The sequence below is a fragment of the Phragmites australis genome, chromosome 13, assembly GCF_958298935.1.
Source record: "Phragmites australis chromosome 13, lpPhrAust1.1, whole genome shotgun sequence".
Classification (NCBI taxonomy): domain Eukaryota; kingdom Viridiplantae; phylum Streptophyta; class Magnoliopsida; order Poales; family Poaceae; genus Phragmites; species Phragmites australis.
The window spans coordinates 14,648,345-14,718,919 of NC_084933.1; the positions used below are offsets into that span (position 1 = coordinate 14,648,345).

General features: G+C 44.3%; 6 protein-coding genes and 1 non-coding gene across 11 annotated transcripts; 5 read left to right on the top strand and 2 right to left on the bottom strand.

Moving 5' to 3' along the window:
* The first annotated feature begins 3,700 nt into the window (after positions 1–3,700).
* LOC133888369 (serine/threonine-protein kinase PBS1-like) lies at positions 3,701–8,485 on the top strand. Of its 2 annotated transcripts, XM_062328580.1 has the most exons (6): positions 3,701–4,136; positions 4,513–4,718; positions 5,138–5,327; positions 6,812–7,203; positions 7,318–7,386; positions 7,751–7,893. In XM_062328580.1, exons 1-5 carry the CDS (start codon positions 3,959–3,961, stop codon positions 7,375–7,377), a joined length of 1,026 nt encoding a protein of 341 aa, XP_062184564.1. In that variant the 5' UTR covers positions 3,701–3,958; the 3' UTR covers positions 7,378–7,386; positions 7,751–7,893. The 2 variants fall into 2 exon arrangements, with proteins under 2 accessions (XP_062184564.1, XP_062184563.1); XM_062328579.1 differs by lacking the exon at positions 7,318–7,386 and having other exon boundaries at positions 3,705–4,136; positions 7,751–8,485.
* A 10,461-nt stretch (positions 8,486–18,946) lies between these two features.
* LOC133889347 (uncharacterized) lies at positions 18,947–21,066 on the top strand. The gene is made up of 2 exons (XM_062329872.1): positions 18,947–19,903; positions 20,461–21,066. Exons 1-2 carry the CDS (start codon positions 19,462–19,464, stop codon positions 20,514–20,516), a joined length of 498 nt encoding a protein of 165 aa, XP_062185856.1. The 5' UTR covers positions 18,947–19,461; the 3' UTR covers positions 20,517–21,066.
* Positions 21,067–24,481: 3,415 nt separating this feature from the next.
* On the top strand, positions 24,482–32,698 carry LOC133888012 (dihydrolipoyllysine-residue succinyltransferase component of 2-oxoglutarate dehydrogenase complex 1, mitochondrial-like). 2 transcript variants are annotated; one of them, XM_062328093.1, is made up of 13 exons: positions 24,482–24,693; positions 29,592–29,649; positions 29,724–29,763; positions 29,883–29,950; positions 30,039–30,113; positions 30,206–30,261; positions 30,356–30,400; positions 30,511–30,780; positions 30,872–30,966; positions 31,525–31,615; positions 31,695–31,805; positions 31,900–32,094; positions 32,174–32,698. In XM_062328093.1, exons 1-13 carry the CDS (start codon positions 24,646–24,648, stop codon positions 32,363–32,365), a joined length of 1,344 nt encoding a protein of 447 aa, XP_062184077.1. In that variant the 5' UTR covers positions 24,482–24,645; the 3' UTR covers positions 32,366–32,698. The 2 variants fall into 2 exon arrangements, with proteins under 2 accessions (XP_062184077.1, XP_062184078.1); XM_062328094.1 differs by having other exon boundaries at positions 29,886–29,950.
* Positions 25,451–26,005, top strand: LOC133888013 (uncharacterized). The gene has a single exon (XM_062328095.1). It carries the CDS (start codon positions 25,451–25,453, stop codon positions 26,003–26,005), a length of 555 nt encoding a protein of 184 aa, XP_062184079.1.
* Positions 32,699–36,380: 3,682 nt separating the features above from the next.
* LOC133887922 (zinc finger CCCH domain-containing protein 27-like) lies at positions 36,381–49,792 on the bottom strand. 3 transcript variants are annotated; one of them, XM_062327937.1, is made up of 6 exons: positions 49,573–49,790; positions 47,395–48,248; positions 45,696–46,850; positions 45,185–45,505; positions 40,737–41,265; positions 36,381–36,900 (listed from the first exon to the last, which is right to left on the bottom strand). In XM_062327937.1, exons 2-5 carry the CDS (start codon positions 48,166–48,168, stop codon positions 40,738–40,740), a joined length of 2,778 nt encoding a protein of 925 aa, XP_062183921.1. In that variant the 5' UTR covers positions 48,169–48,248; positions 49,573–49,790; the 3' UTR covers positions 36,381–36,900; position 40,737. The 3 variants fall into 3 exon arrangements, with proteins under 3 accessions (XP_062183921.1, XP_062183920.1, XP_062183922.1); XM_062327936.1 differs by having other exon boundaries at positions 47,395–48,266; XM_062327938.1 differs by lacking the exons at positions 36,381–36,900; positions 40,737–41,265 and adding an exon at positions 41,277–45,111 and having other exon boundaries at positions 47,395–48,266; positions 49,573–49,792.
* Positions 49,793–56,646: 6,854 nt separating this feature from the next.
* Positions 56,647–57,780, bottom strand: LOC133889435 (uncharacterized). The gene is made up of 2 exons (XM_062329959.1): positions 57,599–57,780; positions 56,647–57,526 (listed from the first exon to the last, which is right to left on the bottom strand). The coding sequence occupies exons 1-2, from the start codon at positions 57,778–57,780 to the stop codon at positions 56,647–56,649; spliced, it is 1,062 nt and encodes a 353-aa protein (XP_062185943.1).
* A 6,465-nt stretch (positions 57,781–64,245) lies between these two features.
* Positions 64,246–64,384, top strand: LOC133889880 (small nucleolar RNA Z247). Its single transcript, XR_009903960.1, has one exon. It is a non-coding gene; the product is annotated as a small nucleolar RNA Z247 (small nucleolar RNA).
* The last annotated feature ends 6,191 nt before the right edge of the window (positions 64,385–70,575 follow it).

Below are 70,575 nucleotides of genomic sequence, written 5' to 3' on the forward strand. Positions count from 1 at the left end.
CCCATTCTGGTCTCTACAAAATGTACATTCTTTTTTCTCGTTCCTATTTGCATCAAGAGAAAACAATTTTAAGCTACTTAATTTTATTTGGGACAAAACAAATCATCACTAGTTCAGACTCCATGTAAAATAGGTGTGCGTAGAGAATAACCTCTCAGGTCGTCGAACTAATTATTTATTGAGAAATGTTATTTGTTTGTCGACAAATTTTTTGGTAAGAAATCTATCGAATTTCTTACTTTCCGATTCGCTTGGAGATTCGTGCATGTCTTTCTTCTCTGATGAGCTTCTAGTCATCTCCAGTAAGGAATTCTTCTTCGGCTAGCTCCCTTTGTGTTATGGTTCGAGTTTCGGTGGGGATTTTGATGGCTACCGGCTTAGAGGGAGTTTCGGGGGAGGCCGTCGGGCCAGCGGTGGTGGCGGTCATGGGGGCAGGGTGGCGGAGGACCAATGGTTGGGCGGGAATGACGTCGAGGTAGGAGGGGTTAGTGGTGGCAGCAATTGAGGGTGACGGATCCGACGGCGGGGGCGTCACCAGAGCCGGATGGGGAGGCGGTGGCGGTGGGGGAGCACGGGGAGAAGCGATGACGATGGAGGACAGAGAGGAGCGGCGGAGGAGGGAGGGGCGGCAGAGATGGGCGGTCCGTGCCAGAGCTAGGCACAGCATCGACGAGGTGGTGAGGAGCTGGTGCGTGGGGCGGGTGCAGTGCGTGGAGCAGCAGGGGCAAGAGTCAGGCACACGAGGTGAGGTGGAATGAGCAGATGAGACGAGACAGAGTGGATAAGGCCCGAGAGAGAGGAGTTAAAGAGGCTGAGGACGATTCGAACGTTCGATCTAAATCTAACGATCCACAATTTAACAAATTTTATCTTTTAAAATCTATCAACAGATAAATAGACAGTCTCATATGTATTTGTGTGACCGCAACGTGTCGGATTCTAAACCAGAAAAGTCGGTGCATACACACTTGGACTTAGTATTGACGTGTCACCATTCTCTAACGAATCAAGATATAAAATAGTGTTCCGGAAAACAAACAAAACTGCATAATAGATACTAAGCGAGATTACAATAATCCCTACTAGTTGTCTAGTTCTATATTAAACTGCACCGGTGAATTGACCACTTTTACAAAAAAAAACATAAGAATACCAAAAACTTGTACCTAGCACGATCCGGTTCGTGCAATGTAACTCATGACACATTGTGGTGCGACATAGGCGTGATGATGTGACCCATGGACATTCAGAGTCAATGCAGTAAAGGTAACTCGTAGGATTTTCTTTTTTAAAATACAAGTGGATGCACACACATATTCAGGCGTGCACATCTCACTACATTTACGCTCACATATTTCTATAATGTTTTTTACTATATATATATATATATATATATAAGATTAGAGACCTAACGTCATGTAAGATAGGGATAAAAACTCATGAACCACTAAACGTACTTATATATACATATATTATTTCTCTCAAAATTTAATTCTAAGAAAATAGAAATACCTGTGCTAAGCGTAAGACTCGTAACCCAAGTGAGCATGTTCCACCACATGAACTTAACTAACTGTGCTTAGTTCGCAGCTTGTAGGATTTTGATCATCAGCAAACCACTTAGAGACGATAGTTTTTTAGACATTCGCCCAATACTGTGATATTAATCTCATCCAAATCAACTGCACGTAAGATTTACCATCTCATCATCAGTTAGTTTGGCATTTGCTTTCACGCAAAAGAAAAAGTTTGGCATCTACAAGTAGGATTTGCCCGGGACGGCTAGATCATGTGGATGGTGTGCAAAGTTCAACAAGTGTACATGCATTAGCTAGGCTGGTGTTATGTCTAACAGTCTAAGCTTTGGGGTGAACTGCTTGTGTTTTGTGCAAAAGGGTTCAATGCTTTACTAGGTACAATATGCAATTCTTTCAAAACCTTGCTTCTTGGCAAACATTGGGAGTTTACTTTTGAATCCCCTTCGCCTCGTTTTTCTAGTTGAAAGTGAAGTGTGAACCTTCCAAGCCGATCCTACCCTACCTCGTCCAAGAAATGTAAAACGAATATTCAAACGAATCGCATGTTCGGATGAATATGGTAATTTATTCGCAAGTGTACATCTTAATTAAGTACTAACGTCATCTTCAATCGAATCGCATGTTCCGATGAATATCGATAATTTGTTTGTAAGGGTACATCTTAGCTAAGTAATAATATCATCTTTAATAAGTACTTTAAAAATACGTTCACTATAATATCATTATAGTACTATTAATTTTTTCTATCTCTAGCAGGCAACGACTACCATATTTCTTATTGTTTATTATTTTTTCTCCCTTCAAACTCATCATCCTACTTATAAATAGTGATACAGGTGGGTTTGCAGTCAGCTAAGTAGCAGGTTGATTTGCAGAGTTTTTAATAACCATAAGGCCCCATTTGCAACACGTGATTTTCCCTGGGAAAATTGAACTATTTCCTGTTAAGCTCTTGCGTTCTAAACAACCTCTAACTACAGAATGCCCCCTTTTTCTTTTCTGAGGGTCACTGTAGAACATATCGACTGCAAAATAGCTCTGTTAAGTATTGACACAAGAAAGGTTGCTCCTTGCCCTTCGATTTATTTCCTGTTCCTAATTAGACGTTCACACATTCATAACTCTGTTTGGAACACTTTTAAACCACCATATGTTCAATACAAATAAAGAGGTAATTGACTGATTTTTGTTTATTCTGATATGTGAGTTTTTTTTTTTTGGATGGAAAGCGATTTTCTTTGAAAGGGCTCAACTGGTTATATAGGATTTTCTTCCGACGACTACCTTGGAAGGCGACCTTGTCTTGAGTCTTGACTCAAATGATCAAATGGCCTCGTGTCATTCTTTACAAACTAAGCAGATGCTTAATCAATAAACTAATCAGTCAACTGGATAATTAAACTAGTCAGAAATCAGTATCAGTACGTGTGAAAAAAGCCGACATGTGAGTTGGACATCCCTCCATTTGCAAGTTCCAGTCAGCAGTTTGTTCCTGCAATGATCAAGTGGTTTTCATCAGGGCATATCTTCTTATTTTTGCGAGAACATACTATCTATTAAATCACAGTTTTAAAAATTAAATTGAACGATCACATAACCATCTGTCGACTTTAAGTTCTATGTTTATGACATCCTAATCTACAAAACACTCTATTCAGCAGATTTGTTGGATTCTACACGGAAACTTTATGCACTTTTTGTTACACGAAATTTTTTTTAAGTGTCATTATAAATTTTTACTAAGTTAATCATAATTTTTTTTAAATCTACGATCTAAAAGCTTTTCACAATACAGTTTTTTATAATCCAGCTTTTTATAATCCACAATCTACAACCTGCTTTTTAAAATCCACAATTAAAACAAACATATCTTTACCTTACATTGTCGACCTCCTATTTCGTTTCAAGCAAGCTATGTACCATGAGGTTTCAATGTTACATATGCACTTTCCAATCTCATAGATACTCATATTTATAAAAAAGTTATATATAAATATATGTATGACGCCTCACGTCGTGTTGATGCAGAAGTTACGCATAGACAGGACGGATATTTATCTGGCTCGGATTTTTTCAGGAAGGGACAACCGAGATCACACGATAATCGCCCCCAAAATGACAGCGAAGTCCCTCCTAACCTCCCGTTTCCGTCTTACCAACCCCGGAGCTACAGCAGAGGAGCCTGCCTGCCATCTATAAGCAGCAGCCCAAGGCGAAACCAGCCGACGCCACAGCCACCACCACCGACCCCCTCTCCTCCCCCTCTCATCCCTCGACCGCCTCCCTCCGCCGCCCCGATCCGCGCGGCCTCGCCGTCCTCCTCTGACCCGCCGCCTGGCAGCTCCTCGGTGTGGGAATGCGGGTTCTTGGCGCGGCGCCGCGGTGAGTGACAGGTTGGTGGTAGCCGCCCCGCGCCCGCGATGGGCTGCTTCCCGTGCTTCGGCTCGAGGCGTGAGGAGGGAATGAAGTACTACGGCGCCAAGGCCGGCGGCAGCGGCGCCGGGGGGTGGGCAGCCGCGTCCTCGTCCGCTGCCGGCGGCGGCGGCATGGAGGAGGCGGCCGTGGCGGCGGCGCCGCGAGTCGAGAGGATCCCCGCAGGTGCGTGCGCTGTGCGCCTCTCTCTCTCGGACGGTCTCTTGATTTGTTGTTGGGATCGGATCCGCGCGTGGCCTGCGGTAGTCTTTCGTGGAGGTTTGTTTAGTTGGTGACAATGGACTTGCTCATCCTTGTGGATGTGGATGTCATTGAGGAAAACGACAGGAGCGAAGTGCGATTTATAGGTTTCTTTAGATCTTTTAGGAACCGTGGGGGGGAGGTATCTGAACTTGCATTGGCAAATTCGGCTACTCCAGATGATCATTCATCAATTGGATTAGAGGCAGGGTTCTTGTTTTCATGATGATTAGGATGCTAGCTTTCTTTTTCATGATCGTGTCCTCATCCGAAGGATGATGTGAACAACGCATATGTGCAGGGGCCGACAAGGCGCGGGCGAAAGGCAATGCCGGTGCGAAGAAGGAGCTTTCGGTTCTCAAGGACGCCAACGGCAATGTCATCTCCGCACAGACCTTCACCTTCCGCCAGCTTGCAGCCGCCACGAGGAACTTCAGGGATGAATGCTTCATTGGGGAGGGAGGGTTTGGGCGTGTTTACAAGGGCCGTCTGGACGGCACGGGACAGGTAACTCGTTTTGTCGGTAAAGCGAGGCTTGATATTTTCTTGTTTTTTCCTGTTGGAGTAGTACAGAAGTTGCTCAGTGCCTCAGATAACAAAGGCGCCATTGATTAGTCTAGGACATCCAAGAAAAAGCAGTGTTTGCACATGAGTGGTGGATGCCCACAGGCAGATTTTTTTTTTTTTTTTTGTGTGTGTGTGTGTTATTCACTTATAGCTGATCCAATTTTTGTTGGCCTGATAACTGTGAACAGTATAGACTGTTTTGTATCGTAGGTTCCTTTTTTAATTGCACAAGATGAATGACATGAAACAAATAAGTGGTGCATGCCATTTGAGTTGAATAGAAGAACTACTTAAAATCCTGAACTGTAAGATGAGGCACGACATTTGTATTTTGCTGAAATGATGATGCATATGTCCAGGTTGTTGCTATCAAACAGCTCAATAGGGATGGTAATCAAGGAAACAAAGAATTTCTAGTGGAAGTTCTCATGCTCAGTTTGCTGCATCATCAAAACCTTGTTAATTTGGTTGGTTATTGTGCTGATGGAGATCAACGCCTTCTCGTGTATGAGTATATGCCCCTTGGATCATTGGAAGACCATTTGCATGGTAAGACTGTTCTTTTCTTTTTCTATATTGGTCATTTGCATATTAATGCCTGTTAAGTTTCTTGTTGATGTTTCTCTGTGGGTACTGTCCCATTCAGTGCTTTATAGTACTTTTTTTTTCACATGCTTGTTTGAGTACATGTTGTCAATCTGTCATGCTGTCTGTCCCCATCTGTCTTCCAATGTATTTCGTTAGTCAATGTGCATGAATGATTGTTTTGATTGTGAGACACTTTTCTCTCTCATGTCCTTTTGTCCATGCAGCAGTACATGATGTATGCAGTAGCCAGTAGGGTTTTCCAATAGTCATCCACGGTTCCTGCCTTTACATTTTCCGGCGTTACCTAATTAAAGTCATATGGACTTTTCATATTGTTGGTTCATGTCATTGTACAATTAAACTTAGTAGTAATTCAGCTACATCAACCATTTGCGATATGAGTGTTGATTGTGTTCCATTCTGGGGAAATCTCCCAAGAGAGTTATAAGGTGGCTATATCTTTTGTACATGGACTTTTGGCTTGTTTGGTTTGAGGGATCAACTCATCCTAGATGGGATGGTCCATCATGGGATCATGCCATGAATTTTGGTGGGATGACATCGTCCCTCAGAATTAGACTAACCATGTGCTTGTGAGGCATGAGGTGGTGATGGACCAACCCATCCCATTTGTCAAACCAAACAAATTAATTAGGTTAGGAGTTAGGATCAGATGATCCATCACCACCTCATTCCTCAAACCAAACACACCATTTATGTACTGATTACTGATTTGTGGTTGAAATTTTGAATATTGTTCATTTGTATGTAATTATAGTATTGATGATGTATCCTTACCCTTCTTGTGACTGAAAAAGAATTGGTGTTCGAAAAATGATCTTTGTTCAGATCCGTTTTGTTGCTATTCAGTAGCTTATTTAATTTCCCCCTTTTATAATTCCTTGGAACGAAATACAATTACTTGTGTGATAATTAATCTGATTATTTGAATAAAGGATCATGTATATTACTGAGTTGACAAATAGCATACATCTTCTGTTATCTAAGAATAAACCATTGCTAGCTGGTCAGACGTGGCAGTGATTGGAGCCTAGCAAAGAAATAGATTGCTAACGCAATAGTAACCCAATTTAAGATTTCGCATGAACTTGGTATGCTCTACCAATTTTGTAGTGCGAATTTGGATATATCATGTGGCATAGACTATAACTATGCAGCTGTGCACTAGGAACATTTTTTGGACCATTTCTCCTTCACTTCATCTCTTTGTGGGTCAATATTGGGAATAAGAACCAATAATTTTTCAGTGTTTAAGTGCTACCAGTGCAAATCAGCAGTCTCTAAAATCTGCTGGGAAATGCATTCATACTGTAAATGCATTTTAATGTTATTCCTATTAAGTAAGTGTGCATGTGTAGCAATACTATCAACGAACAACAGTGAGATACTTTCCATTTGCTGAATTAAGTTAACACTTAATGCAGATCTCCCTCCTGACAAGGAGCCCTTGGATTGGAACACTAGGATGAAAATTGCTGCAGGTGCTGCTAAAGGGCTGGAGTACCTCCATGACAAGGCACAGCCACCGGTTATATACAGGGACTTCAAGTCATCAAATATTCTATTAGGCGACGGTTTCCACCCAAAGCTGTCAGACTTTGGTCTTGCTAAATTGGGTCCTGTTGGTGACAAGTCTCATGTCTCAACACGTGTTATGGGAACATATGGTTATTGTGCTCCTGAATATGCTATGACAGGACAACTTACAGTTAAGTCAGATGTTTATAGCTTTGGAGTTGTCTTGCTTGAGTTGATTACTGGCCGGAAGGCCATTGACAGCACCAGACCACCCGGAGAACAAAATCTTGTGTCATGGGTAAGTTTGTTCAGATTTTCCATGAATCATTTGTTGATTTTCTTTTAATATCCAGTATCTGACTGTGAAACTATTGATCAACCAGTATTTTGCTTGTTGATATTGAAATATCAGTGTCTTCTAAGGATTCGTTTGGCAAGTGGATATCTAATTTTGATGGGAAACTGGAACTAAATCTAGGAGGTATATAAGAAAAGTCAGTTATTTTGTCTATTTAGGCAGAAAATTATGATAGTACCATGATTGTAATAATGCTGTTCAATGCTATATTGAAGTTTTGGAGTTGATTGTGATAAAATTATGTCAAACTATAGAAATGCATTCTGAAGTCTTCTGCTAGTGTTTTTTTAAAACGATTTTGCACGCTATATGTCCATGCTAGATTGCTTATATAAATACATACTGTGTATATACAAGGATATAGTATGTCTAGTCAAACGAAAAGCATTTGGTATCCTTTATACAATGGTCAATGGTTATTATCTTTCATATGCTTTCTTGGATTTATTAATTGCATGTAATAACATTACTCTTTATTCATTGGCAGGCACGGCCTCTTTTCAATGACAGGCGGAAGCTCCCAAAGATGGCTGACCCAGGGCTGGAGGGACGATATCCTATGCGTGGGCTTTACCAGGCGCTAGCGGTGGCATCAATGTGCATTCAGTCAGAGGCTGCATCGCGTCCACTCATCGCTGACGTTGTGACTGCGCTTTCCTACCTAGCATCCCAAATCTACGATCCTAACGCGGCGAACACTTCCAAGAAGGCAGCCTGGGGCGACCAGTTGAGCAGAGCTGCCGACAGCGGAAGGGCACTCTCCAAGAACGACGAGGCAGGCGGCTCTGGCCACAAGTCACCGAACAAGGACCGGGCAGACTCCCCCAGGGAGTTCCCTGGGACGACGAACAAGGATCTGGACAGGGAGCGGATGGTGGCTGAGGCGAAGATGTGGGGCGAGAACTGGAGGGAGAAGCGGCGTGCTGCTGCCGGCTCGCAGGGGAGCCTGGATTCTCCAACCGGAGCCGGGTAGCGTCAGTCGTCAAGGGTCTGGCCTGTACGAGTTCTGTCTCGACTGTGTTTACCTTTGAGTGGCAGGGATGAAAAAGAGATGGCTTTCGGGTGATGTTAGATGTACATTCTTAGTGGCAAAACAAAACAAAACCGGGAAAAAAAAAGAGGGAGAGAAGAGAAGCATTGGGTGCTTTGTTCTGGATGTGGTCGAGTCGTGCCTGTAAATTCTCGAAAATTTTGCAACGGTGAAGGATAAGTTTGAGCCTCATTCTGTCGCATCCGTCCTTTGTTTGCCCCTCGTTCTGTTAGAGTACATTGTTTTTTCTGTTTTTTTTTTCAAAAGGTTTTGGTGGGACAGCTTCACGTCACTTCGATCCTGACGTGTCTTTGGTGACAGCGCTTTGTGCTTGTGAAAAAAAGCTTGTCGAACACCGGTTCTGGAATCAATCAGAAAGTTTGGGATTGGACCCGGATACATCATCATTCACATTCATCTATTTGTACCTCTGTGGAAGTTGCTTTCGGCTGCAGCAAAATCTCTCGAGAAACAATACAATTTCCGCAAGAATCTTGTGAAATTACTACGCTAAGCAACTTACAAAAAGTACTACTCCTCCGTACATGTACGATATTATTAAGTGAAAAAAGTACCGGTATTACTAGTAAACTACAGTGTACTAAGTTGACAGCAGCTGTTACTGATTTGATCCACCGTGCGTGCTCTGCGGTCAGTCGGAAGGCTCAGAACCCCTGGGCGCGGCAGCACGTCCCGAGCGGCACGCCGAACACGGCGACGCACGCCGTCCCCGGCACGAGTAAGGACGTGGGCCGCACTTGGTCCTTGCTCACCTCGTGGCCACCGACGAGTGGGGCCCCCGACCGCAGCACACGGGGTGGGCCGGCTGACCTCTTGCTGGGCATTGCATGGGCCGCGGCCCGCATACGCAATCCAAGTGGTGCGCGTCGGAGGTTCAGTTTGCCCAAACGTCCGAGGTGCAACCACCAAACACAATATTTTTCGGTTTATCTTTGCAGGGAGTCTGGATAATTTGCTAGCCGGTGCGGTGCAGTTATACGAAAGGCGAAAGCTTACGACCAACGTGCCACCTCTCTTTTTTATGCGAGGAGAAAACAGATCGAGTAATACGAGTCGCCGGCAGTTCATCAGACGTTCCCTACCGCCGTGAGCAGTCGCCATCGATCATTGTGGGGGAAATGAAACCCCTGCTCTGTACATCCCATTATACATGTTAGAGCCCAGGAGAATGGTGGTGGAAAGTCCACACAGACGTGCCTTTGGTGCGTCACGAACTTCATCCTCCCGTCCCCCATGCCGGACTTCGCCGCGGAGCTCGACCTCGCCTCCTCCGCGAGCATCAGCGGTACGTCGATAACGTACATACACGATCGCATGCGGACGTGTGGAATGAGACGTGTGTTTGATTTCATCTCTCGGTGCGTTCTCGCAAGCGGCGTCCACGGCGCCGCCGGCGGGAAGGGGATGAGCGTACGCGCTGGCGTCGCCGGACACGCGCGCGGACGCGGGACAACACCCTCCGCTCCTTCGACGACGCCGCGCGGTGCCCCGGCGTCGCCTTCGTCGAGTTCGACGTCCTGGTACATCAATTACTTCGTCTTTTTATTATAATTTTTTAAAGGAAATTACTTCGTCTTTTTACCACGGGCGACAACGAAACTGTTGAGCCGTTGACCAAACCGAAACAGCTCAGCCGTTTTTAACCAATGCCTCCGTATGCGGGCTCGGTGTTTATAGGGAAAGCGGGGTTTTATAGAAGTAAATTCTATAGTATCTGATTTTACAAAAGATATTCTTTTGTGATGACATACGTTTCTTCTCTCCTCTTTAATTTAACCGTTAGATCACAGGATGGATGTCATAGATAGGATCTTATGATGATCTTTTTTACATGGTTTTATAGAATTTGCTTTCGGAACCTCGTGGAACATGCCACAAGCATAGAATTAGCATTTTCGAAGATCACGCCTGTCTAACTCTGTTGTTGCTGCTATGTACTTGTGTTCAGGCTGTCTTTGAGCATGCCGAGGGCAGTCCGATCCTCTTCTCCAGCTTCCAACCCGATGCCGCACAACTTATTCGGAAACTGCAAGAAAAAATGACCTGTAAGTGTTACTACTACCACTACATTTGCTCTTCTGATCAGGTACCATGGGTACACAAGTTTTCGGACCCTGAACAGTATTAGATTTATTTGTTCCTGAGTTCTCTTTGATCTAGCTTTGCATATTGAACACACACATAATAGCGGAAGCGTGTACTGACCCGAGCCCGTTGATGCCATGAGTGATCGGTGAGGTGATTTCGATGTAGATGAGTCGACATAGTCCATCGGTGCAGTGTCGGCGTGACGTAGATGATGCAGACGTGACCAGCGTGAGGAAGAGCCTGACAAAGACGACCCCGATGCAGCAGCAGCCTTCACCTTGTTCATTGTGTCTTCTTAGGATCAAATAGAATAGAAGATGAAAGGAGAGGTTAGGCCTGACGTGAGAATTGTGATTGCATGGGCGTCGAACTCTCCCCATTTGGTTTATATGATGTAGGACAAGGTGGGATCTTAACCATGGGTTGGTTGCACTCCCAATCAGAGCTCGAGCGTGGAGTTGGACTCCTCCTTATCTCAGTCTCATTCTATTACAGTACGTTAGAGTGTCGAGATCAATTACAACATCCTCCCCTTGATCATAAGGCTAACATCATTTTAAGACCACTCTCAATAAAACAACACACCAAGGCAAAGTGTTACAGCAGCTAATGAAATACCGTTGAAGCCTAAATACCTATAGTTTACTACTCCATCTTAAAATAGATATTCGTTATGCTTAATGAGAGTTGGTTTGCTTTATGATCCTCTTAATTTAGAATCGTAGGCTTTTCAATAACCATATGCCGGTAACATGATCACGAAAAATATAGGGTGGTAAGCCTTTAGTAAGCGGATCCGCAAGCATCGACTTAGTGCTTATATGCTTGACACTGATTGTTTGATCCTGAATTTAATCTTTCACAACATGATACTTATAGTCGATATGTTTTGCAGCACCACTCGACTTGTTAATTGTATAGAAAATTATGAGTTGATTATCACAGTACAACATAAATAGCTTTGAAATGGTATCGACCACTCTTAATCTCGAGATAAAATTCTTTAACCAGTCAGTCTACCCAATAGCCTCATAACATACTATAAACTTAGCTTGCATCGTTGACAATATCGTAAGTGTCTGTTTGAAGCTTTTTCACAAGATAGCTCCTCTAGTGAGAGTGAAAATGTAACTTGACGTGGATTTCTTGGTATCCACATACCCCACGAAGTTTGCATCTGAATAACCAACAACTTCAAAATTATCGGATTTTCTAAATATGAGCATATAGTGCTTAGTGCCTTGCAAATAACGAATGATTTTCTTAACAGCTTTCTAGTGGTTCGGTTCTGGATTTGATTGATATCTGCATAGCAACCCGGTCACAAAGTTAAATCAGGGTGCATACATACTTGAGCATACATAATGCTTTCAACAGTTGAAGCATGAGGAACCGATTTCATTTGATCAACTTCATATTGGTTCCTAGGATATTAAAATGTCTCAAACTTATCTCCCTTATCAATAGAGTAGGCATGGTAGGGCACTTATGCATATTGTATTTCTTTAGTACTTTGTCAATATATGCCTTTTGAGACAAACCTAATATTCCTTTAGACCGATCTTAGTGAATCTCAATACCAAGAACATAAGAAGCTTCATAGCGATCCTTCATATCAAAATTAGAGGAAAGAAATATCTTGGTCTCAAACAGCATATCTTTATCGCTGCTGACTAACAAGATATCATCCACATAAATAACTAAAATAGTGAATTTCCCCCTTTAAATTATATATATATGCATTTATCAACTTTATTTTCTTTAAAGCCAAAATTTTGAATTACTTTATCAAGCTTTAGATACCACTACCTAGACACTTACTTTAGACCATAAGTTAATTTCTGAAGGCGACGTCCCATATGTTCCTTGTTTTCCATGATAAAACCTTCCGGTTGAACCATGTAAACAGTATTTACATCTATTTGATGTAGCTCTAAACCATAATGAGCCACAAGCGCCATAATGATTCTAAAAGAATCTTTACTTGATACATGATAGAAAATTTTATTATAGTCAATCCCTTCTCTATGCGAGAAGTCTTTTGGTATGAGCCTTGCTTTGAATCTTTCGATGTTCTCCTTAGAGTCATGCTTTGTTTTGTAAATCCATTTACAACCTACTGTTTTTGCTCTGTCAGAGATTTCTACTAGATCACATACATCATTATCACTCATGCACTTTAATTCATCCTTCATGGCATTAAGCCACTCAGGCATAAGCTCACCTCATTATGGCCTCTTTATAGGAGTTGGGATCTTGTGCCTTCCTCATGTCATTAACATCCTTATTCATATAGACAACATAATCGTTCGAGATGGTAGGTCTCCTATCACATTGTGATCTCCTGATCGGTTCATTAGGCATTGTAGGACCAGGACTGGGTATTGCAAGGGATTGCTGAGGCTCATCGTTAGATACATCATTAGAAACTTCAGAGATCTCAACAGGGGGTGCATTGACGTTATTTTGTACTGAACGTGCAACCACCTAGGGAACATGGACGTAGGGCTCTTAGATTAGCAATGTAGAAATATAAACCCGCTTCTCCTCGAGATCAACTTCTCTAGGCTCTAGATCCTCATTCTAAAAAAAACACAGTGTGCCTTGTTTCTACGAACTTAGTGATCATATCTGGACAGTAAAAACGATACCCCTTCGAAAATTTTGGGATACCCAATAAAGTGATAACTAACTATCTTAGAATCAAATTTCCCAATATGCAGATTAAAAACTTTAGCTTTAACAGGATAGCCCCACACGCGTAAATACTTTAAGCTCGGTTTTCTTCCAGTCCATAATTCATAAGGAACTTTTGGAACTAATTTACTCGAAACCCGATTGAGAATATGCACGGCCGTCTTAAGTGCCTCCATCCACAATCCAACTAGTAAACTAGAGTAGCTGAGCATACTTCGCACCATGTCTATAAGTATGTGGTTATGTCACTTAGCTACCCCATTCTGTTGAGATTCACCAGGTGTAGAATATTAGGATTTATGCTATCTTCTTGAAGGAATCTAGCAAAGGGACCAGGAATTTGCCCATAAGAGGCATGTCTCATATAATACTCTCCTTCTCGATCCGATCTTACTACTTTAATCTTTAGGTAGTGTTAATTTTCCACCTCAACCTTAAATATCTTAAATTTATCGAGATCTTAAATTTGTCAAGAGACTCAAATCAATCCTTAATAGGGTAGATATAGCCATAATGGGACAAATCATCAGTGAAGATAATGAATGAATCAAAATCGTCCACTGATGTCATAGGAAAAGGACTGCAGATGTTTGTGTGAATTAATTCTAATAATCCTGTGCTCTGAGTGGTCCTCTTTTTATTTGCTTGACGTATTTTTCTTCAATGCAATCTATACAGTGGTCAAAATCAGAGAAGTCTAAGGTTTAGCGAATCTCTTCCTTAATGAGACGCTCCATTCTTCCCTTTAAAATGTGACCTAAACGACAATGCTATAGTTTCGAAGAAGTCTCATTAATTTCATTTCTCTTTCTCTTATGGCTTACATCACAGACATTCATAGATATATATGATTCATAAAAAGAAGCATGTAAAGTTTATCTTGTTAGATGGCAAGATCAATAACATCTGAATTAAGTTTCATAACACACTTATTGTCTCCAAAGTTATAATAAAAACCATCATCATCAAACATTGGAACCAAAATCAGATTACTCCTCATGAAAGGAACATAGACTACATTATTAAGCCTAAGAGTAAAGCCACTTCATGTCTTACAATTTCTCTTACCTTATGTTTGATTGTTTTAACTATTGTTCCTTGATTCTTCTCTATCCAGTGGATGCCATTCTTAATTCACAAACGATATTCACCTTTATCGTGTGCAGGGTTGAATTAGGATATGAGATTGCATAGTATTGCTTCATACTATGCTTCACAATCATTGAACTCATTCGGTTATTGGTAATTTTAATTCTTGTCTTCTTTTGGGGTATGCACAAATGTCATGATCCCCTCTTTGATGGGATAACCATACTGAGTATAGCATGATTGGAGGCCGCAATTGATTTCCTCTCTAGCTCAGTAGGTTGATGCTATTGTAATTCAAGGTCTGGAGATATATGTGATAATATCATCAGCAACGTTAAGGTGGTACATATTTCTAGAAAATTTGAACCTGCTGCAAAACTTTCCTCCGCCCTAATGTCTAATGTATTGTCTGTTGCCACAATCATATGTGTATAAAATGCCCTTTCCTTGTATATCAGGCTTCTCCTACATTGAGAACTTAGACGGAAGGAATATGCGATTCCAAAATGAATTCACTCCTGCTATATATCGTCTTCCCCTTGAATTTCTGAATTTTCAATTGTCCATAGAAGTTTGATGTAGATTCTTCATGGTGCAGGAGCGGTGCCAAAAAGGTTGTGTACCGGATTGAAGTGGTGTTTCACACTTAATGCACTCATGCGCTTAGTTTCTGGATATTGTCCCTTTTCGTGGTATGCTTATTGTGCCTCCTTTGTAGGTTATTTTGCTAATGTAAACACCATATAGTAATTTGAACACAAGACTGATCAAGGTATGTGCTATTTGATTTTTCAGGGATTAACTACCATATAGTAAAAAAAAACCTACCATATTGTGTTATTATCTTTTTTCCAGATGTTATGGGTTACACAAAAACAATTGCATATGGGTTTGTAAAAAATGAACGAGTCTCACCAGGATACAATGCATACATGGTAGCTTTGTTTACAGTGTCTCACTGTTTTGCTCGACCTGTATTTAGAGTGTCTCAGTCAAGAAGCTCTTCATTTTTCTAGACATCAATAACACACAAGGAGCCCCATCACCCCATGGTGACACTTGATTAGTGAACTGATCGTTTGAAAATTTCACCCTTCTTAAGTCTATGTTTTCGTGCACTGGATCTCTAATTTCTATGGACTTTGGCCCGTGCTTCAGAAACAAATGGTCCTGGTTTGTCAGACTCCCAATGAATTATATGGTTCATGTGACTTTTCAGCATCACATATCAAGGATTAGATGTGATTATTTCGCTTGTTTGGATTATACGTCCGGCCAACCGGCAATGACAGATTTATGATCCCAGACCTAAGTTTCTATCTTGGCTTTGTATACAGGAATACAAATATCTTTGTTTCCTAGCTCAACCATAAACAGCAAAGTTTGCGGGCTTCGAGGTCTGCTCAGGTTATATAAACTATAAAAAGTGTTGGAAAAATAGCACTTTTAGATTTGATTTAATTTAATTTAATTTTTGATATAACATGAACAAGAATAGATATAGATAATTAATATCGAATAGGTTTCGACTAGCTCTGACTAAATTCGACTATCACTCTAGTAGGGTTCGATTAGTCCTGACGAGTCTCGAATAGATACTGAGTGATTTCAACTAACTTCAAAGAGTCTTGACTAGATACTCGAGTAGAATTTTGACTAAATATCTAATACATATTGCAATGTACATACTCGATGGTGACGTGAGATGCAAAGGCTCTTGTAATGTCGATGCAGTGCACGATGATGAAAATGATGAACTAGTCGAAGTAAATCGTGATGATGTAGAGGAAGCTGATGGTGAGCAATCGCGATGAGTGCTTCCTAAAAACCTTATTCGTCCTCTTCCGATGCAGGACCCCAAGAGCGACAGGTTTCAAAGACTTGCTCTCCCGTTCGTCGGTGCACGCCGGTGCAACGGGATGGAGTAGACCGATGCGATGACGCAACAGAGAGAAATTGGTAAAACCCTAATTGTGTATATGCGTCTCTTTTTTGTGGCAACGACTGGCAGATATATATAGAGGGAGGATTGAGCGATTGAGATGCGTCATGATCGGACTCAATTAGACGTCACGATCAGGCTCTTAAGCTGTTTGCCCATGCAGCAAAAAGAATAAAACTACAAAAGGAGGCTGCACTTGAACCCGATTTCGATGAACCATTTACACAGGTGTCGTGCGTCCGTGCACTTTGTTACCTGTAGGGATCAGTGATGTCCTAAAAGGGGGTGAATTAGGACACTTAGAACTATTTCGGTTTCAAAAATAATACAAGATAAACCTATATTAATTTCTATCTAAATATGTTCTAGATTTATCTAGTATGTCTACTCTACCGATTAAAGCACTTGCAACCTATCTAAAAAGGTAAATTACAAGTAAATAAATGTGAAAACATAAATAAGGTAGAGAGAGCAAACTCGGCACAAGGATTTTTTTCTCGTGGTATCAATGGCATGAATGTCACCCCTGGTCTACATTGGAGCTTCACAAAGGATATGCTCCCGGTCGACACCCAGTCACGACTATTTAGCTACCAAGTCATAAAGACAAGGTCTCCACCCGGATGAGCCATAAAGCCACCAAGGTAAGGTCTCACCACTAGTCTCTCTTCTGGTTCCTTGCCGCTGTGATCACTTCGAAGCTTGAGCCGCCAAGGCAAGGGTCTTCGCGTCCCCATACACGCTTCTCATCGTCGCTCCACACCAAGTTGGAGGGTCAATAAGTTTGAGCAACTCCGGCTCAAGTTACCGGCGAGTCATCAAGACTCTAAGATGACGACGTACGACTTGGTACAATCTTGGATCATATCTTGATCCACTCTCTAGGTAGCAATTACCTAGCAACACAATATCTAGGTTTATAAGCACTAATCACTCTATAATCTTGTGCTTAATTATCTTGGATAATCACTTTAAGCACTTTGGTGGCTTGGATGTTTATATGAACTTCTCTAGACTCCAGCTGCATGCCACACTATCAAATGACTGAGTGGATGGGTATTTATAGCCTCAAACCCGCGCACTAGCCGTTGACCCAACGGCTCTGAAAAGCTGTTAACACCGGATAATCCAGTGAGAACAGTAGTACCAACACCGAATCATTCGGTGAGTACATTCTCACAAACTAACGGTTAGAACCCCACTCAAGCCTATGTGAACACTGGACACTCCGGTCTAAACTTCAACATTATCACCGGATATCTTCTCTATGTAAATTGCTCTAGTGCCTTCTCCGGTGCTTATCAATTCATCACCGGACTATTCGGTGAACAATCCTCAGCCATCTGAGCGAAATGCAACCCTCTCTAGAAAATATGCTCCGATGTACACATGACTTCGTCATCGGACCATCCGATGGCTTGAGCTTTGTCTACCTCTTTGTACTGTTTATTATCCGGTGTATTTATCCGCTGTACTCTTGCTTCATCACCGGACTATCCGGTGAAGTCTTCTGCTTCTTCTTTCTCCTTGCATTATTTATTGTCCGGTGTGTGCACTTCCATATCATCGGACCATCCAACGTACCACTTGTGTCTATTTTACACACATGTCACTAAGATATATTCCGGTGTTTAGCAAGCACTTGGCACCTGACCTTGTGGTGAGGTCAAATGCCTCTGGACACAATGCTCCGGTGTGTTCATCTGTGTGAACACCAGACCATCCGGTGAATTCATTTCTGCAGGGACTTTTTCTAATTCAACTAAATTTTATCCTGGCTTTAATGGATTCTTTGTGTATTGCATCTATAAGACATACTAACATATATTCTTGACAAATATGTTAGTCTCATTGACTATGTTATCATTAATCACCAAAATCACAAACATGGTCTAAAAAGGGTCATTTTTCCTACATCACTACCACGGTCTGGCCCAGTGAGACGAGCAAGCACATGTGTGTTCTTCTAATCCTCTCTTTCACACATATTAAATGGGTGAATGAGATAATCCCTTTTAAGTTTGTTTTTCTTAAACTCCACTAGATTATACATCTACCTTTATATATTGTGTCTTTAAGATTTATTTAGAATTACACGAATATAATAAATCAAGCTCATATATTCTAATAGAAAGTGAGCTGCTAAGTGCTTCAATTTTTTTATTTCAGTTTTCAGTAATACACATCAAATTGAAGCAATTTTAAATGCGATGTGTAATAAGCTAGGTGAAGCTAGCTAGGCTGATTATTTTCATACGAACCAGCTTTGGCGTTATAACATTGGGCTGTTTCTGGCCCGGTGTGTGCTGATATTGTTTTTCTTTTTCGATGATTTCGGCCTCAGCCGCCTCTATACTTTGGTTCTCCTTCTCTATTACATAGCTAGCAAATCCCATGCTGGTTTTCGGTAAAAAAAAAACTATAAATTACCAGAACCATTTCTCAACCTCAATCATTTATCCATGAACTTTATTTTTCATCGTTAATTTAGTTGGCAAGCAAAAATATTTTATTTAGCATGTGACAAATTTGTTAAGAACGGTGAGTATGTTGAAATTTTTTAGACTTATCTCATGAAATTTTTTAGCTCTCATTATAACATACCGACATTCAACTATCGATGATCAAAATAAAAAAGATTGACTTATGTTTGAAATCGGCTGAAGTAGTTCAAGAGCTCTAATGTGCACTTACGAAAGATATGGGCAACCTTGTTGGAACTCAGACGGGCGCGGTGCTCGACGTCACTCTCTACAACCAATTGCGCTGGGTCCACGCTGCCGACCTCTTCTTTTCACGGCCAGCTTCTACCGAATTCCGCACCTAGCGCTGCTGTTCCTCGCAGCACTGGCCCGCCTGCGACCAACGCTCTCGTCGTCCGGCGCAGCCCGCGAGCCACCCTGACCTTCTGCTCCGGCCAGTCTCCCTACTTTGACACCGGCCCCGCCGTCACGACTGGGGAGTTCACCCACTTCCTAGACGCCGTGTGCGGCGGCTCGTACCTCACCGACGACATGTCCTACACCATGTCTTCCGAGAACCGGCCGGACCATGTACGCGATCGCGCAGTGCCGCCCCGACGCCCCCCTCTCCGACTGCGCCACCTGCCTCGCGGCGTCCTCCCGTTTCATTGCCGCGACAGCGTGCGCGGCGTCGGCCATCTGGTACGACACCTGCTCCTTCCGCTACTCCGATCAGGACCCCAGCCGCGCTTCCGCGAGGACGAGTGTACACGGCGACCGTGTTCAATGCGAGCCGCACGCCGCTGCAGCACACGTACCAAGACGGGAAAGGGGTAGTGACTGGCCTCCTCGCTGCCGTGCGGAGCAGCATGATTAACAGCAGGAGGTGCAGCATCGGTGCCGGGACTGCGGCAGGCGCCCTAATTTGCGGGTTCACACGGTGCGCCGACTGCCGTCGCTGCCTCCCCGGCGCCCTCGCGGGCCGCACGGGGATGCAGGTCCTTCGGCTCAGCTGCATGGCCAGGTACGAGAGCTACCCAATCTACAACGCCACGTACCTGCAGCGAGAGCTGGGCGTCGACGCGATCGAGCACGACGGCCGCGGCAGTAATGTTATCATAGGACCAAACGGAAATGTGTTTCCTCCTACCCCGGCACCGAGAGCCAGCCGCGCCCGGAGCCACGGGAGGCGGCGGAAGAGACGCATAATTCTGCTCGTTCCGATTACAACTGGGGTTGTGGTTGTCGCAGGCATCCTTCTAAGCACCTGGTTTCGTCGGAAACAAGCAGTGGCGACGGGGCATGTCGTAGGTAATCAAACTCCTCTGTTACTTCTTCTTTAATTTCAAGCCAACGTCTTGTTTTTTTAGTCTCTGTTCTTTCGGAAAACAAGACAAATATCATATCTTATAATGTGAATTGCATAAAACTATAAATATCGTATTATTTGTAACGCAAATCTATAAGTATGATGTCTAATAATATAAAACTACAAGTATTGTGCACTAATTTTACATAAAATCCGATTTTAATTAGATTCAACTAAAAATAATCTTATATTTCTTTAAAAAATTTAAACTTTTTTATAAATTTTATAATTCATGTGTAACTTATTTTAATTAGACTCACTAGAAAGATTGTATAGAATTTAAATTAAAATTAAAAAAATAACTCCTAACAATTGTTAGGAACTCAAATAAAATCTAAAAAATAAAAAAATTATTAATATTCTCCTTATATGGTGAAATAATTTCTATAATTATTTTCAGTCTTAAGTTATATGATGAAAAAATAAGTTTTTTTATAAGCATACAAATTAAGCATTAAGAACTCACTTTTTCACCTGCGTCACGCTCCTCTGCGTGCAGTCGGATCGGTCGAGGCGGCCGACCATGGGGCAAGCCATCGCCATGCTGAGCAGTGAGGAGATGGAGCTGCCGGAGCCGTCTTTGCCCGGGTACGTCCATCAAAAGGCGGCGTCAGGTGTACTGCTGCGGGCTCTGCCATGTCTGAGGTTCCAGTAGCTACGGCGACGAGACGATTTTAAGATCTGAGAGTTGAACGCCACAGCGGCGGAAGCTAACGGTGGATGGAAACCTGTCCCTGTTTCTGGGAATCGATGTATCAAAGGGTGGGAGACGAAAGAATGTCTGAGGGGATTGTTTTTCCTTAATTTCTCCTTTAATTCCCAACAAGAATTTGGGGAGAAACAAACCTGGGATTCCACGACACACCTCTTTCCAAATGCTGCAGGTATTTCAAAGCAAATCAGAGGTGGAGATTAGTTCCGGCTAATTATGATTTGAAGGCTAGTTTAGGAAGTGTTTTTTCAGATCCATTCCAGTAGCCCGTCATTAAGGCCAAGCCCTAACTCAAACGACAATCCTCGAATGCAAAGGCCTGATCGACTCCGTGACGGCGGTGAACATGTTGGGCGCGGCGAGCGACAGAGGACGGTGCTCGACGAGTGTGCAGCGTGACATGCGGAGCGGCGGCCCAGCGCTGGTCGTGCCTGCGTGATGCATCGGCGCCGGTGCGTCGGCGCGGCGAGCAACGCCGTTGCCAATCGAAACTCTTAAGGAATCGGCGGGAAGAACTTGGATTCAACAATAAATTTCCATCCTCCGAACCAGCGTAATCAACATTCACTTAAATCAAAGCAAAACTCCTCTGCATATCCAACATCATTGCCATCGTGAACGAATAATCAAGGGCCATTTGCATATTTACCATCACTTTGTTTCCATTTTGTACATTTGCCAATGCACATTGGCCACTACAGGTGTTGGTCAAGCATCAAAGCTGCCATTGGACTGCCGGATCAGACTGACATCGTTAAACTGACGCAAATGCCTCCCTCTCCTCCCACTGCAAACAACACTGCCGCCCTCTTATTTTGCCTGTGGGAAGAAGAGACCAGAGGAGGCAGCGGCCAAAGAGGGAGCCCAGGGCCGTATGGCAGCTCGGAGATGGGCTCGTCGTGGCGCAATGCTCCGAAGATGATAGTTGGCCACAAGATTCGGGTGGCGGACCTCTAGCGAGGGGCCTCCGCACCTCGGGACAGCCCGATCCGAGCAGCAGTGGCTCATGATCTATTTAATGGGCCTGTCGGACCTGTTCAAATGGGTCTGTTGGATCAGCCCAGCTAGACACGACCCAACTAAGCAAATAGGTCGTGTCGTATCGGCCCACGTGCCGGAGGCGCGACCCATAGCTCGGCCAGTGGCCGACCGTGCCGTGCTAGGTTGGTCCGGGCACGATTATGACACGACGGGTCGGGCGTGCAGGTAGGGGTGGGGCAGCCGGGCGACGCGACAGGGCAGGGGTGGCCGACGGGACGAAGGTGGGGGCAAGGGTGGCGAGGCGACTGGGTGGTCGGCTAGCGGGCCAGGGCAACCAGAGTGAGGGTGGCCACGTGACGCAGGGATGGCCGAGGCAGGGGCGGGGCGACCAAGTGATCAACGGGGCAGGGTGACCGAGTGACCTGCGGGGCGAGGACAACAGTAGCGGAGCCAGACTATGCCAGCACGCCTTGCTGAGACGTCGTCCCAAACACGATCTAGCCCACCCACCCCTCAGACCATGTCGTACCTGAACCGTGTCTACAGTACCATATCTTGAACCAGTCTAATAGACACAATCCAAGTGGCCAGCACTCTGCGCCTAAGAGAGCCGTGAGTCAAGGACGATCGAAACGCAATATCACAGGAGCCCATGCTGCCCTGCGGTGTAGTCAGAACTAGCACTACGTGAAAAATGGACAAGGGTGACGGGTCATAACCGTCATTGGTGACGGGTACGACCGTCACCTCGAACGCATCACTGATGATATGTAATAAGTGATGGATAAGGATCTGTCACTAATAAGGTCATTGGTGACGGATCAAGTTGACCCGTCACTTATTAAGGTCATTAGTGATAGGTCACAACTGTGACCTGTCACTTATGACTTGTTTATAATCCGTCACTTATAACTGGTATATGGTTTTCGCGCTTTTTGGACTAAAAAAAGTCAAAAAAAATTCATCCAAGCCAATCCAACTCAGGCCTATCACCACTCGCCACGTGTCTCTACCTATTTTTCAGGCTGTTTTTAGAATATGCGTTCCGTGGGAATCGAACTCGCTGACTCGGAGTTATGACGGGCCACAGTTATGATCCATCACCAATGTTAATTTTACAATAGACATAAAAACCAGTTGACTCGAAGTGTCTTCGGTTAAATGACCATAACTTTTGCATACGGACTTCGATTTCGATGTTTTTTTTTGACTCTATAGACATCTAAAAAAAAGTTACATCAATTTCTCCCCCACTTTATCGGGTTCGACGAATTTTTCGAGGCCTAAAACAGTTTGGAAAATTGAGTTTTTGCCTCCAAAAGTTTCTGCACCGTTTTCAGAACGAGCGTTTGTATCCATAGCCGTTACCTCTTATATCAAATTTGAATAGAAATGTACAATGGTTCATATTCTAATGCTTTTGAAGTGAGAAAAAATAAGAGAAAAATAAAATAAAATAAAAAAAATTTGCAATATTTGGATGATTTCCTGTATTTCTGAATAACGTCATCAGTGACGAGTTATAACTTGACCTGTCATTTATGACAGGCCTATGAGACCTGCCACCGATGAGTTAGTCATTTGTGATGGGTCAAAATTTGACCCGTCACCAATGATTGGATTACGATGATATGTGAGTCATGAGTCGTCATTGATGACGAATCAAATTTTTATCCGTCACTAATGACTGGCATTAGTGACGGATCATAACTATAACCGTCATTTATAATAAGTGACGGATAATATTACAATCTGTCACTTACGTAGTATCTTATTTATCTGTTTTTTACGTAGTCTACAACTTGTAGATTCCTCGTTCGAGTCTCCTCTCCCTTATCTTGTCAACACCTAACGTCTCGTTTGAATTATTTCGATCTAATCTTTAATTGCCCCGCGTTAACGTCACTCTCCGCGAAGTTTCTACGGTTTATGGAGTATCCAAGTATGAATACCGTCAAAGTTCACCTTCAACATCGTACAAAATCATAACCCATCCTAGAGTCATCGGTCAAAGCGAGAGAACGATGTGGCAGCTACGTTACATTACAATTAAAAAAAGAGAGGAGCAATACACTGGCCCCACTGGTTGGTGGGCCCAGGACCAGAGCGAAGCGGAGAAGCACAGGGTGATTTGCCTGCCAGTTTTTATGTTGATGTTTTTATTGACATATAGAATCATATTTGTTAATGAGATAGGGCTTAAAATGATAAATCTTCAAAATATCACTAAATTAGTGGTATACTAGTCTGATTGGCACGTCTACACCGCGTCCGTTTTTATTTTACTATGTAGAGCATGATAAAAGAAGACTAAAATATTAAATTCACAAATTTTGTACATTTCAATATTTATTTATAAAATTATTAATATTAAACACATTAAATTAATTATAAGAAAATAATAGTACTTTTATGCATGCATATAGTTTTAATATGTAGGTAAAAGTAATACTAATCTAAAAAAAATTGTTTTTTTTTAGTTTTAGATATTTTTTTTTGCATTTTAGATTTTTTATCCGATTTATTAATGTAACTAATATTTATTTTGACATTTTTCTAAAATTTCTCAAAAAAGAAAATTACATATATATACACACATATGTATATACGTATATACATAGATATATATGTATATATGTATATGTATACATATATACACATACTACAAAGGGATGAGAGATTTATTCAGTTATAACATTGATGTTTTAATAAAATAATATATATCTTACTAACAGATATGATCAAATATATCAATAACATATATATTAAAATAATAAACCTTTGAAACGTAGTTAAATTAATGGTTTGACAGGAGGGCTCCCATTCTCGAGCTCTCAATTATTGCAGCGCACGCCACGACCCCCTTCCGCAAGTCAGAAAGATCGAAGGGGCCAAAGAAGAATAGAGACCAAATCAAATCTGTCGGCGACGCGGTGGTGCCGTCCCCCACTTCATTCCTTCCCCCACACGCCGCCGCCGTGACTCCGGCGAATGGCGTCCCGCATCGCCTCGGGCCTCCTCCGCCGCCGCGCCGGCGCAGTAATGCCCACCCTCCCCTCCTCCTTCCTCTCCCTTTCGTGCGTGTGATTTGCCGTGGCAGCTAGCTTTTTCTCCCCCCTGTTTGTTTTTGGGAGGCCAGCAGATTTAGGGTTTCCGAGGTGGTCCGAGGAGGTGGCCCCGTCCGGTGGGCGTGTTTGTTGTCGTCGGAGTTCCGTCTCGGAATCGGGTCTGTGATTTGGTTTGGGGCATCGGACGATGTTGAGTGTTGAGTTGTGATGGGTGCGGACTCAGCGAGTCTGGAGGGTGGGCGGTGACGATTAGGGGTCGTTGGTTGCTGCTTAGTACGCGCTTTACCGCCTGATTTAATTAGTGGAAGGTGGGGTGAAGATTCGGAGGACGTTGTGTCACGTTTATTGTCGGTTTAGGAAAAGTTAAACCTGTTTAGCTGCTTTTACCTTTCCTTTTGGGTTATTAGCTCTTAATTACAGATTACCATGTAATGAATGGTTAACCGAGTGGGTGGAGCTGAATATAGCCAGCAGGGAGGGTTGGTGAGAGATGCATCTTGTCATTTTGTAAAAACCAGTATGGCTTTGCTTGAGAATATAATACAGTAGCTGTGCTTGAGTTCTTCCCCAAATTTCCACTCTCTGAATTTCGCTACGATTTCTTCCACTTCTGTTTGATTGCCTGTTGGATTGCCTGCGGTCTTGACAATTGGTATCAGAGCCCAATCGATCCTCGACTGCAACCCTCGTCGAAGATGGACACGCAGAAGCTACTCTAGATCTTCGATATGTTGGGGGCGATGATCGCCTCCATTGACGATTATTTTGCATCGGTGCGTGCTCTGGAGGCCGCGAGGCGTAGTCGGGAGGCCTTGAGGCGTTCTCGGGCTTCATCTACACGCGTGCGGGTGTCATCGTCTTTAGATCCGGCTGGGTACACCGTGCCAGCAGCCACCCTCGCACTTGCGTCATCCACCATCGCCGCGTCCTCAGCTATGAATCCGACCTCCCTAGCACGTCACCAGCCGCAAGCGGAGCAGCAGACTACCTCATCGGAGGAGGCGGTCAAGGGTGAACTCCTCCCTGCCTCTCACTCATCTCCAACCCAGATCCACACCGTGACCTCCTCTCCAGTGGCATCACCCACCCACCTGATGCACCACATCCAGCGCGGTCCCATCCGCGGTGTCTCGCTCAAGCTGTGGAAGGAGGAGCGCGAGCGCTGCACGGACTTCATCTCGGAGAAGTCGGCACCCGAGTTCGGCGAGATCCGCTTTGACAAGGAGGCCATGGAGATGCTCGCTGAGCTTGGCATGTCCGACCTCCCTAGCATCGAGCATTAGGCCGTGGTCTCCTCTGCCTTAGCCTCCAAGTCCGTCGGGCCCAGGCCCAGACCTCCACCTCCTCCTCCCCCCTTCTCGATTCCGCCGTTGCCACTAGCCATGCCACACGGAGGTCACTGCCTGCCGTTCCCGTGGGGGCACGTGCTCACACACGCGGCATTCATGGTGCTCCCGGACCCAGCCTGCCGCGTGTTCTTTGTGCCGCTCCCTGCCAACTCCCTCGAACCGACGCCTGTCAACCGTTCAACGGAGTGCCTTAGACACTTCTCCAAGCGTTCAGGTGTGTTGTGCTGCTGCTACCGCTCCGGGTAGTCACGCCATGCTCTCCATCGGCAACGTGCTACCGCTGCGTCGCCGCCTTGCCATGCGGGACGTCTCCACATTCCTCGCCTTCGTGCTTCCCGCGCCCTCCGACGCCTACGCCCGCTTCCCTGCCCTGCTTTCTAAGGAAGGTGAGACTGAGATGGATGTTGATGCTGCGGCTCTGGCAACTCAGATTTCAATCAAGCATGGTCTCCTTGAGCAGATTCCAAACAAGCATGGTCTCCCTGAGATTGAAATGTATTGCTACTTGCTTGTCCTAATTTTCCTTATCGATCAGAAGAAATATGATGAGGCTAAAGCAAGCGCAGGTGCAAGCACTGCTCGTCTGAAGAACTTGAACAGGAGAACTGTCGATGTTTTGGCTGCTCAGCTGTACAGTGATGATTCCAGCATGATTGCACTCAGCAAGGTAGAACTTGGTGGGAGAGCTGGAAAGATCAGTGCGAAGGATACCCATGATTATGATGGTGCTGACATTGTTGCCCTCTATACTGAGGCTGCTCTACAGTGCATTAGAAAGAAGAAGTGCATTGAGCTCTCCTTTGAGATTGCTGAGAACAAGGAGGATTGCAACAAGTTCTACAAGGACTTCCCTAAGAACCTGAGGCTTGGCATCCACAAGGACTTCCAAAACAGGAGCAAACTTGCTGAGTTCGTGAGGTACCACTCCACCAAGAGTGGTGATGAGTTGACCATCCTCAAGGACTTCGTGACCAGGATGAAGGAGGGACAGAGCGACATCTACTACACCACTGGTGAGAGCAAGGAGGTCGTGGAGAACTCCTCCTTCCTTGAGAAGCTGAAGAAGGGCTACGAGGTTCTCCACATGGTTGATGCCATTGATGAGCATGTTGTTGGTCAGCTCAAGGATTTTGAGGTCAAGAAGCTTGTCTCTGCCACCAAGGAAGGTCTGAAGCTAGATGAGAGCAAGGACGAGAAAAGGGAACAGTGCAATAGAGAGAAGATGGTGCATCCAGGTGACACGATCTCTTTTGCCCTTGTGCTTATTTGGGTGGAGAAGGTTGTCTATCCAGTTATTGTTTGATGCTGCATACATGTGCTAAAACTTGGGATATAAATTGCACACTGGTGGATGTTGCAATATTGACTGATCTTGTTGGCCCAAGGAACCCTTCCAGGGAAGAGGTTTTTGATGCAATTGAACATGGCATAGCTGTGGTCTGTATTGTGGTGATAACAGGAAACAACTCATCATCATTGGCCTTTATGAGGGAATTATCACTGTCAGCATCCTTGTCTTATGGTACACTCAGGGATCTGTATTGGTATGAGGTTAGTTCAATGGCTTGCTGATTTTGTGGGTACGGTACTGAGAACCTTTGGTGACCAACATATATGGGCAATTCACCTTTTTGAGAGGGACTGCAGTCTATCAAGAAGGCATCAAAAGATTACCGAGGAGGCACCAGCTCCAAGTGTGGCAACTAAGTTTCGGTTTCAGTTTGGATTGAGGCAGCTGAAGATGGAGGCTGTACACTGGTGCCAGCTGTTGTCGCGTTTATTGTCGATTTAGGAAAAGTTAAACCTGTTTAGTTGCTTTTACCTTTCCTTTTGGGTTATTAGCTCTTAATTACAGATTACCATGTAATGAATGGTTAACCGAGTGGGTGGAGCTGGATATAGCCAGCAGGGAGGGTTGGTGAGAGAGGCATCTTGTCATGTTGTAAAAACCAGTATGGTTTTGCTTGAGAATAGAATACAGTAGCTGTGCTTGAATTCTTCCCCAAATTTCCACTCTCTGAATTTCGCTGCGATTTCTTCCACTTCTGTTTGATTGCCCGTCGGATCGCCCCGCGGTCTTGACACGTTGCTAGGATTAGGGTTGCAGACGTGCGCCCTTGCTGTTTTTGCCCATTCCATGTCACCATATGTTTCAGAAACTGTTTAATATAGCTCGGGAACTGTTTAGTACACAGGGAATATGGTGGAACTACATATGGATGTAGATTGTAGAGTAAGTATGTTAGCTTGTAGGGGGCATCAAACCTTTAAACGAGCCGAGTGAACTGATGCATTTACTCATTAATTTCCTTTCTCACCTTATTTATGGTTTATCCGTTCTCTTGGTCACTAGTGGAATCTAAGAGTAGAGTAGTGAGCTTTGGATGGTTGTGCTAGGATTATTTCCTTTTGTCTAGTCCTTGCACGCAAAGAGAGCCCTTTCTCTGTTTTGTTGGACATCTTTTACATACAACTAACAAATACCGTAATTAGACAGTCGATTGGCAACATTTTTCTTGTTATTCTTGGTTCATGCTTGCATCTTACATTTCTCCAGACCTTACTGATTAAGTAGATCATATTGATGAAATCTGATCTGTACTGAAAACCAGAATACTTCCATTTATTTATGCTGCTATGAGCTGTGCAGTCATAGTTTACCATATTTCGGTGTGCATTTGACAAGACCCAAATATGTCATGTTTAACAATAACAAAATGAAAAGGAGGGTGGTCAAACACACACCCAGATCAATCAATCATCTTAAACCTACTGCTTCAGTTATGAAGGCTTTCTGAAGATTATTTTCTCAACAAATGCTATTCCTGATTTCTGTTGTACTGTTGCATATTGTTTATCGAAACCCAGTACACTAGGTTAAGTTTTTTCTGAAAACCTCTTTCAATTAGAAAAAAAGGATAGTTTGATGGTTGCTGGAGAGGAATGAGTGGGATTGGGATCTGCTGCCTGATGTGTGCTGGCTGGTTCTGAGTGTGGGAGACAGTGACTGGGAGCATTGCGAGACTGCAAGTGGGGATGAAAATATATCCTTTACCTTAATTCCTCAACAAGCGATAAAACATGTCCAGATGTATTTGCGTAATCTGCTAGTGCCAGCTGACGCATAAAAAATGTGGCAGCTGCTTCTGCATTTGTGGGTACCGTTGAGAACAATGCCTAGTCATTGGGGCTGATACGAAATTCTAGCGAAGTCTTACTTAGAGCAGCCTTCAATTCCTTAACAAAAGCTTAAAAAATGTCACAATTGAAATGCTCTACTCTGATCCTATCTAAATTGCTATTACTAATTTCCATCTGTTCATCTAGAATAGTGCATCAACATTTCCTGGTTATAGTCTCACTATTTTGCTACAATTTTACAATATCACATTTGTAGCAGTACTGATATACAAGTTGTTTACCTCATTTTACATGTTCTTACAGAATATAAGCATCCATTGCTCTGTTAGTTCCTTTGCAGTTAATTTTTCTGTTGCTCATCATTCTGATTTACTTGCAGACACTAGGCCTCCTAAGGAGTTATACACATGTCAGAAACTACAGCAGTCAACTTTCAGGTTATTAGTTTGCCTAGCCCTGTTTTGAGTATTTTTTACGACTATTGACTATAATACCTGTGTTTTTTCTCCAGCTTTGGTTCCAGTTGGTGCCCAATGCTCGAAGCTGACACGGTAATTATCGGACGACATGCTGTACAAACATATGGATGTCTCTATTATCCTCAGTTGAAATGTTTTTACATTTTTTTTCTTTTATACATGTATTCAATTTTTGCAATTGAATTTTGTAGAAGACGTTATTACATGCCAAATGCCTCTCCATACCAACTTTGGAGTAGGTCATTCGCATCAGACAATGGTAAGCCACAGCAGCCTTTTGAGGCGATAGTTTTCTAGAAATTTGCTCCTCTTTATGCGCTTATCAAGTCTTTTGTTTCCTTATATAGGAGACAAGGTTGAGGCTGTTGTGCCTTTCATGGGTGAATCTGTAACTGATGGAACTCTTGCTAACTTCTTAAAGAGTATGCTCTCTCTCTCTCTCTCTCTCTCTCTCTCTCTCAGCTCTGAATAATCAATGTATTTCTATTCTGTTATTAACATTTCTTCAATACAGAACCCGGTGACAGAGTTGAGGCTGATGAACCCATAGCACAGATTGAAACTGATAAAGTATTTGTGCCTCACTTAAGCACTCTGAATTCTGTTGTGGAATTTGCATCTGCGAATGGTCATAAATACATGACTTCTCCACTCTGTATTCCAGGTTACTATAGATGTTGCAAGTCCTGAAGCTGGTGTTATTGAAAAGGTGAATAATTTTGCCCCTTTCTAGCTTCCAGTCTGCTTTCTTGGCCATACTTTACCTGTACAGGGGCTGTGACATCATTACTATTTGTCTGACTGCCGTTGGTTTTCCAGTTCATTGCTAGTGAAGGTGATACAGTTACTCCAGGCACCAAAGTTGCAATCATATCAAAATCTGATCAACCTGCTGAAACACATGTTGCTCCATCTGAGGAAGCAACCCCAAAAGAATCCTCTCCACCAAGAGTTGAGGCGAAACCAAAAGTAGAGGAGAAAGCACCAAAAGTAGAACCTCCCAAGGTGCAAGCACCTAAGCCAACTACTACACCATCAAAAACCTCCCCTTCAGAACCACAGCTCCCTCCAAAAGAACGAGAGCGGCGGGTAAGGCCAATATTATCCAATGAAATAGAGTTGCATCATGCACTTTGGATTTTATTAAGGGGTGTGCACATATTTTACCATGATGTTGCAGGTGCCGATGCCAAGGCTCAGGAAGCGTATTGCAAACCGTTTGAAGGATTCTCAGAACACCTTTGCAATGCTGACCACATTTAATGAAGTTGATATGTAAGTGTTTAAGGAGTCCTTCCTATTCTTATAGAACGTAAATTCACATAGAAGCTGTTGCAGTATTTTTCTTTTTAATCATTTTTTATTTGTGCTTTCTCCTATCATTCAAGCTGTTTAAAAGTGGTGACATTTGGTTCCATCTAGCATATTTTGAGCAGCTTTAAGATGTTCCCAATATCCAGGAAGTTAAGAATATAGTCTGTTGGGGTACATGGCAATATATGATTACTGGTCCCCATCTATCGTATTTAAGGAGTTCTTATACTTGCTACAGCACCCTGGTAGTTAATAACATATCCTGACCTATGTTAGGTGGCAATATATGTTTATCCAGTATGTACAAATGCTTACAAAAATTAATCTTTTCCAGTAGCACTGACCAAAAGAATATAACCATCTGTTGTGCAAATCAATGATATATCAGTACTCTGTTCAGCTTATTTGTTTCTTGTACATGTTTACTTCAATGATCATTTGTCATGCCATTACCATTTCTCGAAGGATGGAAGCTTTATTGTTTATATCTTCACTGCTATATCATGATTTATGGTGCAGGACCAATTTGATGAATCTTCGCTCTGATTATAAAGATGAATTCGTCACAAAGCATGGTGTCAAATTGGGTCTTATGTCTTGCTTTGTCAAGGTACTGGCCAATCTTATGTAGCGCCAAGCTATTGCATGGTATAGATACATGATTGTGCTAATTTCATTTACTTTGGCAGGCTGCTGTTTCTGCACTTCAAAACCAGCCAATCGTCAATGCCGTCATCGACGGTGATGACATCATATACAGAGACTACATTGATGTCAGTGTTGCTGTTGGCACTTCCAAGGTATCATTTAGCGGATAAATTGGCACTCTGATGACTGTCGCCTTATCTTTTTTTTATTCACATTGCGTCTCACTGTAATGTAAATCTTTTTCAGGGTCTTGTGGTGCCTGTTATTCGAGATACTGATACCATGAATTTTGCTGACATTGAGAAAGGGATAAACAGCCTTGCAAAGAAGGCGAATGAAGGGGCACTGTCAATTGATGACATGGCAGGAGGAACATTTACCATCTCCAATGGTGGTGTCTATGGAAGCCTTATCAGCACACCTATCATCAACCCCCCGCAGGTACGCCGCTGTCTCTTTAACACGTTACCTGGTAGGCAGATATTTTATTCATCTGAAGCACGATCTAAATGAAATGCAGTCAGCAATTCTTGGTATGCATTCCATTGTGCAACGCCCTGTGGTTGTGGATGGCAACATCCTCGCGAGGCCGATGATGTACCTCGCTCTGACATACGACCACAGGCTGATCGATGGCAGAGAGGCTGTCTTCTTCCTGCGCCGCATCAAGGACGTGGTTGAAGACCCTAGGAGGTTGCTGCTTGACATATAAGTCCACGCGCTGGCGCTGGCGCTGTCCTGCCAACTGTTCTGTGCTTATCTGGAAATAATGCCATGCAATTTTTTGACTGATGAAAAGAATTGCTTCCTCAGGAAGACAAAATTTGAGCTTAGGGTATCGTGAGGTTTCCGATAATTGTACAAGAGAGCACCAAACTCACGCGAGGTCGTGTTTACCTTTTTGGGTCATATCTATTACGTTCCGGGATGCAGTTCCCCGAACAATCTCGTTTATTTAATTTTCGATGCAAGAGCAATAGAGCCTTGCTTCCTTTTTTTGTTTACATTCTCGCCCCTGGTACTGGTGTAAATCCATTCAAAGTGATCCATTTGCAAAACATGTTAATGTTTTTTAAAAAAGAAAAAGGAATGCTAGACCCACATGTATACTTTCTGTAGGGTGTGATTAGAGGCACACCCTTGTGTGGTTCAGAGTGCATGGTAGGTCAGTACATGTCACATCTGGTTTTAGGGCTAAATTGAATATAAATTATATGCATATCAGGCTCAGTTTCACATATGTAGACACAATATTTATTATTACAATATTATTTATTACAAAATGATCGTATGGGTCTACATATATTTATTATTACAATATTATTTATTACAAAATGATCGTATGGGTCATATAGGGTGGTTTTATTGTTGTTATGGGTGGTCATTCCATAAACGGGTTCTTAACATGATCTGGATAAGACCGTCAACTAACCAACAATGATAATCACAGGAATATCCATCTAGAGCTAACTATGCTTGGAACGCATCAACAGACACACACCGATATTCCCTTCTTGTCTAAATCCTAGATTCCTTATTACTAAAACACTTAACAACATGAATTATCACTTATCTTAACTTTTAATTTCATAGCTCATGATTCATCACCTATATACTATATATTCATTTAAAAGCATGGCTAAGTAGTATACTCATGTTATTGAATAAAACATCTACAGAGGAAAACTACACATGTTGCTAGTGTTTGTTAAACTACCCCATTTCACCACAAAAACAACATGCATGTTTTGTAAAACTGATTTTAATTAAAAACTAGACTCACAACATGGTCAAGACACTTCCTTCGTCAAGTGATGCACGATTCCTTCAAAATCTTCTTCCTAGAGATTTTTGAACTGCTCTTGAACTGATTCGTCTATATGAGCACACAAACAATATAAGAACAGTACACCAAACAATATTAAGACTTGGTAAAACCCTATAAAAAATTCTACATATCGCTACGAGAATTATAGCGCAAAAATCGCCTAAAGCGGAGCTACGAGCAAAAAGTTATAAGCATTTGAAATTCTAGGGTGTTTTTGCAAATTTTCTTATTATCAAAGAAATAACCGATTAATTTTTATACTGAAAACTTATTTATTGTACATGTTGACGTCATTATTCATAATTGAAATATTTTTATTATTGAAAATCACGCAGATCGGGTCTACGCAGTTGTGAACCGAAAGGGGGCCCTCGGTCCACGGGTCCACGGTGGACCAGAGGCACCGACAGGGCTTGGCACGGCGGCGGATGGCCGAAGAGCGGCCGGAACGACGCTCCAACTGCTAGGGAGCTCCAACGAGTGGTAGAAAAAGGAAGAGAAGGCGTCGGCGAGCTCACCCTGAGCGAGAACAAGGCCGGAGTGGGGTCAAGGCGGCCAGGCAATGGAGATGGCGATGGCAGCGGTCGATGTGGCGGCGGGGAAGGGGTTTCGGTAGCCGAACGTCGATGAAAACCCACGGGATCGACTCCAGGAAAACCTATAGAGCCAAAGGAGCATTTAGCTTGATCGAAGACAGCACAGAGGTGCAGAATTGGCAGTGGCGGTGGCAGAGCTTCCTCACCGGAGATGATAAAGACGACGGTGCTGATGGCAATTCGAGCGGGAAAAAGGGGTGAGATGGTGAAGAAGTTGCAGAACCTCACCGTGGAGGTAGAGGTCGTCTTAAATATGGGAGAGGGTGAGTGGAGCGGCCAAAATTAGAGAGGGAATAAAGAGGGGGAAACAGGCAAGGGTGCCTTGATGGCGCTTAATGCCTCATCGATCGTTTTGGGGAGGAGAACGGGCGCGGGTAGGCGTGGATTTGAACAGCGGCATGAGAAGGAAGAAGGCGAGTCGACACGGTCTGGGGGCTCGGCTCGAGCCCGTGTGACACACACACGCACAGAGGGTGGTTCAGCACGGGAGAGGGCTGGCTCGGTCAGACGAGTCAGCCTAGCTGGAGCGCGAGAGATAGCCGGACCAAGGCCTAGTGGGGAGGGGACACGGAAAGACTTTGGCCTAGGCTGAGAGGAGAGGAGAAGAGAGGTTTTAGTACCAGATTTGAGAGGGAAAACGACCCGTTTAGGATTTAAGAATTTGAAAAAACTTTTCTATTTGCTTTTGAACTATTTTCACAAAGGGTTTTAAATGAGCGATTTCTAGCGAACTTTTGTAAATATTTTCACTCATAAAAACCTATTGCAAACTACAGCAGCATGAATACATTTAGCATGGTTATAACCTATGATAAATTAAATTTAGAAATTAATTTCTTCTAAATTTAAGTAGAAATCTAAAACTCTTATTTAATTCTAGTAAAATTTTAATTATTGAAAAAATTTAAAAGTTAGGATGTTACAGTACCGTAGTGGCATATCAAATGCATCCCTCACAAGTCACAATTCAGTGGCATGTGCATAATTACGTTTGTTTTTGGCAACAAACATGATAATGTTTCTAAAAGAAATGTTCAGCAGCAAACATGATAATGTTTATAAAAAATGTTCTGCCGCCATATGTCTCAGGCGTGTTATAGTTATAGGCAGGGGTGGGTTTAGGATTTTCAATTTGGATGTATATATAGTCACGTCTGTTAGAATGACAGAGGGAGAAGGAGTCGCAGTTCTCACAACGTTGTATGCCGTTTCCGTGGCCACTAGCATTGGAGATTCGTCAGTAGCATTCTCATGAGAACTATCTCTAGATGTTAACTCTGCATTAATTTTATCAGCTCTAGGTTGAACCTCCAGATCAGAAAACCTATCCTCCAACTCATCTTTCTTGTTATCGGAATCCGCATCGGCTTGAGAAGAGAAACTCCTACTCTACATTAACTAAACAGATAAAAATGACAATTACAATACATATGGCTTAGGTTGATGACAACAGTCCACTTTACAGTAATTTTCCTCACAATGTCATGCATTCTTTGCATCTGCATTTAATAGTACCTCAAGATTTGCGCAACTGCGGACGCTAGCAATTTGGTGGGCGCGAAGCCTAAATCAGCAACAAACATATATATATATATATATATATATATATATATATATATATATATATATATATATATAGACACACACACACACCACTGGTTATAGGTGGCACACCTTCATCTGGTAGGTTCTGCAAACGCGGGCGGTCAAACGGCAAGTAGGTTCTGTTTTACCCTTCCATCAAATGCCACCGGCATACCAAATGCATCCCTCAAAGCTCACTGGCGTGTGCATAATTAGCATTTCTTTCTTTTGGAAGCAAACATTCAAATTCAAAACCCACCATGGAAATTGTACCAAAAACCCCAGAACAATAATGTTTCTGTTTTATTCTCGATTTTTCCTTGATCATCCCTTCTTTTTTATTTCGCTGCTCGTTTCAACTTCTTTCCCCTTTCTACCTTTCTTTTTTTTTTTCTGGTAGGGGAACACTTTTTAAGAATAAGAAGAAATCTTTTGTGCAAACGTGTAATAGTAAATATTGTTCGTTCGGCTACTATCTAAAGGCTGTAGTTGATCCCACTAGTAAAAAGGTTATTTCATAATATTTCATAACCACATAGAGATTTTTTTTTTACAAATCAACCGCTCCACTAGTAAAATGATGAAATCAACTATAGGCTTCGAACGAGGATCAGACGTATAACATTTGTTGTTTGCATGCTTACATCCATTTACTTATTTAAACCAAAGATTTTCCCTGAGAATAAACACCACATAAATACACACTAACACGACAGATATACTTTCACAAAATTTGCATTGAATGGGTCAGTTATGTAGGCCCTATTAGTTTCATATGCACAGAAGTTTTCAACAAGAACTGGTGTTACGCCTGAGTAGTTTGGTGTTCAATGAGCGCATAACAGAATCCACAAGGAGCTAGCTGCTTTCAGCAGGAGCTACAACCTACAGAACTAACATAGTACCAACTGCTTTCAGCAAGATGCTACCCCAAAATGAGGTGTGTACAAATGATCTAACGCAACTACCAGTCGTGGAGAAACTAGAACAAGATTGGACAATGATTTTCAAGATGTCGGCAAATGGCCCAGCATACTTTTTAACTCCTTTTCTTAACCATTCTTTTTTTTTTCCTTTTATGGGTCTTACTCAGGGTGTTACTCCAAAATAAACTACCAAGGTTATCAACAATTCTTCCAATAACTTGAAACGTGCAGGGGAATTGACTAGGTGCAGACTTATGCAACAGCCAAGCCACCAAATTCAACCTTGAACACCAACTCTTCGAAAACCATCAACCTGTGAAAATAAGAACATTAACACGGTAAGCTTTTTAGAAAGGTAAAACAAGTGACAGCAGTTGGGTTATATTCCATCCATCACAGTATCTTGTACAAGCTGACAAATGAAAATAGAGAAAAAATGGGGGGATGGGGGGTTTTTTGGATAGGTAAACGTGAACAATTTGATAGCAAATAACTTAATAAAACAAAATCAAGAGTGACTGCATGAACTACCGTTTTTGTGCCATGTATCAAAGAACTACAAGTATTGTGCACATCGTCATACAAAATCCGGCTCCATCCAACTCTCATTATATCCATCTTGACTGGCCCACATGCAATGAGCCAGACCATTTAACAGGGACGCCTCAGCCGCCAACATGAGTGCAAACATGCATAGGGGTATATACACTGTCGCCTGACAGGGGTTTACTCTGGAGGGTGCCTTGCATGTGGATGGGCAGCCCCTTCGAACACAAAGTCCTATGCCCCTGTTCCTGTCGGCACCTGAGGTGTTTCACTGCTTGTGAACTAAAATAAAGACCCCACACTGCGTGTGGGCAAAGCAAGGAGATAACAGGAGTTGGACGGAACTGGGTTTTGAGTGACAATAGTGCACACTCTTATAGTTATTTGATCATCGCACTAAAATTGTAGTTTGTGCAACAAATGTCCACCCAAAAATCAATTTTGGTAGTTGATAGGCTAAGCTCACAGATGATCGTGTTAAGTGTTAACATAAGTACATCATGCATACAAAATTAGCATAATTACACAATGGAGGTAACATCTTTCAACACATTAGCCGGAAAAAGAATATCCCATAATAACTGTCAGGAATATATTTTATGAAACAACTTGCTTAGTACAATGGGAAGGTAAATAAAGGCCAACATGGATAGACGGCCTTCAGCCCTTAATTGAAGTGCAGTCATAAAACTGGAAAAGGTGTAAAACACAAAAAGTACAAGGGCAATCAGCAACCAATATCCCTATTTATGTCGATGAACATAGAAGTCTAGGCAAAAGGAGACTGATTTTAGTCCAGTTGCTTTAGAGAAGTGATCACTGCGCACTAGCCATTGGTATGCTTAAACAATTAAACCCCCTACTAGAACAATCATAAAAGATGCATACCACAGTGCTAACACAAGTGAAGATCATACAGACGCAAAGTGTATTTATTAACTTATGTGCACGACAGAGGTTTTGGAAATTGGACAAGCTAAGCATAATGCTGTATCAAGCCTATTACGTCCCCTCTGGCAAGATTTATATGTCGATCATTATATTCTGACTTCTCAACCAATAACGGTAATATAAGTTAGCTGCTGGAAATAACTGTTGGGTACAAAACAACTACCATTTCATTTGCATATAATGTAATTTTGTAAAGTTCCTTGTTACACTATAAAAGAAAACACAACTAACCTATCTGCGATAAGCATCCCTGCCTACAGAGCTCCACAGTTTTATTTCAGACAATAGACCCACTATTCCATGCCATCTGCTGGATAAGAGCCTAGAAACGAGGGGTTCACCGGGGTGGGTGGGGGATCAAAATTTAAAGTACTCCGGTTGGTATGCTACCGCACAGGCGCCCATACATACACAAAACTTGGCACTAGAGGGAACAGGCCAGTTTTAACCAAGTTTGAAACACTGCATAATGTTAAGGGTATAATAATTAAGGGTATAAGAGTCATCTCCTAGTCTAGGGTTTCCCCCATCCACCTATATATATTGTAACCATTGGGCCTCAATGTATTCATCTATTATTTGTCAATCCATATAAACTTAACATGGCATCAGAGCTAGGTTAGGGTTAGGTTAGACTCCATCTAATCCACCCATGATCCAAATCCATTCACATGCCGCCGTTGTTGCGAATCCTCTCGTCTGTGCTGCTCTTTGTCACCCACGTTCGCGTGTTTGTCCGTTGTCTGCTCCGTCCTCCATCGCGACTCGTGCCGCCCATGAGCAGAGAGCAGTTGCCATTCGTCCTCAGACGGTCGCGGCCCTCCTCACATCACCACCGTCGCTCATCCGTCGATGCCTGCATGCGTGCGACCCCGCTCCGGGGTGTATCCGGCAAGATCCACCCCCTCCCTTTGTCATCGTTGAATCCTATCCGGTGTTGCCGCCCATGCAATCTGTCGCGACTGCTGCCACTGCCCATCGCGTCAATGGACCCAGCCACCCGACCATCACGGTTCCCGTCGCCGGTCATCGTCGATTGCCTATCCACCGTTGCGGATCGTGCTGGCGTTCGTCTCTGTCACGAAGGTCCGCCCACCTGTCGTGGAGGCACACGGAGGCACACCCCTCGACTGTCGCTCGTTGCACCTCCACCTGTCGCCTTATCGCGGAGGTCCTGCTCGCGACCCATTGTCGCCCGTCACAGTCCTCTCATCGTCACCTTCACGACTCTCCGTGTTAGGGATGGCGCGGCCTCCTCCCACCCGCTCGTCGTGGCCCTCCTCACGTCACCGCAGTCGCTCCACATCATCGGCCATTTCTACTCGTCATCATCACGAAGAGCAGATCCACGGCCTTACTCCGTTTGGCTGGCCATCCGTGGTTGATGTGGTCGTCAAGTAGCATCCATCGAGTTCTGCCTCGTCCTAGTGCTATTTGGTGACGAGCTCCACTGCCTCCCTACTCCAGTTATCACAGTTACCTTTGCTGCTATAGTCGACTAAGTCCAATTCTTTCATAGTTCCCTTTGCTGCTATAGTCGTCTGAGTCCAATTCTTTTCTTTTCTAGTATCTCCAACGTATCAAGTCATGTTTCCGTTGTAACCATCACTTTGTCCAAATCTGCTGCTAGTCCCTTTGAGTCTTTTGAGTCACTTCTTCTGTCCGTCCATCCAAATCCAATTATTCTTCCAGTGTTCGTCTTAGCCGTGTGTGTCCACAAATTCTACCAGTCAGCCAATTGCTTCTTTTGTTTTGTGGTTAGCTGAGTCTCGTCGATTTGGCTAATCCCATCATTGTCATCGTTGATGCGACATTGCCTTCTTTGTCCTTTCGTAACCGTCTTGCTACACATCATGACCAATGGCCCCCTTCGTCGTCATCACGATATTGTCTCACTGATTGCCGTCTTGCAGCAGTGATTTCTCTATTCTCTCTTCGGCTTGATTTGGCACATCTCACTATTCTCGTCATGTTCGAAGTCTCCAAAGCAACGTCATTGTGGAGAAGTTTGTTTTACATCGACATTGTTCAAGAGTTGCACGCTTTGACGACATCTTCGTCAATGTATCAATTTTTAAGTCTAGTGCTTAGTGTCAATTCTTCAAATGCAATGTCATTGCATTCACGTTGCATTTGAGGGGAGGGATGTTAAGGGTATAAGAGTCATCTCCTAGTCTAGGGTTTCCCCTATCACTCATAAGATTCTGGCGTACTTTGCTAGCATTAGTGATTTCCTTTTCACATTAACTATTTGGCAGGTAGACAAGTGATAAAAACAATACCGAAATCCTGCACAAAACAAAGTGTTGATGACCTAGAACACTTCCTCATCCAGTAAAAGAATAAGTTTTGGAATGTGTGTAGTCAACTTTTTAACACTTTGTTATTAATATCTCATGAATATTTAGATTGGACATATGAAAATGATATTGGATGTCTTGAAAAGTAATTTCGCGATATTATACTTTCTTTTGATGGAAAAATATTATATTTTGACTGGGTTTTATTAATATATTGCAATAATAGTTAGTACAGATTCTACAGAAGTGTTTTGGGGCTGTGTCAAACGTCACTCATTTGTCTAATTAGCAACAAATATAAACTTTAAAGATTTCAAGAACTGTAGGTTATTTCCATATTCATACAACATACCTCATTGTGGAAGGTCAGAATCTGAGACAACATTTCGTGTGGCACCATGTTCAGGAGGACACTCAACATTTGATGGTAGAGAGGAACTAGAGCATGAAGCTTTGGAAATTCCAACTGGAGAAGTCTTTACGCTCTCTGCAGTTGAGATGGATTTATTACGAGGATCGGCTGCCGTACCAGATGTGACAGAGGATGAGATTTTCCCAACAGGCCTAGGGGACTCAGATGACATGCTTTGAGTATGGCCAGGGATACTAGAGGCCCTGACAGGAATTGAAGTTTTCTGAGGTCTAGAGTGGTTATTTGAACCAGGAGAGGTTGTCAACCACATGAATCGTAGTGTATGCCCTTTACAAGATTTACCACCAACAAATGCTTTCTCAGCTGATTGCCGTGTTGTGTAAGTCACACAAGCTGAGCAACTCAGAGAAGGTTTTAAGGTTGCATCATAATTATGGGCTTCGGTATCTTCCAGAACAACAGACGAAAGCTCCCCAAATGATGAGAAATGATCTGCCAAGGTAGATTCCTGTAAATAAAAGTAGTAAAGGACATCAGAAATAAAACGAAACATGTAATCAAGCACATCAACACAAAATGCAGCATGAGAAGATAAGGAAGTAACCTTCGAGTGTAACTCAAGAAGAATTTTAGTTTCCACATGAAAAGACAAGTTCACTTACAACAACAAGAACAATCTTTGTCCCAAGCAAGTTGGGATAGACTAGAGATGAAACCACAAGATCCAATTAAAAAGATGATGTGAAAACAATAACAATAAAAAAGGTAATAGTAATAGTAACAAGATAAAAGTAATAATGGTATAAGAAGACTCATACATAAGTTATTATTCTGACATATGGATTGCTAACTTCCACGCGCTTCTATTCTTGGATAGTTCTTTGGGATATTCCATTCCTTCAGGTCTATCTTTACATACTCCTCCTATGTCAGGTTTAACCGACCCGTCTCTCTTCACATTATCAGCGTTGGCTCAATATCCCGTTATGCACAGGTGACTCTAGAGGCTTCCGTTTGATATATCCAAACTATCTCAACTGATGTTGGACAAACGTTTCTTCGATTGACGCTACACCTATCCTATCACGTATATCATTATTTCGGATCCGATCCTTTCTTGTATGGCCACAAATCTATTGCAACATATGCATCTCTACTACACTTAACTGTTGGATATGTCGCCTTTTAGTTGGCCAACATTCAGCGCCATACAACATCACAGGTCGAATTGCCGTTCTATAAAACCTACCTTTTAGCTTTTGTGACAGCTTCTTATCAAAGAGGATGTCAGAAACTTGGCGCAATTTCATCCATCCGGCTTTGATTCTATGACTAACATCTTCACCAATATCACCATCCTTCTTTAGCATATCGATCACAAATATCGAAAGGTATCCTTCTTGTGAACCACCTCTTCACTAAGACTAACATCTTCTCTCTCATGCCTAGTAGCACCGAAATCGCACTTCATGTACTCGATTTTGGTCCTTCAGCCCTACTAAATCTAAAACCTTTCGATTTTAAAGTATATCTCCACAACTCCAATTTTCTATTAACCACTATCCTACTCTCGTCAACTAGCACCACATCGTCAGCAAAGAGCATACACTAAGGGATATCTCCTTGAATGTCCTCAAATAAATAAGGCTCAAAGTTGATCCTTGATGTAGTCCTATTTTAAGATTTTAAATGGAAAGTCATCAGTGACACATTCACTTGTCCGAACACTTGTCACAACATTATTGCACACATCCTTGATGAGGGTAATGTACTTTGTTAGGACTTTGTGTTTCTCCAAGACCCACCACATGACATTTCTCGGTATTTTGTTGTAAACCTTCTCCAAGTGAATGAATACCATGTTCAAGTCCTTCTTTTGTTCCCTATATATCTCCATAAGTTGCCTTATCAAGAAAATCGCTTCCATGGTCGACCTCCCAGGTATGAAATCAAATTGGGTTTTAGTAATGCCCGTCATTCTTCTTATGTGATGTTCCATAACTCTCCCAGACTCGTCAGCTTAATTCCACGGTAATTAATACAACTTTGAATATCTCCCTTATTCTTAAAGATTGGTACTAATATACTTCTCTATTCTTCAGGCATCTTGTTTGACCAAAATATTAGGTTGAAGAGCTTAGTTAGCTATGTTATCGCTGCGTCTCCAAGACATCTCCACACCTCAATGAGGATACTATCAAGGCCTATCGCCTTGCCTCCTTTCATCATTTATTTGTCCAGCTCAATAGTAGAGCTCTTATTCTCCCCGTTGAACAGTTCATCGATGTACCCTCGCCATCTAGTCTTGATCTCATCATCTCTTACCAGAAGTCGACCGGTCCCATCCTTGATGCATTTGACTTGGTTGACGTCCCTCATCTTTCTTTCACGAATCTTGGCCATCTTATAGATGTCCTTTTCTCCTCCCTTTGTGCCCAACCACTGATAAAGGTCCTCATAAGCCCGACCCCTTGCTTCGCTCATAACTCGCTTTGCAGTCTTCTTTGCCACTGTACTTCTCTATGTTGTCCGCACTCCTGTCATGGTGTAAGCATCTGAAATATTCTTTCTTCTCCTTCCTTGATAGCCTTTTGAACATCCTCGTTCTACCACCAAGTGTCTTTAGCTTCATACTTGCTTCCTTTGGTCACCCCAAACACCTCTGAAGCTACCTTCCTAATGCAAGTTGCCTAGGGTCATCCACATGTTGTTTGCATTCTCTCCTTCCTTCCAAGGGTCCTCGTTAATAACCCTCTCCTTAAAATTTTGTGCCGCCTCTCCTTTGAACTTCCACCACTTCGTTCTTGCGATTTTGGCGCCTTTGTCTCGTCAAACACATATGCGGAAGCGAAAGTCAGCCACCACAAGCTTATGTTGAGAGACAACACACTCTAGGCATCACCTTACAATCTAAGCAAGCATGTCTACCCTCTCTTCTTGCAAGGACAAAATCAATTTGGCTAAAGTAGTGGCCACTACTAACGGTCACTAAATGGGATTGTCTCTTTCTAAAGAAGGTGTTAGCTATTATCATGTCGTAGGCCATAGCAAAGTTCCCCACATCCTCAGTTCCTACCACCAAACCCAAAGCCCCTGTGCACCCCCTCAAACCCTGCATTAGATGTACCTACATGACCATTAAGGTCCCATCCTATGAAGAGCTTCTCGCTAAAAGAAAGGTTCACTTACGCAAAAAAATTCTTGTTGTCATCAGTTGCACAGATGTAAGACTGAGGGTTATCAGTTCCTCTTGCCACTAAATGTAAGACACAAGACTGTAACTTCTCAGTTCACCATATAGGTAATACATTAGTTCACTAGTATTGTTAAAAAGTCTACTTTTGGTTCCTCAACTCTTCTCTCGGTTTAATTTGGTCTCTCATCTTTAAAAACTGTACAAAACCCGTTCCCCAACACTCAAAATCGGTGCAAATTACATCCAAGGCTAGTTTTGTGGGTGGTTTTGAGTGGCGTGGCAGCCACATCAATCATATTTTGCCACATGGGAGCCACATCATCCCCACATTCACCTTTGATCTCACAATTCCATATTCCTCCTGAGCATGATGTGGTTGCCACGTGGCAAAAAGGAGTGACTCAAAACCAGAAAAAATCAGCCTTGGACATAGTTTGCACCGGTTTTGAGAGTTGGGAGACGGGTTGTATTTGTATCTAGTTTTGGAGATGGACTAAAATTAAATAGAGGGAAAAAATGAGGCATTAAAAATACACTTTTTCCTATTGAAGCGTTTGCCATTATACATAGAAACAGCCATTGACAGTTGTGCACAAAAGCATTTGAATCCTATAACCTAAGAATAAGAAAGAAATGATCACCATTAGGGAATTCTATCTACTACATATCGCAGTAGATACATGAACACACATATTACATACTTTCTAACCATGCCAAGTGTGAGGTTTTAACAGCGAGAGATATAAAGTACAAATGGTGATGCAGTTGAAGGGTGACAATTTGAACTGCCAAAATAAAACTATTCCAATGTAGCAGTAGTGGAGCCATTAGTGATCCAGGAGTACTAGTTCTACTTGTTCGTAACATGAAATAAAAAAGACCAGGGCAGCTCACATAAATATTACAGCGCCAGATGATAAGATCATTTAAAAGAACGCATGATCTTGCAGACATCAATCAGAAAAAAAAAGGCAATGCATGACATAGAAATGCAAGGACTAAACAGTATAAGTTGCTTTTCTTAAATTAATTTCGCAATGGTAAGGATGCCGAAAACTCAGCTGAGTTCACAAAGTAGTTGTGCATCTATCCACAAAATTTCATGTATATGCTTATCTTCAATTTTGACTGTGAACATTGAACTGCACTTATAAAAGCCTGTGACAATAGCACCTTTTTATGATGGGTTCAGTATGTCAAGGAGTGGATGGAGGTTTGATTGCGAACTTACATTTGCAATATCAGGTGGCAAAGGTGGAAGAATTCTGAATGATGTGGTTCGATTGTCAAGCTTAAACCTGTTCTGTGGAGGTGCTGACAGAAGACTAGTCTGCTTCATAGCTACAGCTGATTTCTGTGTGGATATCACAGCTGATTTTTGGCAGCATGAAGCAAACTCTCCACAGCTTTTCTTTTCCAATGTACCAGCAACTTCCTGTGACCCTTCAGCCCTATAGTTCATGGACCTTGCATCCGTTACTTTCAATGCATCCTTAGAAGCAACTTCTTTTCCACAAGCCTCTGCATGCTTAACTGAATTTGCTGAACCTTTCTGCAACATAGTTGTTTACTTATTAGAAATTGGCAACAGATACAGCTAAAAATGCAATTATCATAGGCAAAGTTTAGCGTGAACAGTCAGGCTGATCTGAGCTATTAATGAAAAATCTGTTCAGCTAAAAACAAAAATCATATGGTCAACAATAATGAATTCAAGCTACTATAGGGAAAATAGTAAGTACTTGTTTTGCAAGTTCCTCTAACTGGCGGCGGAACTCATCACGCTTCTGAGCTAAGATCTCCTGCTTTTTGCGAAGTTCTTCCAATAGTTCTAGACTTTCTTGCCTTTTTGGAGCTGGGGGTATTGATTTTGTACTATTTGCTGGCAAAATTTGAGGACCTATACTAGAACTCAACAGTTCAGCAGAAGATCCAGAACTGGCCCTTGGGGCTGTAGATTGAACATTTTCCTTGACTCTGTTGGAATAAGATCGCTGAGGAGCGGCAGAATTGGCCAGCGTAGTAGAGAACTGGGAAGACTTTGCAGAGATTCTATCCTCTCCCTCATCAGGAATCCTATCTCTGTTGGCCCACCATAGCTTTATAAAGCGGTTGCCCATAACAGCATCTGGAGCTTTTAGGACAGCTTCAGCTTCTTCTCTTTTTGAGAACTGGACAAAAGCTTTTTCACTGTTAGATGGAATATAGATATCTATTACTTGGCCAAACTTCTTAAAATGCGAGAGAAGGGACTCCCATTTGTTGCTTTCTTGGGGAATTCCATGTACATAAAGTGTACGGGATGCTTTGTGAGAAGCTCGATTACTTTGCCTGCCCACATCTCCAAAAATTCTCGAATTGGATTGACCATTAGTGTCATTAGCAGCAGCAGACTTTACTTGGGTCGTGCTGGGAGCCATCTCATCATAATCACTTCTTTGGTTTATGGTGGTACTTGTTGACGTAGTTTTAGCTGTGTTACCACCCCCTGATTTTCTCTTTGATGCTATTCGCCCCCAAACTGATGACTTCGAACTCTGTGAACTATCAGTTGCAAAAACCAGGTTGGACTGCTCCCACCCCATTTCATAGCCTGAGGATTCAGCATTCCACACTCCAGCATCAGTATGTACAAAACCAGCACATGATGATGCTTCAGGGTGTTCGTTGTTCCACAGAGGCTGATCGGGATCATATACATCAGCATCAGAAACAGCTGAAGCGGTGCTTCCATTTAGCTTTAATGCATCACTTGCTACACCAGATTTGACATCTTTTGCAGGAACACCTTTACTGCCTCCTAGGCTTGATAAGTTAACAGAAGCAACTCCCTCATTTTGGATTCCCAGCCCTTGAGCATTTGGAACTGATACTGGAAGATTGAATTGCGATAGACTCTGTGAAGTGTCAAAGAAATTCTATTAAACTCATCTCTTTATCTAACGACAACGGATATCTAGTAGTAATTGACCACAGGAACTTTGCCTCAAATTACAAAAACATATCATAACAAGTTAACTTTTAACTATACTATATGCCAAAAAAAATGCAAACTCAAGTTACATAATAACCAGAAAGTAAAATGCTGCAGCAAAGAAAAAGATCCATGGCATGCTAGAGTTAATTGCAGTAAGATTTAAAATCCACCAGGAACTGGCGTTACTCAGTTCGGATTATGGATAGGGTGTTGTGAATAACGTTAATTGCAACTCAGATTAGTGATAATAGAACTCAGGGAACACCTTTTAAGGCTACAGTTATGTTGGCATAACATAATCATAGCACTCTGACTAAAAAAATTATGAAGCGACTAACTTGGATCCATAAAATATGTAAATCTCACAAAGTATCCTATTGGAAAGTTATGAAAGAGCACATCAGATAAGCAAAAGCGTGCAGGATAGAATGCAGAAGATCATGATGACCAGGAAATAGACAGACCTGCATATCGTCAACAACAATTCTATTTACACCATGCTCCATTGGGCAGATATCCCCTCTCAAGCAAAATCCACGCTCCTCAAAATCTCGACAGCGTTGACGAGGCATGCCAAGATCAATTAAAGGAGATACTCCAGGCTGAATAGGTCCTTGCATTCCAAGTGGGTGGATTGGATCCAAAATCCCATGAGGCATTCCAGGCATAAATCCATATGGACCACTTGACAATGCAGTGCCCATAAATAAGCTAGGGTGTGCGGGTGGTCCTTGTGAGGTCATCTGGGATGCAAAATCAATCATATCAAGTGTGTTAAATCTTGGATCATGCTGAGTCCAGGGTGCACCATTCCGTCCTCTTCCTCGTGCCATAGGAGGGCGAGCGGCAGCAGAACCAGATGAATCAGCCCGGTAGGATTGGTTCACTCTGGGTGCTCGACTGTGAGCTCCTGCTCCAGGACGCCTCTTGAATTTTGGCACAAAATCCTTCTGTGCTTCGCCTTGAGAACCAGTTCCCCCAAAAAGCTGTCCATTACCAGAAACCCTGCTCCTTTTCTTGAGAGGAGACTCTGGATGTTGCTCCTCTGTATTATCGTCAAATTGTGGTCTAGCCTCCCGTCTTCGGTGCTTGTGATTACGGTCATCGTCATCATCGCTAATTTCGATGCCTTCAGTATGTGTAGCAGCTTCAGAATTTTGCGAATTATTTTCTTCCTTTGGCAAAGGAACTTCAATTTTGTCAGCATCCAATGCTGGAGATGATGACTCTTTGAGCATCTTCAGGATTACCAAGCCAGCAGCCAACTTCGCATCTAGATTGTAATCATTCTCTTCATCATCATCAACTTCAAGAAGCACTGAATGTAGAACCACTCCTATCGTCAATACATGACAACATGAGGCAGAACACAGAATCAACAATAAGTGATCATATGTATCATTATAAAAACAAAGAATTAAAGGCAGGCCCAGAACAACAACAAAGTGGAAACGCCACAACACGAAGCTATTTCCCCTTTAAAATAGCAACAGCGCTAAAATATGGCAGTTTACCTCAAATATCCAAACCCCACTTGAACTATCGGCAGCATTATGCCAAAGAAAAGCGCAGCCCATGCTTAAGGGTCAAGGTGCAACATATATATAAGGTCACTTCTCAATGTTAATAGGTTGTCTCATCCTGCCTCCAGCAGCCAAAAATAATTGTAATGGTGGGATGCGTGCTGTCAAAATTTCCTAATTTTGATCAATATCACACTTGCAAATATCAAAATTAGCACCATGAAAATGGTGAGTAAATTTCTGTGCCCTCTAATAATTATACTATTTAGCTCTTAGAATCATACAAATATATGGAAAACAGACGTACTGGTCGAGATCACACCCAAACAACTTCAATAAGTAAAACAGCACTATATTGTTACCAGATGGTGTATATAGGCAAAATCAACAATACAGACTGCTAATACAGAAATACTACGTCTGAATGATTGGGCAACGACTGAGGCATCACTTGGAGCTCTCATATAGATTAACTCACTACCAAAACCCAACTAAACCCAATACCATATTGTTTACCACAAACAATTGGCATATAATCAGGCAGCCATTAAGTCTAAAGGGATACTCATTTGGACTCAACTACAATTGCACGCCAGCAAAACACAAAACACACAATGGGCCAAACAGCCCGCAACATCTGCACGTTTCACAAAATGGTGACAAACAAAACTCAGTAAGACTAACGTAAATTTGGCACGCTTAAATCAAAAGGCAACTGCCACAGCTGAATACGGAGTACAATGTTTCCAATCCCACAGTACTCTTGAAAGAGGTGCGCAAAACAGACCACACGACAACACGGAAATGGAGCTCGCCCGGACGGCAATTTCCTGCTACCCACATGTCGTGACCCCACAGCCCCTGCAATCCAGGGCTCCCAGCCAACAGCGATGAGCTCTAAGGACCCGGAAACCAAAACAAGGCGCAAACCGCGAGCCTCCAGAGGCAGCATCGCCGCAATCGTATCAGTATACCACCTCAGGCGGCTGCCCCCGCCCCCCCACCGTGGCTCCTCCTACCCGTGGAGCAGCTCGGCAGCTAATCCAGGGCGCGAAGAATCGGGTACAACACAATTGGGAGGGCCGGGTAAAGAAACGGAGGCGCAGAATCGGCGCTTACCAATTGAATCGGGATAGCCGGTCGGGGACGAGCAGGCGGCTGCTGCGGCGATGACGACGGCGCCGAGGCGGGGGAGGAGAGCGATGTCGAGGGGGTCGCCGTCGGGGAGGTGAGGAGGTGAGATGGCTAAAATGCGAGGGGCACTATCGTATTTTTTGCGCTATCGTATTGGGAAGCCAGGCTAGGGTTCTTTCTTGCTTGTGATGAACTCTTGTTTCTTGTCTGCCGTTTATCAACGCCGTTGAACCTGAAGTTCACTTCTGATTCTCAAGGCTGATCCAATGGCCTAGCCTAGAATCAATCATTTGAAGAAAAAGAATACCGCATGTCTTGTTATTTTTAGAATGATTTCTACTAGCTCTAATTCCAAATATAGGTCAATTTAGGATGGTTCTAAATCAAACATTTTAAATTTTACTTGTCAAAGTATCATATTAGAGACTGTATCGATGTTCTAATAGATTTATATTTGGTATCAGTAGAAGTATTTTTTTCTCTTTATGAACTAAATCTTCAGAATTTCTAAAACAATCTCACTTTTAATTCATTCCATGTAGAGCATCTCTAATATTGCACCCATAATATGTATCTCCTGTGTAACATGTTGGACATTCCTTCATCGGTCAGCCTCTCTGCATGAATTAAAGAGAACAAAACATTATGAACACGTCCTAGATTCGGTGCCAAACTCTGTGTTGTGTTTTAGGCTGTGTTTGGTTGCTTGTACGGACCTATACATGTATTGGATGATACGTGATCCTGTGTTTGATTACATGAATTGAACCAATCCATCAAATACGAACCTATCCAGATTCTAGGAATATGCCCTATAGATCATGTATGGCTCGGTACACCAAAATTGACTGAATGACACCTCGTCCCGGATGGAAACCGATCTGAAGCCTGGTTACACTCACCTCCCGCACCATTTCGTTTTGTCCGAACCCTTGCTCACTCCTTCGACTCACACCCAACCCCTCCCCCTCCGCCCTCCCGAGACGCAGGACACCGACGCAACTCATGGGTGAGCGCACGGTCGACACCGCACCTGGGCAAGCGCACGCATGTACCTGCGACTTGCCACATTGGGTTCCAGCGGCGAGCAAGCATAGGTAAGCCGCATCTCCTTTTCCCGCCCCTTTCTATCATCTGCAGTACCTTGTGCCCTAAACCCTAGACCTTTGACTGCTATGATTTGGTTGCAGCAAAAGGGATTTTCTCTCCGATTTGAAATAGTGGATATTGAGCTCTCCCGTTCCTTGAACCAAGGTATGATGGAGAACTCTCTTGTGAAGTCAAGTTTGTGTGCTGCTTGGTTAGATCTAGTCCACGGCTGTGTTGACTAGGGTGAAAAATTGATAGAATTGAACAGGCTGATGCTTATCGAACGATTTTGATGCTTACATGAGGTTCTTTTGTGTAGGAAATTATGCCAATTTTTTTCCCTGTTATGAAGATGCATATACATTTGCTGAATCATACTTTGATGGTCATGAGTGATGCTCTTATGCCGCATAATTTTCCTTTTATGTAACCAAATTTTTTAACACATGTTTGCACTCTATTGAGTATTGTAGATGGACAAAAGGAAGCTAAAAGGAAAAGAATGTTGATGCTCATGGGTGCTGCTGCATATGTGGCTTCTTGCATGATGGTTTTGTTTGTCCGATCTAGACTAAGAAATAGGAGACAACCATTTACTTATGGTCCAATGGAGGAGAGGGATAAGAATATGATTGACTACCTTAATAATAAAATTTATAAGAATGATATAACCTGCATAAAAACAATAAGGTTGAAGAGAGCTTGTTTCTTTCTTTTGTGCCAAGTTTTGAGGGAGCGTGCTTTGCTCTGTGACACCATCCATGTATGCATCAAGGAACAAGTTGTTGTGCTTTTTAATACAATCGGACACATCGTATGGAATAGGATAATTGGGACTAATCTTAATGGATCTTGTGAAACTGTTAGCTGGTATTTTAGACTAGTCCTCCATGCCATAGGTAAGTTGAGAAATGAGCTTATTCAGCCACCTCCTTTGGAGACCCCAACTAAAATGCAGGGAATTCAAGATGAGATCCATATTTTAAGGTATGAAACTTGGTGATTGATAATTAGAAAAGTGAGATGAAAATTTTGTGGTTGCTAATTTTTTTTAATGTGTTGACCAAATAGGATTGTGTTGGAGTTATTGATGGAACACATATAAGAGCATCTATTAGTAAGTCCACGGAACCAGCTTTTCGTGGTAGGAAGTTATTTCCTACTCAAAAGGTGATGGCGAGTGTAGATTTTGATTTGAAATTCACATATGTGTTGGCTGGTTGGGAGGGAACAGCACATGATGCTGTGGTTTTAGCTTATGCACTAGAGTGTGAGAATAGCTTATGAGTTCATGAAGGTAATAGAATTGTTTTACTAGATGTTTATACCTTTGCCTATTTATTAAGACCAATGTAATCACCATGTTTGTAATATCTTAGGAAAATTCTACCTAGTTGATGTCGGATATGGGGCCAAACCTAGGTTCATGCCACCTTTCTGTGGGGTAACGTACCACTTGAATGAGCAGGGGAGCAATCCTGTGCAAAATGAGAAGGAGTTGTTCAATCTCAGACACTTTTCTCTACGTGTGACCATAGAGCGTGCCTTTGGATCACTCAAGAGGAGACTCAACATTCTTAATGATGCTATCTCATTCTTCCCCTTCCCTACACAAGTTGATGTGGTCATAACTTGTTGCATCCTTCACAATTGGGTTCTTTCTCAAGGGACTGGCCGCTTCATTTTGCCCGATACCAATTAGACACCTAACCCCCAAAGATCAGCAAGGCAGCAAGCACATGATCATAGGGCTATGGTAGATAAGAGGCAGTTGATTGCTGATAGAATGTCGGCAGATCATCAAAACTACTATGGTCATTAATGTACTAGATCATGGCTGCTTATTTTCTCAATTTTATGTACTAGCTCATGGTTGTTTGTGTTATCAAATTTATGTAATAGCTGTGTGGAACCTTTTGCTATTTATTCATCAAATATTTTGCCATTTATTTAAGGAACCCTTTGCTGGTGCTGTTTTCTGGGCTTGTATGGAACAACAAGGGGAGAACCTGGTATGCAATGGTGCTGCTGGTGGGATTATATGGACAAATACAATGTCAAGTTTTGTACTAACCTACCTGATTCAACTTGTGGTTAGTGGTATTAAAACCTCTACAGGCTTCAAGCAAGTTCATCTCAATAGCTATGCAAAAAGCTTTGAATGAGAACCTTGGTGTTCAAGTCAGCGATGGACAGATTAGTAACCACCTTAGGAAGTGTGTCGGTGATATGGGAACCGAGGGTTCCCGAGTCCCGAGGCCAGGTCAGCATAGTGCCACGTGGCGCTATCCCTCGGGGACCATCTCCCCGAGGGCCCGAGAAAAGACAGTTCCGGGAGGGGGTGCTCGGGGCCAAGAACAGTTGGTCCCCGAGTACCCAGAGTTCCCCGAGGACCCGAGAAGAGCCAAGTCCGGGAGGGTGTGCTCGGGGCCATGAACAGTTGGCTCCTGAGTACCCAGAGTTCCCCGAGGACCCGAGAAGAACCAGGCCCGGGAGGTGCTGCTCGGGGCGAAGAACAGTTGGTCCCCGAGTACCTAAAGTTCCTCGAGGACCTGAGAAGCCCCTTGCCAGTGGACCCCACGAGGGATCCACGGTGAGGTGTCAATCGGCGGGAAGCCCGATGCTGCATTTAAGAGGGAGCGTGGCCGGTCACATCCAACCACTCCCCCCACGCCTGTCGTACTGAGTGCGTCAGTCCCTGCCACCGCCTGGCAGGAAGGTGTGGGGACAATTAATGCGACGGGTCCCATCGCACGTCACCCCGTAGGGCCCATAAAGGAAGGCAACTTGAAGATATCGTCGAGGGGCACGAGGCGTATCGCCTGTCGCCCTGCCGCGTCAGACCGTGTCAGATCTACTCTGACCGGACAGGCATGCGGGGATATTCAGCGGTTGGCCGGTGGGCCCCCCTGCACCTACTAAAATTGGGGCGTAAAGACCAACGGGACCGACCGAAGGGCACATTTTCAACCCCTATAACATCAAACTGTAGACCCATAATAGTTGTTTTTCATTTATAGCTTACGAAAACTTGTGCCCCCGATCTGGGCACACCGAGCCTCCCCCCGTTAGGATAAAAGGGGGGAGCACTTCGTTGAAAAGAAAGATTAAGTCAAGCTAAAGGAGAAGCAAGGTTGAAGTTAGAGGTTGAACAAGTTCAGAGAGACCGGCACTTGAAGACCGAAGCTCGAGACTTGATAGATAGATCAAAAAACCTTGTAACACAGAGATCGAGAGAAAGGCATTCCAAGAGCATTAATAGCACACCAGACACACAGGAGTAGGGTATTATGCTCCGTGCGGCCCGAACCTGTCTAAATTCCTTGTGCATTTACTTCTACTAGCCGACGATCATCCATCCCGCCTAGATCCCATACATTCGCATTAACCCCACGTACGAGGTAGATCCAGAATCAGCCCCCTGGCTGAATCTCAAAGGGGGTCCCTCAGGATCCCCGCTTGCGGTGTTCATCCACCGACGGCTGGCACGCTAGGTAGGGGGGTTGCATCTCTGAATCCGTCTCATTTTTTACAAGAAAAGATGGCAGGTGGACATCGTCTTCAACGCCCTGATTCGGGCTCCAACGAGGAAATGGAAAACAGGGCCCAGGGAGGGGCCCCAGCTCCGCCTCGTCCTCAGCGGCGTCAATAGTCTGCTCATACGGTGCCTCCTCGCACCGGGGACAATGACGTTGGGCCCAGTAGGGCCGCGGCTGATACCAACTGCGTAAGTTAGCACTTGCTATTATTCATTTTCGTCACTTCTGTATAAATCATCAATATACGCCCATATTACTCTTATTCCGAGTTTTTTCTCTGGAATCCATATGTTTAATCTGTTTGGTGAGATGCTCGATTTGTGCGAGGAAAACACGCTCTCTCTCATTTTCCCGCTGATAAAAATGGATCCCGGTCGGTATGCGCCATAGGCAGCGACTGCTGACCTAAGTCTGTTGTGGTAGGCTGTGGTGCCCAGCTGCATGGCAGTACCCCAAGCACTACCGAGCCTATGAGGTTTTTGGGTAATCCTACTGCTCGAACATGAGTGGTCGGGACCGCCTAGACCCCAGGGGAGGGCTGTCAGTGCTCGGCCTGGTCAGTCCTACCCCGGGCACCACCGAACTATTGGACCTCTTGGTCATGTCTCTGTCTGTACACTTCACCGGTCCGGGCATTCGAGAGGTCTCGGGTCAAAAACGAGAGCTGGCTATAATGAGTACCGCACTAACAGAGCGCACCAAGCAAAGAATCTTTGCCTATTTTAAAGCTTATAGATAAATGCTAGAGAACCAAGCAGCCCGACCACAAGGGCCTCAGTGTCCAGGGCGCTGCTCGAGCTTCTGGGGTCCTTGGGTAATCCTACCCCTCGGACATGAGTGGTCGGGACCGCCTAGGCCCTGGTTCCATTGCCAGGTTTGCAGTGCTCGGGTGCTAAAAGGATGTCCTGGGGGCTTAAGCGCTCTGCACAAGGGAACCCATGTTCCCGGGCGCCTCGAGCTCAGGGCATCTACCCTTTTCTGGCCTGGTCGGCCGGAAGGCTGACACCTACTCGGTGAGTCACTAAAGTCATATGAATTTCCTTTCATACATACTCAATAAACTATTGTTCCCGAGTTATCCTCGGGACCCTCATGCTAATCTGTTTGGCGAGGCAGTCTCCTTGCGTGCAAAACCCTGCCCTCGTGTTCGATTTTTTGGAACGACAAAGACAAACAGTAGTCGGTGTACCGCACAGGCGGCGATGGCTGACCTAGGTCCTTTATGCTGGTCGTGATGCTCGGCCGGCTTGGCAGTACCCCGAGCACTACCGAGCCTCTGCGGTTCTCGGGTAATCCTACCGCTCGAACATGAGTGGTCGGGACCGCCTAGACCCCAGGGGCGGGCTGTCGGTGCTCGGCCTGGTCAGTCCTACCCCGGACACCATAGAACCGTGGGAACTCTTGGTTGCATTTCCGCCTGCGCGTGTCTTCGGTCTATTTGTTTGAGAGGTCGCAGGGCGAAAAGCGTTCATTGGTCGTGGCGTGTACCGTGCCAGGTGGACTTGTTTCCCGAGCAAAGAAGTTTGTGTCTGTCTGTGTCTCTTTGACTCAGCAGCCGCGCACTCGCAAGGGCTCAGGGGCTGGACGCTCGGGTGCTCCCGCTGCTCGAACAGGAGCGGCCAGGGCAACCTAACTTCTCGGGGGTAAACTGCCAGGTACGACTTAGCCAGTGCCTCTCGGGACAACAATACAAACAACATCAAGGAAGAATAAGCACAAAACGGAGTTTGATTCCAAGGATGGCTTCTATTATACTAAAAAGAACCATTCGGAGGGGAATCACTCCCATATTTACAAACTTTCAGAAAAAGCAAAAAACCTAACTTTTTACATGCTAAGGAGGAGGGCATGCATCGCCGCTGCTGTCACTGCTCAGGCCCGGCTCCCGCACAAAAAATTCCGCCACCTCGGTGGCAACGTCGCGGACGGCTGCCTGGGCGGCGGCCTCCTCTGCCTCAACCACACCCTGCCGAGCTGGCTCCAGCGGGAAGGCAAGGTCTCGGCTACGATAGCAGGCGAGAACGTGCTCAACCGCACCTTGGGCTAGCGCACGCCCCTCCCAGGTCGCCAGCTCCATGACAGCGGCAGGGAGAGCCTCGAGGCGCCGGGCGATCTCTGAGAACCCAAGGGTGAGGTGGCCTATCGTTTCCGTTTCCAGCCACTGGGAACCCACAAACACACGCCTAAGCCCGGCTGCCTCCACGGAGTCCCGCGCCCGCTGAAGGATATCCTGCATCATCCCCTTCACATCCGTCCGCTCTTCGTGGACGTCATCAACCTCCTCCTCGGCTTTCTTCAGCCGGGCTTCGAGACTGTTGCTGTCGGTGGTGATGGCAGGGACGTCCTTCGCGGCCCGTACCTCCTCGAGTCGGGCAGCCGCCTCGATCCAGGACTGCTCCAGTTGCTCGGCTCGGGCCTCGACGGCCTACTCTCAGGTGGTTAGGTCGGCCTCCTGGTTGGCGACATGCTCCTCCCGGGTGGCGAGCGTTGACGCTGCTAGATCAGCATCCGTCTCACACAGTGCGACCTGCTCCTCCCAGCGGAGAAGGTCGATGCATCCACGCTCAAGGTCGTCGGCTTGGCAGTGGAGGTTCGCCTGTGCAGACTGCACGGTTTCCTCCCGCTTGCCGACCGCCCCCTCCCGTGTGGCAACCTGCTGCTCGCGTCGGGCAAGTTGCTCCTCACGAGCGGCCAGCTCACTGGCGCGCTTCCTCGACGCTTGGTCGCGCTCCGCCGCGAGCCGCCCCAGGTGGTCAGCTTTCTCCTGTGCGGCGATGGCCTCGTCGCGGGCCTCCTCCAGTGCCTCCCGCTCCACGGCCAGCTCCTGCATGGACCTTTTGTAGGTCGAGCGAGCCGTGGCCACGCGGGTCTCCAGCAACTTGCGGACCTCCTCTAGCCGTCCCCTTTCGTCGACTAGGGCGACACGCTCTTTCTCGAGCTCGGCCCACTCCGCCGCAACGGCCGCCTCGAGCCGCCTGATGACCTCCTGGGCGCTTCTCAGCACCTCAGGGAGGGGTTCCGGGGCCTGGCCAGGGGATGGCCGAGGGCTGGGTCCCTTGCGAGCCCTCTCAGTGGAGGCGCTCGGGGACCCCGACGGCGGCCGCGCCAGTGCCACCCTTGTCGCGACAACCTCCCCTGCAGCCGGTTGCTCCTCCCCAGTCAGAGGGCTCGGGGTAGGGCCAGCCGAGGCTCTCGACTTAGAGCCAGTCGGGGCTCTCGACTCAAAGCCAGCCGGGGCTCTCGGCTCAGGGGCAGGGGAAGGCCTCGGCTGCTCCAGGGATGTTCGGCCTCCTGCAGGATCCTTGGGCGGCCTGGAACGAAAACAGGTTAACCTCCAGCAAATACATGGGCAAAACATGCTCGAGGAAGGAAAAGGAATTTACGTGGTTTTGGGCCCGCGGTACCGCCATCGGGACTGCGGGATTCGGAACTTGGGGGCCTGCGGCCTGGGCTCCAGCCTGCTCCTCTTCGGGGGCGGGCTCTGGCCCCCAGGCCGCTGTGAGCTGGACCCAGCTTCCGCCCCGGAACCTGCTCCCGAAGACTCTCCAGTTCGGCCGCCAGCCATCGCGCCCCTATCATCGGTCGTGGTCCTCGACGCGGGGATCGCGGAGGTGACGGCGATGAAGAGGACGAGGACGGTTGGGGGATAAACACCTGGGACGCTTCCCCTTGTCACCCCGGTTCGGCGGCCTACTGTCGACGGCGGTGGCGCCCCGCCCTCCATCGTTGTCCTGCCCGGGGATGTGCAATGTCCCGGGGTCTCGGCGCCCCGGTCGGTCAATCGGCCCCTGGGCGTCGAAGGCCGGCATTGACTCTTGCAGAGCCGCCCAGCCGGGGTCTACGCAAAGCGCCAGCTTCTCGCGTGGCAGGACCGCCCGGGCAAGGTCGTCAACACCGGTCACCACCTTAAGCGGCGTCACCAGGGCCCCCTCCTCGAAGTCCCCATCCTCGCCTATGCAGGTCCTCGTCAAGTCACGAGGCCCGGTGTACATCCAGGCGAAGCGGGCGCGTTCCCTCAGGGGGGCCAGACGGCGGCGCAGGAAGTCGGCCACCACCATGATCGAGGTAAGCCCCGCCCAGCGCATGTCTTCAATGCGGTTCAGCACTGGGCGCAGGCGAGCATCCTTCACAGGGGCAGCTTCCCAGACCGGTTTGTTGGGCTCCGCCAGTGATCGGGGCAGTGTGAGGCGGTCGTGGGGACTGACGTCGATGTAGACCTAGTTCCGGTGCCAGTCATCCCACTTGCCGCGTAACACCTGCGGGATGTAGGTGTTGCCGAACCCCTCCCGCAGACGGAAGTTGCAGCAGCCCACGACCTCTATGTCGTCCGACCCCTTCTTCTTCCCGGCCGCTCGAAGGATGAAGAAATGCCGAAAGAGCGCGACCGACGGTGGCACCCCCACGAACATCTCGCAGAGGTGGGCGAAGACCACCAAGATGACAATTGAGTTTGGACTCAGATGGGCCAGCTGGTGGTGTCCAGCACTTGCAGGAAAAACGCCAAAAAAGGCGGCACCAGGCCGCCGGTGACAAAGGAAACGAAGATCACGATCTGCCTGGGCCTACGCTGGGCGGGTGGATGGGTGGCCGGCGTCACCACCGACGCTCCCCGCTGGCCAGCAGGGACCATCAGCTTCCAGACCTTCTCGCGCCCTCCTCGTTCATGAGGCGGGACCTCGGTAGGACGCTGCTAGCACTAGACGCAACCCGACGGCCGCTTCCTGCCCTTGGCATTTTCGGGGGTGGGAAGTGCGCTGGAGGAGACTAGAGATAAGGTGCACTAAGGGTTGGAGAGAAGTCTCCCAGTGCGCAAGAAAGACGAAGGCAAGAGATGGCAACTGCAAGAATGGCGTGAGGGGGTAACGGTTCGTTGCCCCTCCCCTTTCCTATCACAGGGAGTTCAAACGCCTCATTCCTCGGTGCAATATGCGAGGTGCATCTCCCTTGATCCACGCAGTTGCCAAGCGCACCTCCCGCCTCATCATCACTTTCCTCGAAGGTCGGAAGGGCACGCGCCCTTTCGATTTCCCCCTTGGGCTATACCAAGAGCCTGGGCCAAGAAACTGTAAGGCCCGCAAAGATTTCGGCACCTGGCGACAGAAAGCCACGTGGCACCAACGCTGTGATCGACCTCGAAGAAATAGGGCCCCATCCGCAGTCTCTAGGCCATCGACTGCTGATGGGCCCGGGAGCTGCTGTCAGTGATATGGGAACCGGGGGTTCCCGAGTCCCGAGGCCAGGTCAGCACAATGCCACGTGGCGCCATCCCTTGGGGACCATCTCCCTGAGGGCCCGAGAAAAGACAGTTCTGGGAAGGGATGCTCGGGGCCAAGAATAGTTGGTCCCCAAGTACCCAGAGTTCCCCGAGGACCCGAGAAGAGCCAAGTCCGGGAGGGTGTGCTCGAGCCGTGAACAGTTAGCCCCCGAGTACCCAGAGTTCCCCGAGGACCCGAGAAGAACTAGGCCCGGGAGGTGGTGCTCGGGGCCAAGAACAGTTGGTCCCCGAGTACCTAAAGTTCCCCGAGGACCTGAGAAGCCCCTTGCCGGTGGACCCCACGAGGGCTCCACGGTGAGGTGTCAATCGGCGGGAAGCCCGATGCTGCATTTAAGAGGGAGCGTGGCCGGTCACATCCAACCACTCCCCCCACGCCTGTCGTACTGAGTGCGTCAGTTCCTGCCACCACCTGGTAGGAAGGTGTGGGGACAATTAATGCGACGGGTCCCATCGCACGTCACCCCACGGGGCCCATAAAGGAAGGCAACTTGAAGATATCGTCGAGGGGCACGAGGCGTATCGCCTGTTGCCCTACCGCGTCAGACCGTGTCAGATCTACTCTGACCGGGCGGGCATGTGGGGATATTCAGCGGCTGGCCGGTGGCCCCCCTGCACCTGCTAAAGTTGGGGCGTAAAGACCGACGGGACCGACTGAAGGGCGCATTTTCAACCCCTATAACATCAAACTGTAGACTCATAATGGTTATTTTCCATTTATGGCTTATGGAAACTTGTGCCCCCGATCTGGGCATGCCGAGCCTCCCCCCGATAGGATAAAAGGGGGGAGCACTTCGTTGAAAAGAAAGGTTAAGTCAAGCTAAAGGAGAAGCAAGGTTGAAGTTAGAGGTTGAACAAGTTCAGAGAGACCGGCACTTGAAGACCGAAGCTCGAGACTTGATAGATAGACCAAAAAATCTTGTAACATAGAGATCGAGAGAAAGGCATTCCAAGAGCATTAATAGCACACCAGACACACAGGAGTAGGGTATTACGCTCCGTGCGGTCCAAACCTGTCTAAATCCCTTGTGCATTTACTCCTACTAGCCGACAATCATCTGTCCCGCCTAGATCCCATACATTCGCATTAACCCCACGTACGAGGTAGATCCAGAATCAGCCCCCTGGCCGAATCTCAAAGGGGGTCCCTCAGGATCCCCGCTTGCGGTGTTCATCCACCGACAAAGTGGAAAATGATTTATAGGAAGATTGAAAAGCTGAAGAACTTGAGTGGAGCTCTTTGGGATGAAGATACTTGCATGATAAGTCTTGGGGCAGAGCATTACATATGTCATATCAAGGTTAATTTTCTGCATATGATTAAAAGCATTATTTGCCAAACTTGTAAATTTGTTGCATATTTCTTTGCTGAGTTCATTACATTTTGACATGCAAGACCGCCATGATGATGCTAATTACTTGAACATTCTAATTGAGTACTATCATGAGATGGCCACCATATTTGGCAATAGTTTAGCAACATGTGCTTATGCTAAGGGAGCAAGTGACCCTCTTGCTATAGAGGTGATTGAAACTGAGGGTGCACCAAAAGCCATAGATGATGAAATTGGATCCCCACAAATGAGCATTTGGGTGGTGATGGTGGAACACATTCAAGCAACAATATTGGAGACTCCTCTGGTACTAAACCACCTCCTACAAAGAAACCTAGGCTAGCTGATGATGATGACTTGGTGGTTATGATGAGCAAGAGCATGGCACAAATTGCTGCTGCCAATAAGGCTACTTCTTCAGACAATGACATCCCTGATGGACTTTATGAAGACTTGATGAGTATCCCTGGCTTCGAAGAGGCATATCTTGACCACTATTACACTCATCTGCGTGAGAATCCTACACAAGCAAGGGCATTCCACAAGATGTCCCTGTCAAGCAAAATTGTATGGGTTACTAGGTACATCAACTAGTACCTTTCGGGTGGTTTATGAATGACCAGTACCTTGTGTTCTCTCTTTTGCTAACTACCAAAACTGTAGCTGTGGTGGTTTATGATTGATTGGTACCTTGTGTTGTCTCTTTTGTAAACTACCAAAACTGCAATGGTGGTCTATGGTGTGTAATCTGGTTGTGACAATTTGATCGTGTTATGGACATGTACTAATGGTTAATGTAGTGCATTATGGACCTCTATATTGTTGTTTTTATTTTTCTCATAACATATGCATGCTTGTCACTGATCTTACAATATGATCATACACTATGCCAAAATTTCTCTTCAAAAAATTGAAACATCTTTGAAATATTGGTAGCATGTTAGAAATTTAAATATGGTTGGCACATTTAATGAGAATGTTAAAAAATAATTACAACATAAATTTCCTATTACAACAATAGAGGTGGTAAAGTTACCATCTCTATGGATAAGGTGACAATACCTAGATGCATTCAGGCAACCAAGTATGATCTTGTACGAGCTCATACCATCTCATACAGGCAACCAAACATAAGCATGTACCAACTTATACAGTCAACCAAACACCCTACTTGTGCCATCCCATCCAGAATCCCTCATACCATATAAGCAACCAAACACTACCTTAGTTGAGCCTGTTAAAAACACTGGCACCTGATAAAGGCCACCTCCTCCTCCCTGTTTCTTGTTTTATGACTGAGAACGTCAGGGTTGCCCATCGCCATGTCATTTGGTGGGGTAGTAAGTGATTGTAGTTCAGATGCGGCCAAAAATGTCATCGGCGCCGACTCAATTGTGATATCATTGTCACATGTTCAAGTAAGTCAGATCACACACACCAACACTTTGTGAGAGAGGTGGAGACATGTGCATATTAGTTGAGCCTACTGAAACCACTTGCACATGATAGATGCCATGTCACCCTCTCTATTTCTTGTTTCATGACCGAGAGCATCATGGTTGCCCATTTGCTACGTCAGTTTGAGTGTAGTTCATATGTGGCAAAAAATTGAAGTGCCACACTCAAGGGTGATATGGTAAGATAGATCATAAACACCAACACTTTGTGAGAGAGGTGAGGATGGAGGCGACATGTGCGCTAAGGGAAAGCAGCTGGTGAGCAGGATATATGTGAGAGAACAATGAAAAAAAGGGAGAGCAATGCTACTTGTGTGGGTTGTTGTGGTGGGAGATACAATTAAATGACTATGAGTATGTGGAGTTTGTGGGTTAGTGCTAAGAATTGGGTAGTGTATCTTGGTGTTGCTGCTACATGTTATGGAGTGTTTCAAATGCAAATAAATTCAGTCATTTAATGATATCTTCAGTTGACAATAGATGTTTTAGATAAATAATTGCAATGGGTTGGATATTCTCTAAGTCTCTAACTATGCAAGGTGATCATTGAGACTAGCCTCTGGAAAAAATATGGACCAGCAATGGCTAGATGTCCCATCGGCATCCTAGAGTCTTTTGGCCCTTGTAGACTCGAACATAGTCATGGGAAAATAAGAGACGACTCGCCAACTTGTAGCTTTGTGGTTTTTATTTTTTTAGCAGTGGGTCCCATTCTAGAGTATGTTAAGAGGAGAGAGGGGTGACAGTGAGTTGGTATTAACATGAGGCAGTAATGTTACATCATGTGATGGCTTTAATTAACATGGTAGAAATGGAAGGATGACCTTAGATCTCGTGGGTTACAAAACTTTAATTCGAAGGGAAAAAGATGGCAAGTAGTATACTATTTTTCATGCCAAATAGCATCGCTCCAAATATGGGGACCATGTAGAAAGCATGATATGATTTGTTGGTATTCTTTGCCCTATGACACTAAAGGTTCCATCTGGATAGCTTGACGACTATCATGTTCCCTGTAGCGCTCCAATGGAGTGGTATTCATATGGTTTTCAGGGGTGGACCAGGCCTTGAAATGCTGACTTGGGTTAGGGGTTGGTTTCATGGCAGATGTGTTGGCCCTTAGGAAACATATTTTCTCAAGACAGCTGGTTGTAACATAATTGTACAAATTAGGCAAATGGATTGTACGTGAGGTTTTTCTCTAGTTGATTTATATGAATATTGTACACGCAGCAATGCAAAGTTGCTGAATGTGAGAAATTGTAATCATGTAATGATAGGATAAGTTAGTTGGTGGTGTGCGCACATAATGTGTCCACAGAGTGTGTGGCATGCATGGTGTGAGTAGTGTGTGGTGATCGTTTCTCCCATTAGCGTGGTGATAGCGTCAAGGTTGTTAAGCACGTCCACATGATCCCAAGGGATCGGTGTGTTCGGCAAACTTTTCTTCCTCATAAATCATTTTATGGCGTCAGAGCCATGATCCAATTTCTAAAATTTTCACTATGATTGGACCAATGGAACCTCTAATCTCTCCTCCTCCAATGTTGCATCAGATGTCCCTGCATTCAACCACATGATCAAGGTGAAGCTCACGCGGGCACTGTGGCTCCTTGGCTATGTCGATGGCACCATTTCATGCCCTCCTCTGACCATCACACAGAGTGAAGAAGGACGCCCAGAGGATCACCATTGACCCCGACTATAACACCTATATCTAGCAGGATCAACTTATGCTCACCGAACTTCTCTCCTGTCTCATTGAGGATGTGCCTGCTCATATTGTTTTCCTATCGACATCCCATGAGGTGTGGCACACCCTAGAGAAGGAGTGTGCGTCATGCTCAAGGGCGCGTATCATGCATATTCGCATGCAGCTTGCCACGATCCAGAAGAAGGATCTCAATGTCACTGATTACTTCCGCAAGGTGAAGAGACATGTTGATACTTTTTCAATCATCGGCAAGCCACTTGAAGATGAGGAGTTGATCTCCTACATGATGTGTGGCCTTGACACAGAGTACTACTCCCCGGTGATGAGCATCACAACATGTATCGATCCAATCTCCATCAACGACCTGTACATGCACATACTAAGTTTTCAGCTATGAATTGAACATAACAACACTATTATTCAGGTATTCTCTGTTAAGAAAGTGAGTAAGAACCAAGGGCGAGGAGGTGGAAAGAACAATCACAATCGTGGACACGGCAATGGTGGAGGCGGTGGTCGTTCATCCCGCGCTTGTGGTGGCAGCAGGTAGCCAAACAAGGTGGACAGAAGGTTGTTTGCCAGGTCTACCACTGCGAGTGACACGATGCACTCCACTGCTGGAACCATTTCACCACAACTACTAGTCTGATGATGCAAACAAGATTTCGGCCACGATCACCAACAGCTACTTAGTTGACTTCAATTGGTATGCCAAAACTAGCTCCACCGACCACATCACAAATGATCTCGAGCGCCTGATGAGTAAGGAATGCTGCAACGGCAATGTTCACATTGAAGTTGCCAACAGTGCAAGTTTGTCCATTACTCATGTAGAAAAATCAACTATTGTTGTTGTTCCATGTCCTCTATTTATGAACAACGTCCTTCATGTTCCAAAAATTAACAGGCGTCTTCTCTCAGTCCATAAACTTGTTTATGATAATGATGCATATGTTGAGTTTCACCCCAATTACTTTGTTGTTAAGGACCAAGCCATGAAGAACATTCTTCTCAGAGGCAGGTGTGAAGATGGACTCTACTCTTTTTCAAATAATCATCCCAGTCAAGTGTTTATTTAGACCAAAGTTTCTCATGATATGTGGCATCATAAGTTGGGACACCCTGCTCCTGCAGTAGTTCATAGGATTCTAGATGAAAACATTCTTCTTGTAGCACCAAATAAAGAGTCTTTTATTTGTGATGCATGTCAACAAGCTAAGACTCATCATTTACCTTTTCCACATGTTTCATCAAATCCTCTTGAGCTAGTTCACACTAATGTATGGGGACCAGCTCATCTTTAAATTAATGGATTCAATTATTAAGTCAGTTTTGTCAATGACTATAGCAGATTCACCTGGATCTATTTTTTGAAACACAAATCCAATGTAGAGTCCATATTTCTAAATTTTTTAAAACCATGTTGAGCGTTTGCTAGGGAAGAAAATTCATGTTGTGAGGTAAGACTGGGGTGGTGAATATCACTAACTGCATCACTATTTTAACCAAGAAAACATTGCACATCACATCTCATGTCCACACACACAACTGCAAAATGGCGTTATAGAACACAAGCATAAGAATATTGTAGAATTGACATCTATCTTGTTGCTCAATATCAAATGCCTATGTGCTTCTGGGATGAAGCCTTTCATTCTGCTTGTTATATGATAAATAGTGCCAAGCTGAGTTATTAGTAATGACACACCCTTTCACCGCTTACTTACAAATAAACCAGACTACAAATCTTTGAAAGTCTTTGGATTTGCTTGCTGGCCTAACCTAGGAGCCTACAATACCAGAAAACTAAACTTTTGATCCAAGTAATGCGTGTCTGTAGGCTATATTGCAAATCACAAAGGTTACAAATGCTTAGACCAGCACACTAGTAGAATCTACATCTCAAGAGATGTTTTTTTCAATGAGAACGTTTTCCCCTTTACAAACTCACCAAAAAAAACCTACCCAATCCATACAAAACTTTAACCATCCAACAATCCTTCCATCTCTGTCTCCTTACTGGGAGCGGTCTCTTGCTAACACAAATCCGTCAACAGATTCCACACTCAGTAATTCAGCCATACCTAGCAATCCTGCAATAATTGAGTTTTCTAGTAGTGATGGACTTACTCTTACCATTAATGATTATGCTGGCAGTAATCTTCCTGATTTTGTAGGTACTCAGATTGAGTAAGCTCCAATTCCATAGGTCACTGAAGCAATCAATACTCAGCAACCATGCCATCCTATGCGTACAAGGCTTCAGAACAACATTGTAAAACTCAAAGAATTTAGAGATGGTACTATCAAGTACTCTTCTGGAATCACTATTCATCATCCGGCAACAGCAATCATAGAGCCATCCTCACACATACAAGCCATGCAACAAAAAGAATGGAAGCATGCTATGGATGATGAATACTCAGTAATGTTGAGGAATCAGACATGGACACTTGTGCCTCCAAGGAAAGGAATCAACCTGATTAGCAGTCGGTGGGTGTTTAAGTTGAAAAGGGAAGTAGATGGGTCTGTTGACTATTACAAGGCATGTTTGGTTGCAAAGGTTTTCAAACAGATATTTGGTATTAATTACCTTGATACTTACAACATAGTTGTGAAGCCTACAACTATCGAGGTGATCCTCTCACTCGTTGTTTGTTAGGGTTGGAAAATGAGGCAAATCAACATTCAGAATGCTTTTCTCATGAAATGCTTTAGTAAGAGGTGTACATGTGTCAGCCTCCTAGATATGAATATTCTCAAGCTCCACTAAACTACATTTGTCAGTTGAATAAAGCATTTTATGGACCAAAACAGGCTCCACATGTTTGGCATTCTCAACTGACTTGCAAGCTACAAGAATTGGGGTTCAGTCCATCCAAAGCTAGTGCATCCATGTTTATTTTCAGAAAGAAGAATATGACAATGTACATGCTCATCTACATGGATGATACAATCATTATAAGCTCTTCCTCAAGTGCCACTAAAAAGCTGATACAAGAATGACATGAGATTTTACTGAAATATTTGGGAGCACTTGAATATTTCATTAAAGGAAAACCAAATCAAGGAGTGGTATTATCGCAAAAAAGAAAGTACGCATAAGATCTTAAAAGAGCTAACATGGAGAAGTGTACAACTATCTCTACACATATGGCATTAGGTGAAAAATTGTCGAAGGATTAAGGTGTTGCAATAGCTGGTGATGCTCAATTTCATTATAGAAGTGTTGTTGGAGGGCTACAATACCTAACAATAACTCAACCAGATATTTCATATTCAATCAATCGTGTTTGTTAGTATATTCAGACACCAACTGATGCTCATTGGTCAACTATGAAGAGAATACTTCGCTACATGAAAGGTACACTTGATCAAGGTTTAAAGATTCAGAGAGCAGCTACAACTACCCTCAGTGCGTTCTTAGATGCAAATTGAGTAGACTGCCTTGGTGATCGAAGATCTGGAAGTGGGTTTGTAGTTCTGTTGGGTTGTAATCTAGTGTCATAGAGATCAAGAAAGCAACAGATAGTCTCACGGTCTAGCATTGACGCTGAATACAAGTAATAGTAAATGTGACAACTGAGTTGATTTGGATAAAAACACTACTGAAGGAGCTCGGGATCTTTCAGCATAAGTGTGTGACAACTGAGCATATTTGGATAAAATCATTATTGAAGGAGCTCAGGATCTTTCAGAACAACCCGTCTATATTGCGGTGTGATAACCTTGGAGCAACATATCTCACTTCAAATCCGATGTTCTATGCTCACACAAAGCACGTGGAGGTTGACTTTCATTTTGTTCGTGAACATGTCGCTTGGAAGGCTACGAAAGTTCAGTTTATCTTGTCCAAGGATTAACTTGCAAACATATTCACCAAGGCATTGTCCAGGGCTCTGTTCAACTTGATCTATAGCAATCTCAACCTACAATAGGATGATTGTGATTGAGGGGGAATGTGAGAAGTTGTAATCCTATAACAGTAGGATAAATTAGTTGGTGGTACGCACATAGAACGTGTCTGCCGAGTGCGTGGCATGAGTATTGCATGGTGACCATGTCTTCCGTTAGCGTGGTGATCACGTCAAGGTTGTTAGGCACATCCACATGATACAGATCATGGATCCCTGTAGTTAAAATAGAAAAAAAATAATGTTCGGCAAAGTATTCTTCCACACAAATCGCTTTAAGGGGGCAATTCATTTACGGTTGCTATATGCTTTTGCATGTTGGGGAAAAAATTATGGCGGTGTGCGTTAATGTAAAATACACACGTATCTAGGGCTCCCAGCCTAGGCGTCATGGTAAATCATGTGGCAACTCAACGGCTGAAGTGGAGCGCTACAGGGCAAATAATTTTTCTTGAGGGCACACTACAGACTACAGAGCAAAACTTAACAGTGTTTGTGTGTCGCGTCACCTAGTACGGTAATTAATCCAATGAGTTTTGCGTGGGGACCACCGCAGAGGAACATTGGTTGCCATTTTTCTTGAAATAATACTATTTTATTAGAAAACTACAAAAATATTATTCAAAATGAGAAATTTGTAGAAATAGGTGTCAGTCAGCACTCCAATTGCCGACTAACCACCTATCAGCAATTGGAGTGTCGACATCCTATTTGGCACTCACATGGAGGCCTGTCGGCACTCCAATTGCTGACAAGTTCTGTGTCATGTAGTTGATATTAAAAAAAATCATAATTTTTTCATATGATCTCGGATGAAAATAATCTTTATAAGCAATTATATCTATCAATGATATCTACAACTTTACAGTTGAACACTTTTCCATTTGAATTCGTTTAGATGCCCAAAAAGTGGCTAAAAATTCCATGGCAGCAATGGGCCACAGGATGAGAATGAGGTGATCGCCCACGCCCCCATCGAGGAGCTCGAACACAATGATGATGAGGTTAGAGCCGCAACCTTGGATGACCATGGCTTGTTCATCGATGCACTCGTTGAGGAGCATGCAAGAGAGGGTGACATCGAGGCGATGGAGGATGTTGTGTGGTCCTGGACGACCACAACGTCTCGGTCGACGCTCACGAGGGTGAGGGCGACTTGGCAAGGGATGATGATGTGGGGGTGGGTGGTGATGAGGTGCTCGGCGATGACAACATGGAGGTGGGCAGTGATGAGGTGCTCAGCGACAACGTGTTCTTTGACGTGCTCGTACAAGATGATGGTGACAAGGCGGTTGACGACCAGGATGTGTTCGTCATCACACTCAACTTTTTCGACATCCAGGTCGATGTCATGCATGTTTTCGCTCGGGATGGTTAGGCCGTCTAGCAGGGCATAGAAATGAAGGGTGATAAGGTGGTCATCGATACTCTCTTGCAAGACCTCGAGGTTGGTGAAGTCTTTATTGACATCTAGGTCGATGTTGTGCACGTCGTTGTTGCGGATGGTCAGGGTGTCCAGTAGCTGGAAGAGGATGATGAGGCTATCAATGATTTTGACATCTTCTTCTTCACCAACCAACCCAACCCGGTTAGCCCCTGATGCTATTCAAGGGTCTGCTGCTACTAACGCACTGGTATTATCTGTCTGCTCGTGATCTACTTGATGATCTTATTGGGGATGTGGATTATGGTGTTGCTCAATCAACGTAGTGACCTGCTACAGAACTCTCCAACCTACTAGAGTACAACAATGTTACAGAATGCTCCAACCCAACAGAGTACAGCCATTCCCTCTTCCCATCTACCCACGGTCCGTCTTCTCTATCTCTCAGTCACTATCTCTATATTGCGCATGTGGTTTGGTTGTACACTTGCTATACTGATCGATGTGTTCTTGTTGCTAAAATTGCGGAGTGGGGCAATCCGGACATTGGGATGCCTCACCAAAGAGATGATCATGTTTACAGCAATGGCACAAGCTTCGTAGGGGGTAGCCGGATGGGTAAGGAGATGGTCCGGTTTATGATAATGGAGCGAACTACACAGGAGAGGTGTTGGACGGGGAAGAAGTCATGCGTTGCTTACTCGACTGATCTGTGAGGCTACAATCATATGCTATCCCTCTCCTAATGCCGAGTTCGCTAATTCTCTAGAGGGTAAGTTTTGCATTCCCTACCAACTTTGTATTACACACATCTCATTGGTGATCTACCGACTTAAAATTATACCTCTATTTTGTTTTGTTGTTTCTCTTCGCAGTATAGCAGAAGCAGGAGGACACAAATTACAACTAGCGCACCAGCAACTATGCAGAACATGAGTTTGACAAGTTCTTTGATGGTTTGGTGCCAGAGGCAGTACATATGTGTCCGTGCCATCAGTTTTATGGTAAGTACTACATTCTCATGTCCTAAAATTTTCTTGTTCACACTCATATCTAGGAGATGTTGTGGTTTTCTACACTGAACAGCCACAAATTCACAGCTGGTTCACTCTGCTAATATTTTGTTTATATGCTTATGTGTATGTTAAACGACCACGTTCCCCCTACCTGAGGGAAAAAGTTTCCGATTGACTCAGGGACACCTCAACTGCTTGTCGGCCGTTTAATCAACAAGAGGATGTTCACCAATAGACTGTGTTCTAGTTGGTCACCATTTCCTTTGCTC

Coding starts and splice junctions, on each gene's coding strand:
- LOC133888012 (XM_062328093.1), top strand. CDS start 24,646: ATGGCGTCCCGCATCGCCTCGGGCCTCCTCCGCCGCCGCGCCGGCGCA. Junction 30,114..30,205: donor TCTTGCTAACTTCTTAAAGA/GTATGCTCTCTC, acceptor TCTTCAATACAG/AACCCGGTGACAGAGTTGAG. Junction 32,095..32,173: donor CTATCATCAACCCCCCGCAG/GTACGCCGCTGT, acceptor AATGAAATGCAG/TCAGCAATTCTTGGTATGCA.
- LOC133889435 (XM_062329959.1), bottom strand. CDS start 57,780: ATGGCTGGCGGCCGAACTGGAGAGTCTTCGGGAGCAGGTTCCGGGGCG. Junction 57,527..57,598: donor TACCGCGGGCCCAAAACCAC/GTAAATTCCTTT, acceptor TTTTCGTTCCAG/GCCGCCCAAGGATCCTGCAG.
- LOC133888369 (XM_062328579.1), top strand. CDS start 3,959: ATGGGCTGCTTCCCGTGCTTCGGCTCGAGGCGTGAGGAGGGAATGAAG. Junction 4,137..4,512: donor AGTCGAGAGGATCCCCGCAG/GTGCGTGCGCTG, acceptor GCATATGTGCAG/GGGCCGACAAGGCGCGGGCG. Junction 7,204..7,750: donor AACAAAATCTTGTGTCATGG/GTAAGTTTGTTC, acceptor ATTCATTGGCAG/GCACGGCCTCTTTTCAATGA.
- LOC133888013 (XM_062328095.1), top strand. CDS start 25,451: ATGTTGGGGGCGATGATCGCCTCCATTGACGATTATTTTGCATCGGTG.
- LOC133889347 (XM_062329872.1), top strand. CDS start 19,462: ATGATTAACAGCAGGAGGTGCAGCATCGGTGCCGGGACTGCGGCAGGC. Junction 19,904..20,460: donor GGCGACGGGGCATGTCGTAG/GTAATCAAACTC, acceptor CTCTGCGTGCAG/TCGGATCGGTCGAGGCGGCC.
- LOC133887922 (XM_062327937.1), bottom strand. CDS start 48,168: ATGCTCAAAGAGTCATCATCTCCAGCATTGGATGCTGACAAAATTGAA. Junction 46,851..47,394: donor TTGTTGTTGACGATATGCAG/GTCTGTCTATTT, acceptor GACACTTCACAG/AGTCTATCGCAATTCAATCT. Junction 45,506..45,695: donor TAGAGGAACTTGCAAAACAA/GTACTTACTATT, acceptor ACTATGTTGCAG/AAAGGTTCAGCAAATTCAGT.